At 28.1% G+C, this 72,089-nt stretch overlaps 2 protein-coding genes across 2 annotated transcripts; both read right to left on the bottom strand.

The window, feature by feature from the left end:
• Positions 1 to 34,732: 34,732 nt before the first annotated feature.
• On the bottom strand, positions 34,733 to 43,093 carry LOC122501148 (probable cyclin-dependent serine/threonine-protein kinase DDB_G0292550). The gene is made up of 5 exons (XM_043610422.1): positions 42,982 to 43,093; positions 42,030 to 42,083; positions 37,381 to 37,588; positions 36,331 to 37,191; positions 34,733 to 35,444 (listed from the first exon to the last, which is right to left on the bottom strand). Exons 1-5 carry the CDS (start codon positions 42,989 to 42,991, stop codon positions 34,733 to 34,735), a joined length of 1,845 nt encoding a protein of 614 aa, XP_043466357.1. The 5' UTR covers positions 42,992 to 43,093.
• Positions 43,003 to 47,971, bottom strand: LOC122501147. The gene is made up of 6 exons (XM_043610421.1): positions 47,929 to 47,971; positions 44,489 to 44,822; positions 43,846 to 44,195; positions 43,577 to 43,775; positions 43,262 to 43,467; positions 43,003 to 43,118 (listed from the first exon to the last, which is right to left on the bottom strand). Exons 1-6 carry the CDS (start codon positions 47,969 to 47,971, stop codon positions 43,003 to 43,005), a joined length of 1,248 nt encoding a protein of 415 aa, XP_043466356.1.
• Positions 47,972 to 72,089: the final 24,118 nt, after the last annotated feature.

Raw genomic sequence — 72,089 nt, 5'->3', positions numbered from 1 at the left:
ACTGCAAGGAGTTGAATTTAAAACATGCTACGTGGAATTTCTCATCGCCTGGACATGGAAAAAGCACTGCAGATGGAATTGGAGGCACAGTAAAGGGACTATGTGATAGAGCAGTGGCACAAGGAAAGGATATCGTTACTGCAGAATCAATGATAAATATTATAAATTCTTTGGAATCACAAAAAATTCGAGCCTTTAAAATACTTGAAACCAATATGGAAAAAATGGATTCACTAGTGGAACCACAAATTCAAGCTATTCCAAACACCACTAAGATTTTCCAAATTCTTTGGTCTCAACAAAACGAAAAAAGTCTCTTTTTAAATTATTTAACTTGTTCGTATTGTGTGAATAATGGCCTTTATAGTCATCCATGTTGCCATTTTTCTTTAACTCCAAATAGTTGCTCTTTTGAGGAAAAGAAAAAGACTCCTGCTACTGCTGCTTCTAACAGACGAAAAGTTAATAAACAAAAAACTCTTGCGACTGATACGACTCCTGCTACTCCTGATTCTCCTTCTACTGCTGCTTCTAACAGAAGAATAGTTAATAAACCAAAAAATCCTGTGACTTCTGCTTCTAACAGAAGAAAAGCTAATAAACAAAAAACTTTTGCGATTGATGACACTCCTGCTACACCTGATGCTCCTGCGACACCTGCTTCTAACAGAAAAAAAGTTAACAAACGAAATAATCCTACGTATCCTACTATTGCAGCGACTCCTGCTTCTCCTGATACTCCTACGACTTCTGCGTCACCTGATGCTCCTGCGACTCCTGCTTCTAACAGAAAAACAGTTAACAAACGAAATAATCCTGCTGCGACTCCTGTTGCTCTTGCGACTCCTGCTGCTAACAGAAATAAAGTTAACAAACGAAATAATCCTGCTGCGCCTCCTGCGACTCCTTCTTCTAAGAGAAAAAAAGTTAACAAACGAAGTAATCCTACGTATACTACTATTGCTGCGACTCCTGCTTCTCCTGATGCTCCTACGACTCCTGCTACTCCTGATGCTCCCTCGACTCCTGCTCCTACGACTTTTGCGTCTCCTGATGCTCCTGCGACTCCTTCTTCTAAGAGAAAAAAAGTTAACAAACGAAGTAATCCTACGTATACTACTATTGCTGCGACTCCTGCTTCTCCTGATGCTCCTACGACTCATGCTACTCCTGATGCTCCTTCGACTCCTGCTCCTACGACTTTTGCGTCTCCTGCTGCTAACAGAAATAAAGTTAACAAACGAAATAATCCTGCGTCTACTGATACTGCTGCGACTCTTGCTTCTCCTGATGCTCCTACGACTTTTGCGTCTCCTGATGCTCCTGCGACTCCTGCTGCTAACAGAAATAAAGTTAAGAAACAAAATAATCCTGCTGCGACTCCTGATGCTCCTGCGACTCCTTCTTCTAACAGAAAAAAAGTTCACAAACGAAGTAATCCAACGTATCCTACTATTGCTGCGACTCCTGCTTCTCCTGATGCTCCTACGACTCCTGCTACTCCTGATGCTTCCTCGACTCCTGCTTCTAACAGAAAAAAAGTTAACAAACGAAATAATCCTGCGTATCCTACTATTGCTGCAACTCCTGATGCTCCCACGACTTCTGCGTCTCCTGGTGCTCCTGCAACTCCTGCTTCTAACAGAAAAAAAGTTAACAAACTAAAAAACCCTGCTACTCCTGCTTCTAAAAGAAGACAAGTTTAAAAACTAAAAATTCGTTAAAATTACACAAATAAAAAAGTTGGGACAAAGAAGAATAGAGTATTAAAAAAACAAAAATAATGTTTTAAAACGAAAGATTAATTTAAGAAAAGAACAATTCTATTTTTATTAATATTATTACTTCTTAGTGTACTTTGATTTAAAATATTTTGTAAAAATTACAATAATATATAGAATAAAATGCATTTTTAACTTTGATTTCCTTAACAAAAATTTTGTTTTCGTTTTTGGTTTGTAAATTTGACGACATTTTAATAAATCTAATCACGCAAGGTGATAATTGTTCTCAAATAAATTTAAAAAAAAATAAACCATAAATGATAGGTGTGCTTGCAAATTGAAATTTTTTATCTTTATAAGCGAAAATCTACCAGTTCTGTGGATTTTCCCATATGCGTCATGAACCACTTTTGGCCAGTTTAGTTTTGCGCATATATGCGTCAGCGACAGTCAACGGGTTAAAGACTCATGTTCCTAACTTTCTGAAATCATTTCTTTTAGGGTGGGGCCTAGTCTACCTAGTTCTAAATACAGCACTGTGTTATGTAACAAATACTCATCAAATTTATAAATGTGATCTATAATAAATTAGTAACGCAGTTATGGAATGTCTTTGTAACAATGTTATATCAATGTTCTATACCTACCTTAGAAAAAAAGTTCTAGAAAATTTGTTACACTCTAATTATGTAACAGATACAATACAATCATAATATAGCAGTTGCAACACATTAAATAGCTAGTGGCGGATCCAGGGGGGGCACGGGTGCTTGGCCCCCAAGAGTCAAATATTCCTATGAGATAGAAAGAGATAACATAATATTGATTTTTTTTGAATGGATGGCCCCCCCAAAAAACCTTGTCTGGATCTGCCTCTGGTTAAAGCACCATTATGTAATGCTTTTGGATCCAAATTACAGAACCCTGATACTTTTTTGTTACATATTACTTACGTAGCTACACTATAAAATTGTTACATATCACTGTTACCTCTTTATTGTAGAACAAATACAGAATGTGTCAACTGGGTATCAGAATATGCACATTGGGACCGTGCCTCCCTAGCTAAAAGTTTTAGCTACGCTTATGGGGACGTCCCTGGGATATCTTGAATATCCGGATGTTTTTTGTTTTTTTTTGCTTAGGGAATTTTGGGAAATCTGTCTGCAGATACCTTGGATTCCGCACTCTAAGGTTATGTGGGGTTGGTATAATAAAAACAAAAAGAAATTTATAAAAAAATAAAAAAAATAAATGGCATAATAAATTTAATAAACTGGCGACCTACTTCTAGCCCCGACCCACTAAAACCCGTAACCCTTCTTTTGAAGCCCTTTACCCACCCTCGGAACTGTCGTAAGACTTTAGCCTTCGAGGGCGGCGCTCCAACTCTGTCGCTATTGCGACTTTGTTCTTTTCCTGCGGTTCTCCTGCGTTAATAGTTAAAATTTAAAACTATTTCAATGTCAAAGAATAAAGGAACAAATGTTAAAATGTGTTAAAAGTTAAAAGACAAAATTGTAAACAGACATAAAAAACAGAAATGAATCAATTAAACACATATGTATTAAGGTCAAAAGGTAAAATTGTTAAAGGACAAGTTAAATAAAAACAAAAACAAATCAAATAAAAGAATAAATAAACAAATATATAAAAGTTAGAAGAATAAAAATGTAAAAGGACAGTAAAAAACCACATATAAAAATAATTTAAATAAATAAAATAAATTATTCGCTCCTTTTAATACTTATTTACTTTTAGTTCTTGTGAGAAGGGGTTAATCGTGCGTGAATAATATTCAATTCTCATCCATAGAGGCACAAAAATTGTATACTTTTAAGAAACGTTAATTAGAATTAAAAATTTAAAGATGGCGGACCAAATATGACTTCAAATATGAAGGAAACTTTGAAAGTTACTTTTGGTCACTATTTTTCAAAATACCAAAATGTAATTAAATTCGCATAAGTTTTCTTACTGGAAGGCTTTAGGGGTCGCTGATTACGAATTCAATGTTATTTTTAAGAAATTCAAGATGGCGGATCCAATATATGGGACAAAATTTGTTAAAATTTATGCAATTGACCTTAATTTTGTCACTCGGGGGTTTTCGTGGTCGCTGATTACGAATCTATCTTTTGACACCTGTATGTGCCGCCAAAAGTTTTGCTCTAGGAAGAGCTCTATCTCCTGTTAAAATACGTCTGGGGTGTCTGGACACCCCAGTTGCTCCCTAACGTTAGAAAAATTGTCAAGATAAGTAAATTCAAATTTTTTAAAAAAATCGTTTTTAATCAGTTAAAATCATCTGATAAAGTATAAATTGATGGTTTAAGCATAAAAAAGTTGTATTTTATAAAAAAGAAACATTTTTATTCAAAAATTTTATTTTTATGGTAAATAGACATTCTGTATTTGTAACAACTTATGAAATTTAAGTTAAGATTTATTAAAAATTTCTGTGCTCTCTCTACAGTCAGAATTTAAATTCTAATACAGAAAAATATAGTATATGACAGTCAAATTTAAATTATAAATTCTATATTGTTAATAATATTTTAACATATATTAGAGGTATTAAGAATTGTTAATTAAAACTTTAATTAAATATTAATTTACAGAATCATTTCATAAGTTATTAATTTTAATTTTAATATATTCAGATATATTAAGTTTGTAAGATTTTAAATTTATAACACCATTTTTAGTAAATATTAATTGTTTAAGTCCATTTTTATGATTTTCACTATTCGTCAATTGTCTTTAATTTCTTTCACTTCAGATACGTTCAAATAATTATGTTTTTTGGAAGTAATACAAAAACTAATTTTTTCCCCTGAAAGTGTATCTATTTAACTTTAAAAACCTGAAATAGTTTTTAAATTAGTCAAATTTTTAAGAAACTACAACGTTTTTTGTAAAAAAAGTCAATTTTGCAATTTTTTAGTGTTTTTTGGGATTTTATGGTTTTTTTCAAAATTTTTTTAATTTATCAAAATATGAATAATATTATTGTATTCCTTACTAAAAAACCAATCAATTCACTATAATAAATTTTTTTACGTTAAATATAAACCTTATAAAACAAGTTTAAAGCGTGGGGTGTCGGGACACCCCAGTTACTCCTTAGAGGGTGAGTAAATTAACGTACTCCTTCTAGGGTTAATCAATATATCTGTCTCGTATTAAAAAATGTTTCATTAATTTCTTAATGTTAAGTATTTTGTGGTGAGTAAATATGTTTAAAAATGTACTCAATTCCCACAAAACTCAATGTTAAAAGATAAAAACAAAGACGATTATAATTTTTTTCACAAGTACCAACAGGTCTCAAAAATTTAACTTAAAAAAGGCATGTTTGTTCTTTATATTAATGACATTAAAACTATTTTTAAAAATTCTCATTTTTTACTTTACGCTGACGATCTTAACCTTTATAATGTTGTTGGTTCAAGTCTACAAAATATTCAAGCTGATTTTGACCGAGTGATTCAATGGTGTGACAGCAATCAAATGTTTATAAATTTAAAAAAGGTTACGTCATTTCCTTTAAAAAAAAGTACTTTGATTTATTGTTACACTGTTGGTCAAGAAGAATTGACAAGGGTTACTTGTATTCGGGACTTGGGATTGCTTTTTTGCAGTGACCTTTCATGTAATAGACATTCATCTGAAGTAATTTCAAAAGCCTTAAGATCTCTTGGTTTCATAATTAGAAATGCATCAATGTTTCATAATATTAATACACTAAGAATTCTTTACTTCTCTTTGGTAAGATCGCTGCTGGAGTATGCTTCTGTAATATGGGTGCCGTTTTATGATTTTAACACAATTAGAATTGAAAGAATTCAAAATAGACTTCTTCGTTTTGTAGCTAGACAATTTAATGTACAATTTGACACATACTCCCATGACTACAGTACATTGAGATTATCATTTAATACTCCACTAATTGCATTCAGATTTCTTTTTAATGACTTAACTTTTTTTTATAAGATTATAAATGGTATAAATAATTGTTCAAATTTATTATCATTATTTAATATGTCTGTCCCTATAAGGGCAACTAGAAATTATACACTGTTATTGGAGTCCTTTCATCGAACAAACTACGGATATCACTCTTTTGTAACAAGATTAAGTAAAGAGGCTAATTTGATGTCAAATATTGTTGAGTTTTTTTATAGTAACTTCTTAAGATTCACCTCTTCATAGCGTAGGTTCATTTTAGACTTTTGAGTTAAAACTACCTAGCGTTGATTACACAGTTAATATTGTATAATATAAGTTGCGGTTGCAACTTTTAGATTGTAAGAGTACTATGTACGAAAGGGCTTGTCCCGTATACTTGTTAAATAAATAAATAAATAAATGTTTTATAACTGACTTTCAAATTTTTTTCGCTGATAACGAATTCTTGAAATAATACAGTTTTTCAGAAAACTGACAATTTAAGGAAATAATTATAAAAATAAAAAAATATTATTATATTTATGTCGTAAAACTGCTCAGTGTGTTAACCCGTTGACTGTCGCTGACGCATATATGCGCAAAACTAAACTGGCCAAAAGTGGTTCATGACGCATATATGCGCAACTTAAAAAAAGTGATTAAAAACTTCTTAAATGTTCCTGAAACCGGTTACTCTGGGATTTTTGAGGTCGCTGATTACGAATATGATATTCGTTTTCCAAAATTCAAAATGGCGGATCCAATATGGCGGACAACAAAATAAAAAATTGATCAGATTGACTTGAAACGTAGTACTCAGGGGTTTTAAGGGTCGCTGATTACGAATCTAACATTAGTTTTCTAAAATTCAAAATGGCGGATCCAATATGGCGCACGACAAAATAAAAAACTAATTATAATGGCTTGAAACTGAATACTCGGGGGTTTTTAGGGTCGCTGATTACGAATCTGTCATTATTTTTTCAAGGTATTTATCGAAATTTAATTTCACCAAAAATTATCATACTGATGTCAGATTAACCAGTTTCAAACAAATTCAATAAATTTAAAAAAATTGTCCACCATATTGAACCATATATTTTGAATTTTGAAAAACTGATTTTAGATTCGTAATCAGCGACCCTGAAAATCCCCAAGTATTTAGTTTCAAGCCAATCTTATCAATTTTTTATTTCGTTGTCCGCCATATTGGATCCGCCATTTTGAATTTTGGAAAACTAATGTTAGATTCGTAATCAGCGACCCTTAAAACCCCCGAGTAACAAGTTTCAAGCAAATTCGACGAATTTTAAAAAAATTCCGCCATCTTGGATCCGCCTTTTTGAATTTCGAAAAACTGATGTCAGATTCGTAATCAGCGACCCCAGAAACCTTAGGGTACCAAGTTTCATAAAAATCCATTAAAAATTTTTTCAACACACTTTTGGCCCAAACAGTGGAAATCTCGTTGACAGCCAAGGGGTTAAATTTAATTTTTGGCTTTCGTGTTTTATGTTTTTTTTAAATTCTTCAAAAAAAATTTGTAATCTTTTTTAAATATTTCAGAAGAAGAAAAAAACGGATCATAAAGTCTTAGTCACATTTTTATATACACACAATAAAATAAGGTGTTGAGTATCATAAGACAAAAACAGAAATATCGCGCGCGCGTAGCTCTGCTAGTATAATATTAATATTTCGTAAAATTATTTATTCCTTTTATTAAATTTTTATTTCTTGTACAAATTTATAACTAAGATTTTAAATAAATATTTTGTATTAACTAGAAAGCTTATTACTTGCATATATTGAAATAAATAGATTAAAATTAATTAATTAAAATAAATTAATTAATAGGGGAGGATGGGGTAAGGATAGTTAGGTGAGACCTTTTCGGATCTAGCAGCCAAACTTGAATATGTATCTGCAAACGAAAAGTATTTTGGGAAAACCTGGTTATTTAGCTATAATTTTACTATACATTATTTTACTGTAAACTCAAATCCCTACGAGATACGAATGAAAAAGTAAACAAAATTTTTTAACTATCCTTTCCCAAGCACCGGGGCAAGGATAGCTAAAAAATCCAAATGCTAAAAATGTTATAGAAAATCAGTGAATTTTCGTTTTCTTTATTTTATTGAATTTAGACTAGGATTAATATCTCAAGTATTAAAAATATGTCTTGAACATTTTCTGAATTTCAATTATTCTATCAAAATTCATCTGAACTAAAATCAGAGGTTTAACCAATTTTCTTCAGACGACCACACATTTTTTGGTCAATAAGCTTCGTTTTCCGTATATAATTACTCACCATTATGTATGTCAACCTAAAAAGACCAAATAAACACTTTTTCAAAATTTGCAATGTCATTAACAGGATTTTACCGAACCGTATTATCTCTAACTATTCTTGCCCCGTGAGCTTTTTTCAAAAATAAACTCCTAACTTCGCAAATGGTGACAGATTGCCTTCCAATTTTTACTATCATCTTTCGGTGTCAAGACGCGAATATACCATGAATTACGCGATTTTTGAGCAAGCTGTCTAAGCATAACAGCAACTAACTATCCTTGCCCAATATTTCTATATTTGGAAGGTATTGTTTTGAATAATAAGGATAAGTTGAATGCATTTCAAGATAGTAATCCCCCTGCATGTAATGTCATTTCTAAAATTGAAGATAGAGCTTCACGGAAAAAAAATTTAATCTTATTTGGCATACCTGAAACTATAAACAATTCTGAACCTCAGCTTGATATAACAGTAGATCCCTCGCAAAATATTAAGCAATTCTTATCTTTATTCGTAACAGCTGATTTGATAACCGATCTAAAGGCGACTCGTCTCGGAAATGCTGTGAAGAATGCTCAACAACACAAACCAAGGCCAATGCAAATTGTCTGTCCTTTTCTGGAGACAGCGAGTCTAATTCATCGAGAGTTTATGAAGTCGAAAATAGACACAAAAATGTTGCCGAAACTGTCAGGTATTTCAGTGACGTTCGACAAGACTGCAATGAAACGAAGAGAGTTATTGGATGTGAAAAAAGAATTGGATAATCGTCGTCAAGATGGAGAAACGAACTTGAAACTAAAGTACCGTCATGGAACACCATACATAAGGAACAATGTATAAGTTTTGATTATGTGACTCCCTCTTCAGATACATTGAGTACCCCCTTTCACACTTCTGCTGAGTTTCATTCTATCAGTGGATTATTTATCTATTATCAAAACGTCAGGGGCGTCAGGACAAAACTTGATGCCCTGCGTATCTCAATATCACTATCATTATACGATATAATAATTTTTATCGGAAACTTGGTTGAACAGTGATTATAACACAAGTGAATTAGGTTTTTTAGGACATGATGTATACCGTTGTGATAGAAGTGGGGCTAGAGGTGGGAGTGTATTAACTGTTGTCAAATCTAACTTACGAAACTTTCAAATATTCAAATATTATTGTGATTTATTTCTTTTGTAATTTTCTTTAGATTATATGATCTCTTTTGTTAAGGACTTTTATGTCCGTCCAAACTTTAAATAAATAGATTAAAATTAATTAATAATAATACTAATAAATTACTCAACAAACTAATAAATAAAAATAATTAATTGTAGGGGAGGGTAGGCTACATTGAACCGGGTATTTTATAAAGTCCAAGAACTAATAAAATTTTACTAATTTCGATCAGGTTTTTGTATCAAAATTAAGCTGAAGTACTCCTTTAGTTAATACACACGTTACAAACACAAATTATTATGATTAAATAATTAAATTTAATTTTTTTCTAACAAGTCACACTTTTCTTATTTTGAAGGATGTGTGTCTACATTGAACCACCTCTAATAAAACACTACAATTTACTTCAAAAATAATATTTCCACTTACACATTGTAAAAAATCTTATTTTCCACTCAAAAAAATAGAAAATTGTTATTTAATTGTTATTACTTGTTAATATAGGAGATTAATGTATTTTAATGTCAGGTTAGGTAGGTAAAGTGACAGTTTGAGTTTATCTCGTTCACAATTGTGATGAAAGCATGTCTTCCAGTATTTTTCTTACTAATTAGTAGAGCAGACAATTTTACAACTCTTAAAATTGAAAATTCTTTGCTTTTTCGGGTGGTTCAATGATGCCGCACTCACTGTATTCACATGACATTCACAACAAAAATTGTTTATAATAAATTTGTGTAAGATTTAAAGTTCTTTATCACATCGGAATATTGAAGTTGACACCCTAAGCGAAATAAATTGCAAGTTTACTAATTTTTAAAACTTCCTATTTCAATAAAAAAACGTCATTATAATTCCACCAAATTTTTTGTTTTGTACGTGAAAAACAGTTTTTTTAGTTTTTCTTTGTAAATAATAAACCTACGTGCCCGAAATTTTTGGACATAGTTTGTTTCAGTAAAACTAACTTATATATTAAATAAGAAAAAATTTCACTCAGTCATTTTTCAGAAAATTCAAGTGGTTCACTGTTGACGCTGGTTCAATGTAGCCTACTCTCCCCTAATTAAAAATAATTATAAATAAATATTAAGAAATTTAGAAAAATCCTCTGTAATGTAATTCAAAATTTAAAAAATTCTAATTTAATTTAAATTTTAAATTAAAAAAACAAATAATTAATTATTTTAATTACATTTAAACTATGTAAAGTGTTTTAATTTGTTAGAAATGAAGAAAAGAAAAAATATAAACATATATTTTTCAGTTTATTTAATTTTACACACACATATATAAATGGTTTACAGCCATAGCATAGCTTTATAATAAAACCCATCAAAAAGTTTGTTAGCATAAGAAATGGTGGCAGATTCAATATCTTCCAATTGTAAAGTTTTAAACTCATACGCATCACAGTTATCAATTTTGTAAGCTTTAACGTGTTCATTGTAGTAACATTCTTTTAACATTTTTGTGGCTATATAAACAACGTTTTTTTGTATGAACAGTACAAAATGAAATTCTTTACCTTCTTCGGTAAACGTAACAATCACGATATCTTGTTTAATTCTTTCTCCCAATCAATCCACTTAGCAACGGACACAGAATCGTTTATAGAGAAATCCAGCAAAAGCAAATTTATAAATTCCGTAATTTGCGGTAATTTAAAAGAGGGATTGATCGGGTATAACTAGAAACATATTTTGGATACGTTGATTTTTTTTGTCATAAATCGGTAATTCATAATTAACTGGTGTTTTATGGCAATCGTTCGGCAAATATTTTCGCGACATATCGCAGAACGTGAAATTTGTTTCCCCTCTTGATGCTTACTTTCACCTCGGAAGCTACAAATATTCCATAGAGGACCGACGAACTGCATTGCTCTAGGATAGTGCAGGAGTAAATGATGCTTAGGTTTAATACTGTTCGGGAACTTTTCGTTAAGAAGTCTTAAGTACTCTTCAACTCGTATTTTCAAAATTGCATGCATGTCGACAGTAATTGAGGTACTGCAAAGAATATTCAATATTTTTTGCATCAGTAACACAAGTTGCCAGTGTTCGTCCTTTTCAGAAACAGAGAGTCCAATCAGCAAGTTCAAATTTTGCACTAAATTCAACATTTCTGCACTTGAAAGTTGTATGTAATTATTTTTAAGGTGTGACTCTAATATTTCGGGATGTTTATTAATTTTACGATTAGCTCCATAATAAAAAGATTGTATTTTTTTGTTAAAGTAATCCAAAAAAATATTTTTTAGTTCCTTATTTCTTTAGAATATAGTTTATGATAAAAAAAGATTCAATATGCAAGTTATTTCTGAAAATAATTTTTTAATGTTTTGGTGAGTTATGAACATGACAAATGAATGAAGCATAAACAGAAAAAAGGTAACAAGTTTCAGGTGCAATTAAATAATGTTTCTGGTTGCGTAATTAGGAAAATATTAATAATAGTAAGTTGTAAAATTGTTTTAAAATATATGTAGCGTTTTTCATATAATTTTTGTTATTTTTAGACACTGTATTAAAATAAATTTGATTTGTTCCTTCACTGGTAAAATGGACATTTTTCAATATTTGATTGAAATTTTATATTTCATGTTATATTTATAAAATTTGTATCATGGGCTTCAAATTCTTTAGAAATTTCCAATTCTTGTTTAAATTTCAATTTTTTCTACTATGAAATCTGAAGTCCAATTAAAAAATTCAAAATGGCGGATCCAATATGGCGGACAATTTTTTTAAAAACTCATTAAATTTGCTTAAAACTTGTTATTCGGGGTTTTAGGGGTCGCTGATCACGAATCTAAAGTCCAATTTTCAAAATTCAAAATGACGGATCCAATATGGCCGACAAATTTTTAAAAACTGATCAGATTAGCTTGAAATTTATTACTCGGGGGTTTTAGGGGTCGCTGATCACGAATCTGGAGTCCAATTTTCAAAATTCGAAATGGCGGATCCAATATGGCGGACAATTTTTCTAAAAAATCATTAGATTCGCTTGAAACTTGTTACTTGAGGGTTTTTGGGGTCGCTGATTACGAATGTAATGTCCAATTTTTAAAATTGAACATGGCCGCTCCAATATGACAGTCGAATTTTCAGTTAGAATTCGATAATCACGTTTTTTATCCATTAAAGTACTCAAAATATTTTTAATGTTTTCCAACTTTCACCACGTGGAGGTAAACGTAAACTGGAAAGCCTTTTTTTTATTTTTAAATTTTATATTTTTTTTACTTTTTTTTTGGTTTTTTTTCTTTTTTAATTTTTTATGTATTTTTCTTCTTTTTATTTGTTATTATAAAAAGTAAAGTATGATTTCATTGTATGCCCTTTCGGGCCTTTACAATCTCCTCAACATCACTACTAAACTCTTCTAACTCACAAACTCTTGGGGTCCCTACTTTTGCGGCTGCAGCCGACTTAGGTTAGGAGTACTCGCATTCCCCTGGACATTAGGCCAGGGGAGAGGAAAACTGCAGAAAACCCACTTCCCGAGTACAACCGGTTTATTGATGTCGAGTCATGAATGTACATTTGGATAGCCATCACAAATGCACAAACAGAACCTCGGCATCAAACCTCCCGTTTGATATATCTCGATCAGCGAAAAAACCGAGACTATAGCGATAGTCACAAAGGGTCACCCATCCAAGCACTATCCGCGCTCAAATGTGCTTAACCTCTGTGATCGCAAGCAACGGGATTCCACCAACCGAGCTATACCATCGGTATTTGTTATTATAATTTTTGAATTTAAAGGTCAAAAAATGGAAATGTATATGTTTTATTTTAATCATTTCTTATTTCAAAGTCAAATTGAAAAACACAATTTTTTTATTTAATATTATTAAATTTATTACTTGGTGAAATTATATTAATATATTTAAGAAGTTATCAATCCTTGAAGTCAATCAATAAATAAAAGGAAAAAGAAAAAATCTTATTTTAACGTTTCGATAGCACAGCTGTCCTCTTCAGAAACATAAAAAAAATTATTAAAAAAATTATTTATAATGACATGGTACGAGCATTATCACTCTTCGAATTTTTTTAAGTTTCTGAAGAGGACAGCTGTGCTGTCGAAACGTTAAAAAAAGATTTTTCCATTTTTTTATTGATTGACTTGGAGGATTGATAACTTCTTAAATATATTAATTTTTTTTATCTTCAGCTTGAAGCTCTTGTAAAACCTTCCAAAAATCATTATTCACAGTTTTAATTCGATTAATTTTACTTATCAATATATTAAATAAAAAAAAGATATTTTAAAAAAAAGACATAATTTATTTTAAAAATAAAAAAAAACACTTTTCAGTTCACGTTTCCCTCCACGTGGTGAAAGTTGGAAAACATTAAAAATATTCTGAGTATTTTAAAGGCTAAAGAACGTGATTATCGAATTTCAACTGAAAATTCGTCTGGCATATTGGAGCGTCCATGTTTAATTTTAAAAATTGGACACTATATTCGTAATCTGCGACCCCAAAAACCCCCGAATAACAAGTTTCAAGCAAATTTAATGAGTTTTTAAACAAATTGTCCGCCATATTGGATCCGCCATTTTTAATTTTTAAAATTGGACTTCAGAATCGTGATCAGCGACCCCTAAAATCTCCAAGTAACAAATTTCAAGCTAATCTGATCAGTTTTTAAAAATTTGTCGGCCATATTGGATCCGTTATTTTGAATTTTGAAAATTGGACTTTAGATCTATGTCACGTTATTTGTAACATTTGGAATTATTTTTCCGCTATTTCATAGTAGAAAAAATTGAAAATTATACAAGAATTGGAAAAAAATCGAACTATTTTAATAAAAAACATTAATAACTTTTTTGTTTATAAATTTTTAACTTTTTTTAACGCCATTCGATAGAGCGTATATAAAAACATAAGAAATGATGATTTGTGGATTTTTCTATTGATTTTTAAGTACCAAAATAAGTCCTCAAACTTCATGCCAAAATTTTGTCCATTTGGGCGTTAAAGGTGTAATACCTTAACATATTAGATTAATTATTTTTTGATCATATTTTTAAATAATTTGGAAAGGCTTTTCTTTTTCTAAGCATTTTATATCTATACAATTATACGAACACTTACACACACAAAAATACACTTATAATTTTTTTACACTGATACAATGATAATAATGTTAATTTTTAATATATTTTTGGTTGTGCTCCTTAAATATTTAATTTCTTTAACCCATTAAGGACCAGACGGACGAAAAATTTCAATTGACTTTGAGGAACCCTTTTTTTATTAAAATGCATATAGACAAATTGACAAATACCATTTTAAATGTAAAATTTACTCCTCTTTCAGATTCTGCTGTTAAAATTTGTTTATACCAAATTGTTAAAAAGTTATAATCAATTTTTTCCAAAAAAACACGATTTTTCGAGAAAAAAATTTCATTTCAGACATATTTTCACCTAAAAAAAGTAGGTGGGTATTGTCAAAAGCTCAAAATATCGCGTCCATGGACCCTCAGCTAAAAAACCCTAAAGCGACCATTTTTTCAAAATGACGGACGCTAATATGGCGGCTAAAACTAAAAAAATGACTCACATATGAAACATAGTGCTCCAACTTTTTCAAGTCACTGAAATCGCCTGAAACTCGTTACTCGGAGGTTCTTGGGGTCGCTGATTACGAATATCATGTCAGTTTTCAAAAATTCAATATGGCGGATCCAATACGGCGGACGAGTTTTGTAAAAATTAATTGGATTCACCTAAAACTCTCTACTCGGGGGTTTTTGGGGTCGCTGATTACGAATATAATGTTAGTTTTCAAAAATTCAAAATGGCGAATCCAATGTGGCGGATCAGTTTTGAAAAAAACATTTGGATTAACCTGAAAATCTCTACTCAGAAGTTCTTAGGGTTGCTGATTACGAATATGATGTTAGTTTTCAAAAATTCAAAATGGCGGATCCAATATTTAACCCTTAATGCGCACCCTGGATGGTCGTCACTCATATACTAGCTTTTTACTCTAATATCTCGTTTAAATTCGTAAAAATTGAACATGTATCGCTATTGGAAGGTACATTTTGTACTTAACATTATGTTCCGTGAGTGACGTTTTTCTCCCAAGTGTCTTTGTGTATTTGATAACTTTATGAAGTTGACGGCGAAAAATTTCTATGTGGCTGATGCCCAGTTATCAGTTTAAAGTAATTTTAGTAGTTTAAGAAATTTTTTTTTGTACACGGAGAGAAATCTGCTGCTAATATTATTAGAAAGAGCACATTACTTAAATTGCTTAACGTTTCTCTTATATTTTTATCATGGATTCATATACTTATTGTAAAAATACTTTCAATGCAATAAGCATAAGAGACAGTAGCTAATTTTGCACGAAATCTTTATTATAAATACAAAGAGAACGTGCTATAAAAGTATTAGATTCTTCTTATAAGAAGCGCTCGAACTCCGACTGATTTTCAGGCGGACTTTATACAACACAATCTTACCTGTGTATACGCACATATAACTCACACACACATATATTTCTCTGGACAGTTTTGTTGCCCTGTAAAACATTATATATTATATGTAGTATTTAATACTTCTTGCTGTTATAAAAAGATAATATTTATTTAATAGTAAGTATATTAGTTAAAAATTATTGCATTTTTATTCGTGTTTGAATGTATAAGTAACATGTGAAAATTGTTAGGTTATGTTATTGCAAACGTCACCGCGTTGTACGCGTTCCGTTCCTCGAAATCATCCAGAGAAATATATATGTGTGTGAGTTATATGTGCGTATACGCAGGTAAGATTGTGCTGTATAAAGTCCGCCTGAAAATCAGTCGGAGTTCGGGCGATTCTTATAAGAAGAATCTAATACTTTTATAGCACGTTCTCTTTATATTTATAATAAAGATTTCGTGCAAAATTAGCAGCTGCTTTTTGTTTTTATTGCACCGAACTCTCCATTATATTAAATAGATGATTTCGTATATAAATTATTATAACCTTAAGCTAAAATTCTATTCAGCAGTGACTAATAAAATTTGTAAAGATTCTGCAAGCAATAATAGCAACATATTTCTCTCCGTGTAGTTATTATTATTATATATTATATATTAAATAAATCATTATGAAACCTTTTTTTCTTCAAAATAGATGTACTGAGCTACATAAGATAATTTTTATAAAAGATAATATCCTATTCCAGCTTGGAGAGCAAACAGTAAAGCTCCCGGGTGTCGCACACCCAGTGTGAGGTTTAAGGATGGATTCCTACACAGATAAAAAACAAAGCTTTTCCTCGTGACTTCATATCATGCCTTTTTTAGGTAGCAGTTGCACCCGATTTCCTGATGAATTTCTTGCGTTGAGCGGTTTAGCCACGCCTTAGCCCATATTGGCCTAAGCTCGTTGCAAGAATCTCACCGGGAAAAAATTGAGCGTCCTGCATTTGTACTGTGATAATTTTCACGCGTCAAATGTATATTTTTTCAAGGGGAAAAGCCTTGTTTTTTCTTTTCGTGTATGTGTGCGCTTTAAGTGTTAAAATGTCGAATTTGATCAAAACTCGCCACTCGGGGGTATTTGGGATCACTGATTATAAATTCGATGTTAGTTCTTCAAAATTTAAAATGACAGTTCCAATATGGCAGAATTTTAAAAAAATTATCCTGATTGACCTAAAACTGTTTACTTCTGGGTTTTCAAGGTCACTGATTACAAATCTAATGTCAGTTTTTTAAAATTCTAGTTCAGAGTTTTTGAGGTCGTTGATTTGGAAACTGACATTCTATTCGTAATCAGCGGTCCCAAAAAACAGAGTTTCAGGTCAATCCAATTAATTTTTACAACACTTATCCGCCATATTGGATCCGCCATTTTAAATTTTTGAAAACTAACATCATATTCGTATTCAGCAACCCTAAGAAACCCTGAGTAGAGAGTTTCAGGTGAATCCAATTAATTTTTACAAAACTCGTCCGCCATATTGGATCTGCTATTTTGAATTTTTGAAAACTGACATCATATTCGTAATTAGCGACCCTAAGAACCTCCGAGTAACGAGTTTCAGGCGATTTCAGTGACTTGAAAAAGTTGGAGCACTATGTTTCATATGTGAGTCATTTTTTAGTTTTAGGCGCCATATTAGCGTCCGCCATTTTGAAAAAAAATTGGTCGCTTCAGGGTTTTGCAGCTGAGGGTCCATGGACGCGATATTTTAAGCTTTTGAGAGTATCCACCTACTTTTTTCAGGTGTAAATACGTCTGAAATAAAATTTTTTTCTCGAAAAATCGTGTTTTTTTAAAAATTGTTTATAACTTTTTAACAATTTGGTATAAACAAATTTCAACTGCAAAATCTGAAAGAGGAGTAAATTTTACATTAAAAATGGTATTGCCGATTTTTCTATATGCATTTTAATAAAAAACGAGGTCCTCAAAATCAGTTGAAATTTTTCGTCCGTCTGGTCCTTAATGGGTTAAATTTAAAGTTTTTAAAATGCAAATTAGTTTTTTTTCTTTAAAGTGCAGTTTTCCATCTCATCTAGACGATCCCTTGTCAGGCCTATACCTAAGTATCATAAAATCAACCCGGACTGTTGCCCTCGCAGATACCAAGACATACCTACTCTTTACCAATTGTAATTATTTCGTATCCTTTTCTATCCTTCTAAATATTGACTATTTTCCTCTTTTTCCAAGTCAACACAAGGACCCATTCCTCCATTTTTGAAATCAGTCTTTTCTTTGCTTTTAAACAGAGCACAACCACGCTCTGCATTTTGAATATTTATTAATAAATTCAATTATTAAAATTATTGTTAAATGCAATAGTTAGCTAGTTTATTAGTTTGTTACTTACATTTAATTACATTATTGAATTAAGAAGAATCTTAATTATCTGTGAATGTTCTGTGCGGAAAAATCTATCATGGGAAACTGACTCTCGAATATTTAAGTCATTAAAAAAAAGTAGACAGCATTTAAAGGTAAATTTTTTCATTACAATTCGTAGTTAATAAGTAAATGATAATTAAAATAAATAGTTTAGGAAATGATTTCAATTATTTTTATTATTTTATATTGTCTTGAAGTTTAGCTAGGCATGTAAAACTTTACTTAAGGGGCCGTTCAAAAAATACGTAACGCTATTTTTTGGACATTTGAACCTCCCCATGTAACGCAATATTGCATACATTAGCGCCATTTTTTCTGCTGACCGTAACAAATGGCTTGTCCCCCCCCCCCCGAAAAAACGTTACGTATTTTTTGATTATCCCCTAACTGCTGACATACAATTTTTTATTTACCTAAAAATACTTGCAATTTAAGACAAAAAAAAATTTCATGTTTAATTTGTTGGATTTGACATAAAATAACTTTAATATCATGAGTTTGTTTTTATAACAATAATAATAGCAATTAAATAATAGCATTATTTTGTTTGCTACCACAATACTTCTTGAAAAAAGAAACTGAAGTCTTTCACTTTCTATTAGTAAGAGCTTTAAAATATTTAAATGAATATTTAATTATTTATTGTATTTTAATTTATACAAAATACATAAAATTTCATATTTTTCAGGACACATCATCACCAGAGACAGTGAAATTATTCGGGGAAACTGAAAGACCTGTCTTTATTATAAAAGGTAAACCTTATTAATTAAAATAAAATTGTTTAAACTATTAAAACAAACAAAAAAATTATTAATTTTTCATTAATTTTTGAGATAATATTAGTAATATATTGTTCTTTATTCTAGAAAAATCATTTTTTTTTAGCTCGGTCGGATAGATGCCTGGCTCGGTGGGCGGACCAAGGGTACTTGGTTCGCGCCCATTAGCCTGGGATTTTTCCGGCACGTGAGATAATCTGAGCGGGAGGTTTGACGTCGAGGTATAATGATGTGCACCGTCGATTATTGTCCGGTACACACCATTAGAATTCGACTGTCGATAAACCGGTTGTACTCAGGAGAGGTTTTCTACAGTTTCCCTCTTCTCTGGCGAGAAAACCCATTGACGGGTGGTCCAGGCAAATGCGAGTACTCCTAATCTCAAAAAGTCGTTCTGTAGAAACGCAAAAACTAGTTGGTATATATGAGTGTGTGTTCTGACAGTTGGCCTAGCTTCAAGTCATTTAAGAAGAAAAAAAAATCATTTTTTGACGATGAAGCAAAAGAGGCAGTTCCATACGAAAAGCAAATGGTGGATCACCGATTTTTCTTAAAGTTTGTAACTTTGTAGTACTTGGGGAAAAATAACTGTGCCAATCAGTTTTGCAAAAAAAATTTTTTTTGCAAGATATTTAGATTTGAAAAATTGGAAATTAAAAAAAATGACTTTTTTGAGAATTTTTATTTCGAAAACTATTAATTCTACAAGATAAAATCATTTATTTAAAATTGTAGAGAAAATAACAATTTTTTATAATATTAAAAAAAAGTTAAGAAAAATTAATTTTTCAATAATTTGTTTGAACAATAATTTTTTTATTCTTAAAAAAAAGAGCAAAGGACATTATGGAATTTTCTAGAAAAATTAATTATGTGTGGAAGTTAACGATCACTCCGCGTCAAGCAAATGGAAAAAATTAAAACAATTCCTTTAACGTTTTCAACAGCAAAGCTGTCCTCTTCAGAAACTATAATTTTATTAAATAAATTTACACAATTAGTTTATAACAATATTAAATATAAAAATAAAGTAACATCAATCAAATTATTACCGTAAAAAATTGCGAAAAATAAATTATAAATACATATTCAAAAATAAAAGAACAGAGGAAACGTCCTCATCTCAACGTATACGATTAGACACTAATTCACAATATAAGTTTTCAGAAAATACAAACGTGGATCGATAAAGATGAGGTGAATGACCCATCAGTAAACAAAAACGAAAACAAATCAAAACCAAAAGAAATGTCAAGGTAACCTAGATAAGAAAAGAATCAAAGGAATTTCTTTTCCTCCAGAAAGTAAAAGTAGTGATTATTAAGATCTTGTGTATCTTTTTTTTTATTAACCGAATTATTTTGCAAATTAATATGAATCATCTCAGAAATTAGTCGTTTTTTATAATTAGATTCTCTGTCAAGTATTAAAAAATTATCCCAGTCAAATGAATGGTTAAATGAACTATTATGATTTGCAATAACGAATTCGCGAACTTGTCGTAGAATTTCATCTTTCTCTGTTTCGTAATTAATTTTGTCGCTATTTATCAAATCAATGTCCTCAGTAACGAGATTTAAGCATGTGTAGTCACTGTCAGTCACGTCGTTCGACTCAATTGATTTTCGCAATTCAGAAATTGACATTCGCGATAGACGTCCGCTGGTCCATTTTCTTTTCCCGGAATGTGCTTAATTTCAAAGTTATACCCAGATAAGTAAACTGCCCATCTCTGTACTCGACTAGCCGCCATTTGCAGTATTCCCTTCTTATTTCCAAAAATATACATGAGCGGTTTGTGATCTGTCTCGAGGATAAAATTTTGACCATATACATATTGATGAAACGACTTAACGCCTTCTCTTAACGCGAGCGCTTCTTTGTCTAGCTGTGAGTAATGTTTTTCCGCGTTTGTTAGGGTTCTTGATGAAAAAGCTACGGGTTTAACTGTCCCGTCTGGTAAAACGTGTGATAATACAGCCCAATACCCCTTGGTGACGCGTTGCAAGTAACTTTAATCGGAAGTTTAGTATCATAGTGCATTAACACTTTGTCAGAAGATAAAACCTTTTTAGCGTTGTCAAAAGCATTTTGTCTATTTTTGACCCAAATCCATTTTTCATCTTTGCGTAATAATTCGTACAGCGGACCCATCATCATCGCGTAATTTTCCACAAAACATTAGTAATAATTTAACATGACAAGAAATTATCTGAGCTCACTCACAGTTGTCGGTGGATTCATTCGACTATTCGCATCAATTTTCTTTTTGTCCGCATAAATTCCGTTTTTATCTATTTTGTATCCCAGGAAATTAACCTCTTGTTTAGCAAAAAAGCACTTTTTTGAATTAATTTTCAACCCACATTTCTTTAATCGAGTTAAAACTTCCCTTAAATTCAAATCATGTTCTTTAATTGTTGCCCCTGAGATACAAATGTCATCGAAAAATACAACTACCCCTTCTATACCGTCCAAAACTTTTTCCAATTCGCTTTGGAATAAACCCGTCGCAGAAGCTACCCCAAAAAACATTCGGTTCGGTCTAAAAAGCCCTTTATGTGTGGTGATGGTTGTCATTTCTTTTAATGCATCATCGAGTTCCACCTGTAAATAAGCCTACGACATATCTAATTTAGAAAAAATACACCCCTTTTTAAGTTTTGTAATTAAATCTCTAACTCGTGGAATTGGCTGCCTATTTATTATGATATTGGGATTTACTGTTAACTTATAATCGCCACATATGCGAACTTCACAATTTGCCTTTAAAACTGGCACTATCGGGGTTGCCAAATCACAACTTTCTACTGGTTGTAAAATTTTCTTTTCGACTAATCTGTTAATTTCTTTCTCGATTTCAGGGCACATGGAATAAGGCACCGGTCGAGCTTTACAAAAAACTGGCTTAGCATTTTCTTTTAGCTTAAGCGAAAATTTCCCTGAGATATATTTACCGCCTTCTTCCGATAAAACATCTTTAAATTCATTTAAAATTTTAAACGCTTGACTGAATTTTTGAATTATCGAACCTATTGTTAAAATTGATTTATTATTTTTTATTATATCAAAAGCATATAACCATTCACGCCCGACAATTGGAATTTTCTTGCCAGAAAATACAAATAGATCCAATTTAAAATTTTTCGTTCTATACGTAACATTAACCTCTAACTTACCGATCGGGAGAAGCATATCATTCGCATATGTTTTAAATCTTCTGTTAGTTTCTAAAAGTTTAATTTTCGACAATTGTTTTGATTCCTTCCAATCATCACTCGATATTGCCGAAATCGGTTACCCTGTGTCCACTTCAAATTTAATCGGTACATTTTCAATAAAAAAATTTTAACAATCGGATTTACATTACTCTTATTTTTCTGTGGTTCAATAACTTTAAAAATTTTATCAAAACTATCTGTCAAATCATCCTCGACTTCTAAAACAAAGTTTTGTTTTTCGAAATTTTTATTTACTTTTCCCTTTGACTCTACATTTTTTTGAAATTTAACTTTACAAACTGTCGCTAAGTGACCTATTTTTCTACAGTTGTTACATTTAAATTCTCTAAAACGACACTCAGGAGATTTGTGGTTAGGTTTTCCACAACAATAACAATTTACTTTTTTATTATTACCTTTATTTACTTTTCGCTGATTCGCCGTTACCTTTGTGTTTTCGCTCGAGACGTAGTTTACTGTCGAGGTTCTCGATGTTTTCATCTCTGCCACGTCTCTGTTTGCTGATTCCAACAAAGTTGCCAATTCAATCGCCCTGTTGTATGTCAGATCTTTTTCACCAAGTAGCCGTTTCTGGATCGCTTCACTCGAGATTCCCCATACCAGCTGATCACGAAGACTGTCCTCCAAATTAATTCCGAAGTCACATTTTAAGGATAGCCTTTTTAGATGTGCAATGAATTTCTTGAAATCTTCACCATCTTTTTGTTTACACTCCTTGAATTTGTATCTCTCGAAAATAACACTAGGTTTCGGCTGTAAATGATCCGCCATAACCTTTAATAGTTCATTAAACGTTCGTTCCGATGGCGCTGCAGGCATACACAATTCCTCAAGAGAGCGTATCCCTCCGCCCCAATTAGCGTCAGAAACAAAGAAACCTTTTTTCCATCCGGGATGTCATTCGCCACGAAATAATGATGAAGCCTTTCTGACCACAAATTCCAATCATCGTTCAACGAAAATTCTGTGATGCTTCCAATAGTCCCTTTGACTATCGTGATCTTTACCTGTTGGCGTAACGATTCGCCAAACAACGACGTAGCCTCTCTTTTCGACTCAACGTTCCTTTGATTTTCCTCAAGGAGGTTGCGACGATCATTTAGCAACTGTTGCTTCGCATTATGAATATCACGTTGTGCCTGCATTAACTCTTTTTCAAACTCTTCAAGTTCTTTTCTTTTTAAGTTCAACTCTTCCCTCTCCGACATTTTTCAACACGCGTCACTGTCAAATTTTCACTCAACTATTTCTTAAATCGTTTTAATCCTCGTCGCCAATTGTTGTGACTTGGTTTATTAAAAATACACAGCACATTTATAAGAAACAAGAAGAATTTATTATTTAAGTTTAAAAAGAATATACTACAAGAACTGGATGATAAATGTTTATAATGACCATTCAGCAGGCTCGTCAGAGCAATTCTGATTCTCTTTGTCTCTGCAACGAAAGCAGTCGTACCAACTTAACACGCATTATTCCTAGACACAAATTTGAATGAGCGAATATATCACAGCGCCAAGAATATTCTCCACTTAAATAAGGTGGGAAATATTCTTACAATAAAAATTTATTCTTACTGTAAGAATATTTCCCACTTATTTTAAGTGGGGAATATTCTTGGCCCCTATTTAAGAAGATTTTCTTTAATTTAGAATATACTTTTTTACAATAAGAATTTATTCTTACTGTAAGAATATTTCCCACTTAATTTAAGTAGGGAATATTCTTGGCGCCTATTTAAGAAGATTTTCTTAAATTTAGAATATACTTTTTTCAGTGAATGTATGGTTTTTTACCCATACAATTGTATGGAAAAATTACATCAAAATATACTAATATAATCATACAATGTATGGTTTTTTCCCCTTATAATTGTATGGAAAAAATACCTCAAAATATAATAATATAATCATACAATGTATTGTTTTTTCCCATACAATTGTATGGAAAAATTACATCAAAATATACTAATATAACCATACAATGTATGGTTTTTTCCCTTATAATTGTATGGAAAAAATACTTCAAAATATAATAATATAAACATACAATGTATTGTTTTTTTTTCTTATACAATTGTATGGAAAAATCTCATGAAAATATACTAATATAACCATACAATGTATGGTTTTTTCCCTTATAATTGTATGGAAAAATTACAGTAATGTAAGGGTTAATTTACGTCCAGTACATGTATGGAAAATTTACCACAACATTTTTTCACAGTGTTCATATTGCGCATGTACGTAGGCGAATCTTTAAAACACGCTCCGCAATCTCAGAAAGAAATCATTATGTTTTTTGGACTTTATGAATAAATTTATTAACTTTTTTACACTTTAAAATCAAAACTATTAATTAAGAAGCTGGGGAAACTGGAAGAGATTTTTCGATCAAGCCGACTAGTTCTTTTACAGATTTAATCACAGTTTGGTCACTAACTGGAATATATCAAAAACTGCTAATTGAACGAATTGCCATAACTTTGAGGAAGCTTTAGGGTACGCACAATCCAGAGCATAGAAAATTTTAAATGTTACATCCAAAGCTTGCAAACAAAATTCTATATAATTCTTTATTCACGACAACGAAAAATTCTTCGGGTTGAATAAGTTTCCCGACGATCACCATGAAAGGTTGTAACGTGTCGTGCCTCTTCAATAAGATTGTTTTTAATTTGGAAATTTCGTTATCCAAATCCTCTGGTTTCTGAATAAAAATAGAAGAAAAAAATTAGATATTTAAAAATTATTTTATTTAATTATTATTATTATATTTATTTATTAACAATACCTCTATTCTCAGTAGGAAAGAGTCCCTAGTTTCCGTAGGAGTGATTTTTGGTTTACTCGGTTCACCCCTTTTACGTTTAGCGGCAGAAAGATCATGTCCAATCAGTAAATGTAATAAATAAAAAATTACAGCATCCTGATTTTCTAAAAGGTAAAAAATATTAATTTTATATAAACTAAAAGTAAATTTTAATAAAATCAGCTAACATAATTTATATATTTTACGAGATATTAAAGTTGGTAATAAGGCAATTGAAGTGTCAACTTCTAGGTCTTTCTTTTTATTTTTGTCGAGAGCTTCAAATTGCCTTATTAAAACTGACTTTATTGTTGGGCAACAAGAAGTTAAACAGTCTCCTTTATTCGGATGTAAAATTTGAAAGTCGTTGTCATACTGAAAAAGAAACAGCAAGTCTATACAATTTTTTAAAAATAATGTATTTTAATAATTTTAATTAAAAATTTTCAAAATAATTGAATTAAACAAATAATTTTTTCAATTTTTTAAAATAATCTTTTGTGTTCATAATTATAATTGAAAATTTTATTGAAATGTATTGATACTAATTCAATTTTTGCAAAGAATTTTAATATTTATAAAAGTATATGGGGCATTCCAGGCCAAATCGGAAATTATTTTGCTTTTGCATCTCAAATTTTTTTTAAACATTTTTTTTTCTTTTAGTACTCTTTGAAATGAGCTACCTTGATTTTTTTCAAATTTTTTCATAAAGCGGTTCAGGAGATACAGATTTTTGAAAAATGACGTTTTTACGTAAATTTTTTTTTAAATGCTTATAACTCGGTCAAAAATCAATTAAATTGGACGTTCATATAATGAAAAGTTTTGTTTTCACGCGTAGTTTTTAATAAAAATGTTTCTAAAAAATTTTTCAATAATTTACGATAAGATTTTAAAATTTTTTAAATAAAATTTCATTTTTAATAATGTATGTATCAATCAATTTTTTCAAAAATTTTTGTAAGAAACTAGCACTAAATTAACAATTTTTAAGATTTGTTCGATCGTGGGCAAACGATGGGATCTATTTATTTAAAAAATTTTAATTTTTATATACACAGTGAAAACGGTAGGCCTAACTTGTCATTTTACCAAATCACAATTTTACACAGAAGGAAGGTTAAGTTTGAAGAGTCTCAGTCTAAAAACACATTTGCTGTGAAAAATTTGTGTGATTTTGTCAAATGTCAGGTTAGTCATGTGGCCACCACTGCGTATATAAAAATTAAAAATTTTTAACTAAATAGATCCCATCGTTTGCCCACGATCGGACAAGGCTTAAAAATTGTTAATTTAGTGCTAGTTTCTTACAAAAAATTTTGAAAAAAATTGATTGATACATACATTATTAAAAATGAAATTTTATTTTAAAAATTTTAAAATCTTATCGTAAATTATTTTAAAAATATTTTTTTTAAATTACGCGTGAAAAAAAAATTTTTCATTATAAAAACGTCCATTTTGATTCATTTTTGACCGAGTTATAAGCATTTAAAAAAAATATTTACGTAAAAAACGTCATTTTTCAAAAATCTGTATTTCCTAAAACCGCTTTATGAAAAAATTTGAAAAAATCAAGGTAGCTCATTTCAAAGAGTACTAAAAGAAAAAAAATTTCCGATTTGGCCTGGAATGCCCCATATATAAGTATGAATTATATTTATAAAAGTAATTGAATCCTTTCAAAGAATGTTATTATTTATGAAAATAATGAAATATTTGCGTAGAATTTTATTACAATTTTTGAAAATAAAGTAATTGTGCAGAACAATTTAATTATTAATAAAAATAATTGAAATTTTGAGAATTTAAATAAAATTTTAAACAATTGAATTTCTGTGAAGACTTTTATTACTTTTCGAGGAATTTGATTAAAATTGTATTAAAAATCATTTCAATTCTGCAATGAGTTTTACTATTTATGAAAATAATTAAATATATTGCGAAAATTTTTTTTTTAATTATTGAATTGTTTTTAGAGTTTTATGGAAATTTATAAAAATTGTTGAATTCTTGTGAAGAATTTTTTTAAAAATATTATTCGAAAGAATTTAGTAAATCTGAAGAATTTTGTTTTTTATGGAAGTAATTAAATTCTTACGACGAATTTTAATAAATTTTTTTTAAATAATTACATTTTTCGAGGAATTTGATTAAAATTAGGGACCATCACGGAATCAAAACAAAATTAAAAAATACTTTTGTTTTGATTCGGATATAGGTATTAGAATCAAAATTCCACTCTATTTAGTTCTGATTCCAATATCAAAATCAAAATTCCACTCTATTTCATTTTGGTTCCAATATCAAAATCAAAATTCCACTCTATTTTGTTTTGGTTTCAATATCAAAATTCCATTCTATTTAGTTTTGATTCCAATATCAAAATTCTTTTTTGTTTTAATTTTGATAAAATACTACTGCGCATGTATAAGTCTCATTGAACCTAAATTTTGTTAAAAATGTCAAATAAATCAGAAGATAATATCGTTTTTACATACGAAATCTGAAGTAGAATTCGAATCGACTTCTGTTTCTATAAGAAAACCGAATTGCAGTATTACAGTATCAGAATCGAAATAGGAAGTAAATTTTGTTTCGTTACAGTATCAGAATCAAAATAGGAATTAAATTTTGTTTCGTTACCGAATCAAAATACATTAATAATTTCGTTTTGTTTTGGAATATCGTAACGAAATCAAAATTTGATTTCCGTGACGGTTTCATATTAAAATTGTATTCAAAATAATTGAATTTCTGCAATGATTTTTACTATTTATAAAAATAATTGAATATATTTCAAAGAAATTTTTAAAAATAAAATCATAATTATGGTGACTAACTCCCTTAATTATTTTTGAAAAATTTAAATAACACTCTTTAAAAGAATTTTAACCTTTTTAATAGAATGTAAAGAAATTTCAATTATTTCAAAAAGTTTTAATTATTTATTTGTTAATGAAAATTCAATTATCTTGAAACAAAAGAATTAAAAAATCTTATTTTTCAAAATTTAAAAAAAAAATGTTGCGAAAATTCTACTTTATTAAAAAAATTTAAGTGCGTATCTTTTTTAAAATTAACTAATAAAAATTTTAATTATAAATCTTAAAATAAAAGTTTTTTTAATTTGGTGAAAAAATTCCTGGTTTGGCATAAAATTTCTGGTTTATTCCCGGTCAAATTAAATTCCTGGCTATTTCCTGGATTTTCCGGTTTATTAAATATTAAGTTTATTAAACTTACCAATTTAATAGCATCTTCAATCCTTAAACACGGAAATTTTGCAATGTAATCATTAATAAGAATTTTCTCAATGAAAAGAACAATTTTTTGAGCACTTTATGTAGTTTGCCAATCAGAAAGTAAAGTATCTCTTTCTAACGATGATTCGAGTCTTAAAAGAGCAGCTTTTACTTCATCATCTAAAAATGGAAATATATTTGATCAAAATGGTACTAAATCCCTTAAAAACTTTGTATTAAAAATTATTCATCAGGATTTACCAGTTAAAGTTAAATTTGTCCTTTGTATTACACTAACAGATTCTTGAGCGTTGGAAGTGATTGGAGGTGCAAGAAGACATTATTCTCTCAAACAATCTTTTGTATAAGCGTAGTGGGACCAAAGACTTCCAGACACAGGAGATTTTTTCCGTTTAATAAGAATCGAATATTTTATAATTTCATGAAAAAAATAAGAAAAACTGATTTAAAGTTTCCCTTTTTTATACTTACGTTTGAAACTGAATCGGTATCTTCTGCATTAACTGATACCTAAAAATATTTTAAATAACACTGTTAAAAAATTTCTATTTACTATTATATTTCTATTTCTTATTATATTTCTTTCCTGTCATTAAAATATGTAAGTTTTTCCTGTTTTTTTATTATTTTGCAAAATATACTTTTAATTGCTGACTGACAAATAAACGTAATTTATTATTTTTTTACTATTTAATTTTTAGTAATTATTTTTTATATTATTATTATTTTGGTTTCATGTCAAAACTTATTTTACAAAAAAGAATTATTAAAAAATGTTATTTTTGGAAATGTTAAGAACTTTAGAAATTTCTTTATATAGTTTTAGAAAATTTTGTTTACCACTTTTAATTTGAAATGTTTTTAAAAAGTATTTTGTCAATTTATAAAAATTCCCATAATTATTATTTTATTTATTAGCATAAATAAACATTTTTCTACATTAAAAGTATTAAAAATAAAAAGTTTAACAATTCAAATATTGTAACATTCGCGTAACAGATTAACAAAGAACTTTAAACACTAAAATATAAATTGCAAAGTTGTTACTTTATCATTAAAGACCACGGAAAATAACAACAAAAACATTAAGTCTATTCGGGATATACGGCTACTCTTACCTCCCTAACAGATTCTTCTGAGTTTGACGCATCTTCGCCGTTCAACATTTTTCTTCTGAATATTTGTAATTGTAACGATAAACAAAGTAAAATTTAAAAAAATCTACAATTGGCCTCCTAAACTACACTTTTGAATGTATTACCAGCACGCAATCAAATATAACCTCACATATTTTCTGACACATTACTACAATAAATTTTGCAAATTATGTTGATTTTTACTACAAAAAAACTTAAGCAAATAAGTATATCTATTACTTACCAAATTTCTATTTGTTTATAATCGAACACACACTTTTTTATTTAATTAACACATATGAACACATATGTATATGAGATTTAGTGGTTATGTATGACTACACGAACAGCGATGTTCGTTTGTATGCTTGCAGTTTTGATCGTTTGACTACTAAATTGTAAACGCGGCGCGAAAAAAATAACATTCTCACGAATATATGTATAGAAAATAAAATTTTGATATTCACTTAAAAAACATTCAATATTGAAAAAAAGTGAACATGTATTATTATCGAAGCTTCTTTTAAATAAGAAATTTCTTTTTTTGACCACTGTTTCCCCACTTTAGTAGTCAATCTACTAACAATACATTGTGAGTTTAACAGCAATTGGTATTAAAAGTTTTTCCGTGTAAACTCAATATTTTCGGACTTATAAGCTACTAAATATAGGTCTACAATTAAAAGTCCAAAATTTCGAAAATTCATAACTCAAAAATTTGGACAATTAAACAAACATAAAAAAATATATATCTTTTTTTTCGATACAGAATAGAAAAAAAATATTTTTGGCTGATTTTAAGAGGTCGACTAAAATCTCAAGTATATGTGTATATGTACACTGAAAAACTGTTCACCCAATGCGCTGAAGTGCTGCGTTAAAAAGAAACGCACAGCTCACTTTAGTTTTGGGAAAATAGATCTCCTTTTTCATAGAGCTGCCGAACTATCTGTCAAGGCCAACGCAAAATAGATCTGTAACCGGAACCGCAATCGTGACCGTAAGCGTAAGAATGAGTTAGAGAAGGATAAACAATATACCTATCCTTCTTTAACTCATTCTTACGGTTACGCTTACGAATGCGGTTCCGGTTACAGATCTATTCTGCGTTGGCCTTAAAGCAGCCGCTCACTTAACGCCATTGGTAGTCCAGTTTAATGGAAGGTCCACAATAGCTTAAACTATACTTTCAGCGCGTTAATGTAAGCGCGCTGATGTGACGTCAGAACGTCGATTGCCAACACCAGGGGCCAACACAATCTTTGCTTGTTTTATGTTCCGCTGTTTCTGTGATTTAATCCCAGTCTAACCTAACAAATTTTCAAATTATTTGTTTATCTTTCAGTTTCAACGATAAATTCGTAAATTCTTTTTTTAATAAATTATTATTATTGCAAAAAATTTAAATTTATATAATTTGTGAAATAATTTAAGATGAGTTTAATTTTCTAAAGAACGGTAACGATATTTATTATAATTGCTAACTCCTGGTTAATGTTTTGTATATTTCCCAATTACATTTTTATTAAATTTTAACAGTTTTTTTTAATTACGGAGAAATTTTATTACTCTTTTTATTTACTTTCCTCTGAAAAATTTACTATATCTATCTGATTAATTTTAAATCTATTGTCAAAATCTTTTAATCTTACAAAGATAAAATTAAATGCTATAAAATTTATTCTTTGAATGAATTATTGAATTTTTAGAATAGTGAAAAAATTTACAGTTTAATGACCAATATTTACTGATTTTACGGATGATATATTTAAAATCAGGACTTTTCTCGGTCAACTCGCCAACCTACTAATAAATAAAAAGTATAATTTACCTTTATTTAAAAAACTAATAATTATAAGAACCTAACAGACTTAAAAAAAGAAAATATTAAATTTAATTTTAAATTCTTTCTATTTCTAACAATAATAGGTATACAAAATATAATTTTAATTAAATTCGTCGAAAAAATTTGAAAGAGAAGAAATTTCACATCCTATAAAATAGTGAAAAATAAATTAGTTTATGTATTTTTTGTAATAATATTATCACTAAAGAAATTTGAATTATTAAAAATTTGAACTAATTAGATAATATATAAAGTAAAAAAAAAAAAATTATATTTTCTTAGAAAATAAATTTAAAAAAACGGTATTTTGCATTAATATCAATTTGTTTTTCTTTAATAATGTATAAGTAACTATTTCTATATTTTAAAATGTTAATTTATTGTTACTAATATTTATATAGATTGAATTTAAAAAAGTTTCAAATTAAAATTTTAAAAAAGTAGAAAATTCTAAAAAAAATTTATTACGAATTTTGTATAACTTATTTTTTGAAATATTTTAGTTAAAATTTTTAGAAAAAAATTTAATTAAAATCTTAAAAATAATTTTTAATAAGTTGCAGTAGCAATTCTTATAAATTATTAAATTTTAATACCCGAGGAAAAATAGTAGATAATAATTAAATATTTATTAAAAAAATTTATTTATGTTCTAAATGATTTTAGAATTAAAGATATTCAAAATATATATTACAAATATTTTTTGATATTTCAATTATTTTTTGGAGTAAAGTAAAATAATTTTAAGGTTTTAAATAAAGTCAAAGTTTTATTAAAAGTTGTGTTACACTCTAGACTCTTTTTTTTTTAATTAATTGAATTAATTTATTATAGCAACTTATTTTGTTTTCATCAGAAACGCGTTTCCAGCAATCTCTGATTGCTAGAAAATAATTATTTTGGTTTTCAACCATTTCGTTTCCGGAGTTTGAGGGTTCTTCTATTTCTCCCAGATCATCATCGCTACTGCTGTTAACTACTGTTCGTTTGTCGTCTAAAAAAAATACAATATAAATAGATAAATATAGTTATCTATAAATATAATATTACTTAAAACTTATTTCAAATACCTTGTTTAGAAAGAATACCTTCTTTTCTTTTCTTTATTTATACCTTCTGTATCGTCATCAACTTCGACAATGTCTGCCTCAGGTTCACGCCTCCTTTTTGGCAGTCGAAAATTACTGTCAGTTCTGTGCAGAAAAATACATAATTAAAAGAAGTAATTTATAAAAGAGTTAAAAATCAACATAAAAGTTACATAGAAATTTTTATATATTTATTTATAACATTATTATACGGGCAGTGCCCATTCGTACATAAAGTACTAAAATATTAGGTATAATGAAAATAAATTTATGAATATGTCCAAAAATCACAATCGAAAATTTTGCTCATACAATCCTTCCTCTATGAGGAAGCAAAATAAATCGAATAATTGATAAATAATTGAAATGTAATGTATTCATGTTTTTTACTTGCGCAAATTAATAATTAAAATTTTTATTAGTTAATTTAAAAAAATCCACTTAAAATTTTTTAATAAAATTTAATTTTTGCAAAGTTTTTTTGAAATTCCTCAAAATTAAGATTTTTTAAATTTTGCAATTCTATTGTTTCAAGATAATTGGATTTTTATAAACAAATAATTAAAAATTTTTTGAAATAATAGAAATTTATTTACATTCTATTAAAAGTAATTATTAAATGCTTTTAAAGAATTTTATTTAAAATTTGCGAAAAAAATAAAAAAAAGTTAATCACCGGCGTAACTATAATTTTATTTTTAAAATAAAAAGTCTTTTTTAAAGTTTTAAATAAATTTTTCGCCTCTAAAAGCTATATTATTAGTCAATAATTATAATTATTGAACTTCTCTTAAATTTTTATAATTTTAAATTTCTGAATGTTCAAATAATAGATATTTATTTATTTCTTGAATAAATTAAAATTTTATTACTTATTAAGTAGGTACATATTTAATTATAACTGCTTATTATTTTCAAAAATTTTAATAAAACTCTTAACAAGAATTCAATTATTTTCATAAGTAATAACATTCTTTGGAAGGATTTAATTGCTTTTGTAAATAGTAAAATTCTTTGCAGAAATTTAATTAGTATCAATAAATTTTAATTAAATTAAATTAATCAAATTTTCAATTATAATTATAAACAGACAAGATTATTTTAAAAAATTGAAAAATTATTTGTTTAATTCAATTATTTTCCAAATTCTTAATTAAAATTATTTTAAAAAAATTTAAAGAAACTTGTCAGAAAAATTTAATTATTCATAAAAAACTCTAATAAAAATTTTTGAATGAAAATAGTAGACACTCTGCAATAGAAAAGTAAAATAATATTTTACATTTAGCTTCTATTTTTATTTTTCATTAGCATCGTTATAATTTTATTAATATTTTGGAATTCATAAGTTATTAAAAATTTTTGATATTAATTTTTTTAAAAAATGGAAATTTTATAGTTTCACAAAAAAATTTTTTTTTTGAAAAATTGTCTTTAAATAGTAACGTTTAAAGCTGCTAACTATTTTATGTAAAATTTGCATTTGTTCTAAAAGGCTAAGTTTAATTTCTCAAATATTTTGAAAATTATAATAGAAAAATATAATTTAAATTAGTGAAAAAAAATTTCTGACTTACTCGCGATTTAAAGGAAAAGTAACTAAGAAGCCCATCAAATTGAAATATTTCCAGGAAGATTCGTAGTTTGTGGCTCCGGATCCTGAGTACATATATTGCCTTACATTTCGACGTTCTGACTCGTATTGACCCTTTAAATTCCTCCATGCATTTGTCACTTCCTCTACTGTAAAGAAAATAGTAAATAAATTAAATTTTCAAATCTAAATTGTTATAGTTTACTCTTCATTGAATAAATAAATTAATATTTACCACTAGTTTGCTGATTCGTTATCATAAATAGTTCCGTTGCGATTTCTTCCCACACTTCTTTCTTTTTACTCACATTTTTATAATCAGGAGAAGCCTTATCGTAAATAATACGATGTTTTTCTATAATATTAATTAAAATTTCAATTGCGTCTACCTCTGCCATTTTTGAATAAATGTTTTAACAAATAAAAGACGTTGCTAAGTAACGTAAATTTTTTTTCGAAAAAGTACATATATATATAATTAGAAATTGTTGGAGAATTATTAATTTATTATAGTTTATTAACTTTCTAATTTTTCTTTAAATTGGATGCGGCAACTGGAATTTTTAATTTTGTCAAAATTGATACCAATATTTTTTCGATCCTAACCATATCTTTGCGAACAGGTGATTTTACAAACAAATTTGTGTACATTTATTCTATATACATAGAATTTCTAACAAATGAAAATTTAGAATTGATAAATTATTAAATTTTTTAAAATTCTATCCTGCTCCATATTCTTGTTCTTGGGTAATTGTAACTATAAATATCATAAATTGAAAGAGATATTTTAATACATATTTTTTTATTGTCAAAAACTTATTTGTGAACTTATAATTAACAATAATATTAGAAAGTCATTAAACTTAAAATAAGATTAGAATCAAATATTTATGAAAATATTTTAAAATGTAAGTCATTTTTTATATTGATATTCTTCTAACACTTTTAACATATCTGAGAACAATTCTTCCTGCTCCTCATCTGTCAGTGTTATCCATTCTTTTCTGATTAAATCTAAAAATCCATCTTTCAAATTCATATGACGAATCGGCAATGTCGTAATCCGGTTTTTTATTTCTTTGGTTTTTAAATTCATTAATTTTGTTGCTTTTTTATTTAAATTTCGAAAATCTTGACATGCAGTAATAATTTCTTCTTCCACTTTTCTTTTTTCCTGTTTATTCTTATCATTTTTTTTTAATGCGAATTTGTCCAGTTTTGGAACTTTTAAACTTCTAGGCATTGATGGATTAATTTGTTGTGAAACAATGTTTTTCTTCGGTTTATTTTTGCGAAAGGTCGGTGTTGGTGAAACACGACTTAAACTGCAGGGTTGTGCTTGTTGATTGTTTGGCAAAACAAACGCATTAAAACCTTGCGAATTATCTCTCGAGCAAAGCATCGGTCTAGGTCGTTGGGCAATTACAGGGTCCTCGCGTCCTACATTTCTTTCAACAATTTTTATAGTTTGATTCTTGTTTTGTGGATGAGAATTATAACAATGGTCCATATCTTCTCCAACTATAAAATTTTCAACGTCAGAAATATCACCAGATTCCTCGCTCAAGTTTATTTCCATTGTAGTTGCTTCATTTTTGAATAGTGATTGATTTACTATAGAATTTCTGTAAATAAAATTTTTTCAAGTATAATTTTTGTAAATAAGATTAAATAGTCACATTTAGCATATTAATTAAACTAAAGATATGTTAAAACAACTAGTAAGATACATAACTAATTTAGAAGAAATACGCGGTAAATTTATTTAATATTTTTATACTATTTTAATTTAGTTAATTTATAAATTAAAAGAAAAAATTAGTTTTATTAATATTTTTAAAGAGATATAGAGAAAAAATTAAAAATATTCCTCGTGCATTTCATTGTTATGAAAAAGGTAAGTATCGAATTCCAATTTTATCCGGATTAATTCGAACCAGACCTAATATTTCCTGATGTACAATAATTAAATTATGAATTTTACTATTATAGTGAAAAATGTTATTTATTAATAATATGTATATTTCAAACAATAATAAATCGACTTATTTATATCAAAAACGATATTTTTATAAAATGTTAATGTAAAAACTTGTTTTTGTTTGCAGTGAAAAAATTCGTATAAAATTTTCAAATAATTTTTTTAGATAATTAATTTTTAATTTTAAATGATTCACTTATTATAAAACTTTGCAGTAAATACTAAATTTAAATTAATAATTAAAATTTTTTTTAATATGAAATTAAGCAAAAAAATTGGATTTTAGTGTCGCAGTTATTAGGATAACTATTAGACATTTTTTAACTATAATATTAATTTAAAAATTAGTACATTAAAATAAGAAATTTTAAAATACAATTTGTTAAAATTATTTTTGTTCAATATTTGAATTCAAAGAGATTCTATTTTTTCTTGTTTGATTTATTCCGTAAAGCTCATAAGAAATAAGTCGTTAAATTTATTAAAACATTAAAACAATTAATTATTATTATTGAGATTATTTGTAGTACCTCAGAGAAGTTGAAGGACTGCGTGGCAACACAGAACTGTTTTTAAGCTGATCGAAACCTGAAAATTCTCTCCATCTATAAGATGTGGAAGCAGTGTTATCTTGAAACGGAGGACTACACGATGATACTATTTCTCTTTGAGGAAGTAAAGAAGATAAACTTTTACTGTGTTCTTTAGAACTCGATGCAGCATTATTAATATCATGAGATGAAGTGTTAGGAGTAACCATGAATTTCCTTCCAAGAGTTGAAGAGAAGTCCTCCAAAGCTGAAGTGGAAGTTGAATCTGTGTTATCAATTTCCTGAAATTGAGAAGCGTACGACGGTATGGAATTTGTGTTGCGATCGTTTGATATTAATGCTCCATTATTGATATCCTTAGAGTTGTTGTTAATCATATCACGTGGAACTATAAATTTCCTTCCAAGCGTTAAAGGCAAGTCCTTCCAAGTTGAGCCTAAAGTCGTAGCTGAGTTGAGATCCCGTGAAGTCAATGTTACATTACTTGCATTTTGAGAATTAGGATTATGTGTAGGAACGAAATTTCTTCCAAGAGTTGAAGATAAATCCTTCAAAGATGAACTGGATGTCGAATCTGTGTTATGAATCTCCTTAAATGGAGGAGCGTACGATAGTATGGAATCTGATTCAAGATTTCGGTTTTCCTGAGAAATTGACGCTTTATTTATATTCTGTGATAAAGGACTGTGCGTAAAATCGAAATTCCTGCCAAGAGTTGAACGTTCTCTATGTTCTGGAGTATTTAAAGTTGCATAATTATCCTGATGAGTAACACTGTGCATCAATTCAAATGGAGTATTAATACGTTTAATAGATCCACTATTATTCGTTCCAAGATTTCTGCAAATAAAATTTAATATAAATTTTGTGCTAAAATGAAAAAAAATGCTTTATAATAAATAATTATAGGACGTTTTATATATTTTAAATTATAAAAATAACGTTCTTAGGAATCAATATAATATATATATATATTTGATAAGTTTGGCTACCAAATAACGATTTTTGATAATGCAATAATGAACTTGCCCTCTATAATTCTCAAAAGATGGTCTGAAAGTCTTTTGTGATTCTGCGATGTTATTATTGCCTTGAGAATTATTTACACCATCTTGAGGTTTATGTTTGATAAACTCGCTTAAAAATAGCATTTCATTATAAAACAACCAATTCATGTTCCCATTTTTATGGTGCCTTGTAAAATTTTGACGTAGTGCTCTCCATCGTTGAATTGGATCTATAAACAATTCAAAAATATTAATTTCTTGATTCATCTGGCTCACAGTAGTTCTGTATTAAAATAATTTTAAAGCATATAAGCATGGTTTAAAATATATAACAAAATTGAATATTTATGTTAATAAATTTAAGAAATAGAATGATTTTTTCCAGCATTAAAACAATTGCTTCTTAGCTTTACCTATTATACTAAATCCATTTTTGGCCAAAAATTCACTGACTTTTTGCCACGCACTTTCTTTCCTTTGCTTGTGAAATAAACCACTATTGGATGAATTGTCAAATAAACATGGAAAAGATTTAACTGCATATATGAGAGCTCGATCTGAGTCATCATTTCTATTCATAATTATTCTTTTTGAAGCAAAAATAATTTTCGACTCTCTCAATTGCCTTGCCCGACGCAACGGCCAAACTTCTATTTTACCAAAAAATGCGAATGAAAAATAAACAAAAAACTTTTGTTGCTAAGAAACTGAATGGACTATTATTAACCAAAACAAATGAATATTTCCTACAAACCATATTTTTAATTTTTGTGAAGTAAAAAAAAGTAAAGTAAAGACTAAAATTAATAATTATTTTTATTATTAAGTTAGAGCTGTGCAAAATAATACGAACCGAACTGTTCAAATTTTTTTGCCTAGTTCCAATGTCGAATATTCGACATTCGAGCTACTACAACATTCGAACCGAACCGAGTTTTGTTCGATTTTGGAACGCTAAAATGTCGAATTTCTAAATTCGACATTTCGTCGCCCAAAAACCGAACCAAACTCGGTTTGAATCGAATTTTGCACAGCACTATTTAAAGTGCATGGAAAATTCTATTTCCTAAACTTATTTTTTTCTTATTACACTCGATTCTTGTTATAACGAATCTCGTTACAACGTTCTCTCGTTATAACGAACATTAAAACTCTCGATACAACGACAAAAAAAACACGAACGAATTTAAGAATTCAATTTAACCAAAATTTTGGTTAACTCAAAAAAAACGACAAATTTAATCGACTCTTAACTTTATTTAACCTAAAGAATCTAGTGATCCGATTATTATTAAAAATACTTACTTTTTCTTTAAACTGATTCTATAATTTAAAAACTTTTAATATAAATAAACATACATTACGAAAAATTTTGCACGTATTTGACGTTTGAATAGAACGTGAAGTAGGATCTTCTCCTTCTGTCGTTATAACGAGATTTTGAAGTCCCGAGATCGTCGTTATAACGAGAATCGAGTGTACTAATTAATAATTTTTTCTGGCTATAAACTTTCTTCATTTCGATTGAAAATAATATATAGAAGCTTTATTTTCTGCATTTAGAAAAGAGTTAAAACATTTTTACAAAGGCAGATTAATGTTGTCTAAGTTTCGTAAATTATTTAAAGAAATAAAATTTTTAAAATATTTTATAACTCTCTAAAATCAAAATTATTTGACTTTTTTTAAATTTAAAAATAGGGTTGACACAGGTCAGGGAAAGCAAGGAATTTAGGGAAAAGTTAATAATGAATTAATATTCAATTATTATCTAAAATTTTAAATGAAATTCATTTTTTGATCTATTTTTATTAGAATTTAATTATTTAAATACAAAAATAAATAATTTAATGAATTAAAGAAAATGAATTTATCATTCGACAGTTAAATATTAAAGGTTAAAGAAGCTATCAATTATGAATTATCTTATCGAGATTTCAGTAAAAATTTTATTATTTATGAAAATAAAAAAATTTAATTATGACTAAGAAATTTGTAAAAGAAAATATTCAAAAAACATTGAAATGTGGAACATTTTTGAAAATAATTGAAATTTTAATTAGAATTTTTAAAAAATTTTGAACATAATTTAATTTCTGCAATTATTTACCTATAATTTCTCTAAAATTCCCTAAATTATATAGTACAATTTACAAACTTTCGTCCTTTTTTAATCAAATTACGGACTTTACGAACTTTTTTTCAAAAAAATTTGATTAAAACTTTTTTAAATAATTGAATTTTTTTGGAAAATTTGATTAAAATAGTAAATATTAAAAATCATTGAATTCGTGAAATTTTTTGAAAATAATTGAAATATTACAAAGAATTTTATTAAATTTTTTTTAAAAAATTGCATTTTCGAGAAGAATTTTATAATTTCTAAAAATAATTGAAAATTTTTACGAGAATTTTAAAAAATTTTTGTACATAGCTAATTGAATTTTTTGCGAAGAATTTTATTACTTTTCAAAATAATTAAATTTCTGTAATCATTTGTAATTTCTCTACAATTTTCCAAATTATATCGCAAAATTTACAAACTTTTCGTCCTTTTTCAATCAAATTACGGACTTTACGGACCTTTTTTCAAAAAAACTGACTTTTATGGACTTTAAGTAAATTTACGGACCTTTACTTATTATTTTTAACTAGCTGTCGTACCCGTCTTCGACGGGTTTTAGTTTCTACCAATACATTTAAGTTTCTACCAATCTGGAAAATCAGGAAATAGCTAGGGAATTTAATTTGACCGGAAAAAAATAATAATTAGTTACCATTATAGCTATTTTAGTAGGAAAATATTACTATTTGAATCAGTGATTGACTTTTTGTTATCAAATTAGTTATTTTAACCAATTCAAATGCAGAGAACAATATTTATCAATTTGTAGTACTTTAATTAATGTATTAAAAAAATTAAATTTTCCATACAGTTTTTGGAGTTATAGTAGAGTCTAATTGGAACTAATTGTATCGCAAGTAGACCCTACGTTACGACTGCTAAAACCTAACATAAGACCTAAATTTTAGGCTGAAAGTAGGGCTTAAATTTTGACTCGGGTCTGTTTTCATAAATATTATACATCAATAAAAATTGAAGTAAAAAGCAATTTTTTAAAAGCGAATTAATATAATGAAACTTTTTCTTAATTTGATAGGAAAATTCCCGGTTCGGCATATTCCCAGCTTTTTACAGTTTTTCCCGTTTGGTAGATACCCAGTTAAATGTATTAGTATAAACAGAAAACTGTACGACAGCAAGTAATACAATCTATATTTATATGAACTTAAGAAACAGTATTTTCATAAAATAAGTAAATTTTTATAGCCATTTGTAGATTTATTTATGGATAAAATCAAGTAAATTTAAATTTGACAAAAAAGAGATAAACCGTGAAAAGTTTGGACAAAGCAGGGAATTTTGTTAAACAAAAATAGACACCGTGTTAACTTTTGTCTTTAAATTGCTCAAAACATCTCTTAAAGTTAAATCTAGAGTTAAAATGAAAAAACGTTTTAACATGTAAGTTTTTGCCTAGTGGCATAATATGCTTGTATTGTATCACAGGTGACTTACAATTCTTGACATCCTGCGAAATCATTTTAATCATAAAAAATTTCCATTTTCAATATTTCTGAACTTCTTGAAAATATTAGATTGATTTGATAAATAATTTTGAATTGCACTATTTTGACATCAAAATATTAATCAGAGACTCCAAAAATACTACTGAATTATACTTCATATAGTAATTAGTATCGATTTTTTGATATATTGAAAATTTTTTTATATTTCTTGTAGGATAGTATTTTTTGCAAAATTATGATAAAATCTGACTAAATAACATAATATTCATTTTTAGAAAGTTTAAAAGCTATCCATTAAAAATTGTGAAATTTGGAAATTTTCCATTTTTCAAGTTTTTGAAAATATTTTATATTTACATCTTAGTTGTAGAATAGTATTTTTTGAAAAATTATGCTAAAATGTGACCAAATAACATGTAATACTCAAATATAGAAAGTTTAAAAGCAATCCATAAAAAAATGTAAAATTTTGAAATTTTCGATTTTTTGAAAACATTTTTATACTTACATATTAGTTATAGGACTTTATTTTTTGCAAAGTTATGCTATAATGTGACTAAATAACATATAATACTCAAGTATATAAACTTCAAAAGCAATCCATGAAAAATAAAAAATTTTGAAATTTTCGATTTTTTGAATTTTTTGAAAAAATTGAATATCTCCCGTTCTAATTAATATTTTTTAAATCTGTAAATTTATAAACCTTCCTTGGGTCAATACCTAATAACCTACCAAGTTGGACTTAAATCGATTCACATGTTTTTGTGTGATTGGGGTACAAAGTTTTTGTGACAGACAAACATACATACATACATACATACATACATACATACATACATACATACATACATTAAATTTTTTAAGAACATTTTTGGAATCTCTGATGTCCATAATAACTAATCATGTTAACATTTTGAAGTTTTAAGCAATGTACAGACAGACATCTGATTTTATTAATAAGGATTGGAAAGGCAATATTAATTATCACTATTAATTTTTAACTAAAAATTTGTAAAACTAATTGTAGGCATTGAAAATATTGTTCAAGAGTATTTCAAGTCATGATGAAAAAATTACCTGACATTTCCCGGTTTTCCAGATTTTCCAGGTGTTGTAAACACCCTGAAAGTACTGGAAAAAATTAAAAGTTTAGAATTCATAAAAAAATGATGAATTTTTGTGTCTTTTTTTGTTTGGCTCATAAATTATTAATTTAAATTTAAAAGAAGTACGTTTACAATTGTCATATAACTACATAAAAGAACTTAAAAAGGTTATAATTTTTAATTTTATAAAATTTCAATTTTTAATAAATTTAATTAGAAATTTTGCTGAACCTAGATTTATGAAACATTTTAATAATTCAAGTTCTTCTGACATAAGTTAAATTTTTTAAGTTACAAATAATTGGAGAATTTTACTTATTTTCAAAAGTTATAAAATTTTTTGTAATAATTTAATTATGTTTAAATTTTTTTTAGAAATTCTCGTTCAAATGTAATTATCTTTATAAATAACATAAATTCCAATAAAATTCTTTGCAAAATTTCATTTATTTTCAAAATTTTTCTCAATTCAATTATTTTTAATATATATTATTTTAATAAAATATTCCAAAAGAATTTAATAATTTAAAAAAAAATTAAATAAAATTCTACGTAGGAATTTAATTATTTTCACAAAGATATTTTCAAAAATAGTAATATTGAATATTATGAAATATTAAAATATTATTAATATTCTTCAAAATTTTATTAAAATTTGTCGAGAGAATTGAATTTAAAGAAACTTTTAATTATTCAATAAATAAATTATTTTTTTATTTAAACAATTTTGTATTCTCGTAGAGTTTTCTAATAAAAATTAATGTAAAAATGAATTTCACGTTAAATTTTAGATAATATTTAAATATTAAAAGCATAAAGCATGTATTTTTAGAAACAATTGAGTTTTGAAAAGGTATTAAATTAAAAAAACCATATTACTTTAATTCAATGAAATTATGAGAAAGTTTATAATTTTAATATACCTGGACGCATCCAAAATTGAATTAGTTGAAGTAGATAGCACCCGCCTCTGATTGAAAGTAATCTGCTAGTCTTTCTCGAAATTCAAAACGATTTTGGGGAATTACGTCCTCCTCGATGTCAGGGTCTACTGTAGGATCTGAATAATAATTAAAATTATTATAGCAATCAGTATTGTTTTACTTTCTATTGTAAAAATGGTTAAAACTTGAAAATTTAAATTTGTTTTCAAATTAATAAAAAGCTTTATTCATGATAACTTATATGTAATTTATAACTTACTTATTCGATGAAAAGTACTTCTATCCCATTCAAAATTTTCACCTCGTTCTAATTTTTTATTTAAAATAAAATTGTGCAGGCACACAAGTGCTTCCACAATTGCTATTGATGTGTCCAATTTGAATGATAATTTTTTGTGGAGAATTTGCCACATCGAGCACAGAATCCCGAAGGCGTCCTCAATACAGTTGCGGGCTCTCGATAATCTGCAAATAAATAAAGAAAAAAATTTCTTCTTATTTTATAATCTACAAAAAAGAATAGAAATTAAAAAATCAACTAAAATACATTCACCTATAATTGAAGTTTCTTTGCCTTTCAGTAAGGCCACGATGTCTGGCAAACGGAACCATCATGTATGTTTGCTGTTGGAAAATTTCATCCCCTATAAGAAAATGAGGCATGATGATATTTGATCTCGGCAGACGACATTCTGGAGGAAAATCTGCCTCATTGCGCTCTAGGCAGTAGTGAAAATAAGTATTTTTAAATGCTGATGTATCACTGACAGATCCTGTAAAAAGTACATTGTTTAACAAGATAAAACTAATATTCTATAATAATTTTTTGTCATATCCATTTACCATAATCTCCTACGTCTATCCATATGAATCTATAGTATGCGTCGCATGCAGCTAAGAGCTTAAAACTAAAGAACTTCTTATAATTAAAGAAAAGGCTGCCAGAATGCGGTGGTGATTTGATTCTAATTTCCTTTCCATCTACGATTCCTACGCAATTTGGCCTATCCCACTTAGCACGAAAACCACCAGCGATTATTTTCAATTCGCGCTGGGTTTTTCTTCTTAGGACGAGAGGCGAAAGTTCTCTCCAAATAATCGGACATATTTCCGCGATAATAGCATACGTTGTAGAACGCCCAATACGAAAAAACTGTCTAGTTGTTGCTACACTATCGCCGTGAGCTAGAAAACTGAATAAAGAAAAATAATAATGAACTAAAATAAATTTACATTTTTTAAAATCTAAATAAAAAAGATATTCATAATTTTAAAATCCTACAAGCTTCTAAGACTAAGAAAATTTTGTTAACTATCATTGAATATTTGTATAACTTTTTTACAAAGTACTAAAATTTAAACAGATAAATCTGTCACTTTTTCAATTGTACATAACCATAAAAACTTGTTGCCTTTAAATTATAATATCTTATTTCTACGAACGTTCTACAAAATTTTTTAATTTTTTCTGATATAGTGAACTTACTTTAGACACAAAGCTAAACGCAATCTTGTTGGTAATGGGCGACGAAAGCTAAATTTTTGAAGATGAGGTCCAACAATATTATGAAGTTCTTCAAAATCCCATGGTGTCATTCTGGTCATTTTAACGAATTCCTCTTGATCGTTTTCGGCATAGTATCGAAAAAGTGCTTCGTATGCTCCGAAAAGTTCACGCACAGCATCCTGTATATGGGGTCGGACCCACCAACGACGAACAACAAACCCAAACAATTCATTCAATCTTCGATATTGATAAACAATATTAAAAAACTGCAGCGTTATTAACGTGAATAAGAAGTATAATTCCATATTACTTTCTGTAAATATAAGAAAAAAATTAAACAAATAATTTATTTTGGTTTCATTATCACCAATAATTAGATAATTTTTCTTTATTATTTTCTGAAGTTTGAGAAAAAAGAAAACAAACAAATTTTATTTTTTAAAAAAGGAAAAATTTATTTAAATTAAGAACTCAGTGTGTTTACATTTTGCGAAACATTACTAGTAGTTAGAAAATTTTTCTGTTATAAAATAAAATTTGTTTGTTTGTGGAAAAAAGTTTAAAGTTACAGTGTAATTTATATATATATATATATAATAAAAAATTACCTTTGACGGAAAAGCTTTTGATAAAAAGCAAACACTATTCACTATATTATAAATAATAACCTGGTTTTCGTTTACGTTATATATTTCACTAAATCCATTAGATTACCGGAATAGCGGAACTGGAACAAATGTCAGAATTTTGTAACAGTTGGCAATCAACGTTCTGACGTCACATCAGCGCGCTTACATTAACGCGCTGAAAGTATAGTTTAGGCTATTGTGGACCTTCCATAAGAGAGAAACTCGCCCAATTTTGATTGAGCTGTGAGTCTAAACGTCAAGTAGCGCTGCACAACAGTTAATAGCGGAACTGTTCTATCAACAATTTTTCAGTGTACACTACCGTCCGTGAGTGTCAGGACGCCCCTTCTTTCATGTGTGGAAAAATGCATAAAACGTAGAAAATAAGAATGACAAAAATTTTTCGTATTTTTTTCCTTAAAGCTAATGAAATTATAAATAGACTGACAACTGATCGAAGAATTTTCGTTGACTATTCTGTCAGATACAGAAAAAATACTGGATTTTGCATGCTTTTCGTAATTTTTTAATTTCTCGAAAACTAATTAACTTTTATTAGCGCTCTTGGTCTTGTTTTAATCTCTATTTAATGTAGAATCTAAATTATTAACTGGTTTTGTGAAATAAATTTTTCCAAAAAAATTTGAAACCGTAAAAGTAGGATTAAAAAAATTCAAAAAATTATGATGAATATTAAAGTGTCAAAAAAGTCAATGTAAAATATGTTCATTTAATAGATATACTAAAATTCAAAAAAGCTTTTTAATTACTTAATTATTTAATTAAAAAAAATTTTTTTTTTGAAAAAGTGTCAATCTGTTTTTCAAAATTTTTTATCCTACTTTCACAGTTTCAAATTTTTTTTGAAAAATTTATACCACAATAACATTAATTAATTTAGATTCTACATTTAATAGAGATTAAAACAAGACCAAGAAAGCTAAAAAAAGTTTATTAGTTTTCGAGAAATTAAAAAATTACTAAAAGCATGCAAAATCCATTATTTTTTCTGTATCTGACAGAATAGTCAACAAAAATTCTTCGATCAGGTGTCAATCTTTTCATAATTTCATTAGCTTTTAGGAAAAAAATACGAAAAATTTTTGTCATTCTTATTTCCTACGTTTTAAGCATTTTCCTACTTATGAAAAAAGGGGCGTCCTGATACTCACGGACGGTAGTGTATACATATGTGGACGAAACTTTTTTATTCTTTTTTCTTAATCTACAGGGTCCCACACGTCGAATCATGCATTTTTTATTAATTTATTGATACTTTAAGTATTTTATTTCGTTGTTAGACAAAAAAATAAAAAGGGACCACTTTGTTGGTCTATTGCAAAAGTTGTTTCTGTTTCAAAATAGAGAGGGCGGAAAAGTTCAAAACCTTTTGATTTTTTATCTGGAGGGTGTATTAGATTTAAAATAACTCTTATCTGAATAACTTCCCAGAAGAACCAGAGAAATTCGCATTACAATTTTTAATTTAGTTTTTTTAGAAATGGAAATTTCGATATTTTCTTAGATTATTCATAATAAAGTCCCTCAAAAATTTTTTTTATGTCTACTGACTCTTTTTTTTCTTCAAATAACTCAATAAAATAATACTTGACACTTAACTTCTTAAAAAATCCGTTTTATTAATTAAAAAACACATTTTTAGAAAAGGGACCATTTTGTCGGGCCGTTGCAAAAGTTGCTACTGTTTCAAAATGGAGGGGGCGGGAAAATTCAAAACCTTGAGATTTTTTATCTTAAGGGCGTACTAAACTTAAAACAACTCTCATCTGAATAACTTTCCAGAAGAACTAAAAAGTTTCTATTACATTTTTTGATTTCGTTTTTTAGAAATTAAGAAATGCAATTTTAGAAAAGGGACCAGTTTGTCGGATGTCTGTTACTTGTTCATTGTTTAAAAATAAAGGGGGGGGGGGAATTCGAAACATTTTAATTTTTCATCTTTAAGGTATACGAGACTTAAAACAATTCTTATCTGAATAACTTCCTGGAAGAACCAAAGATATTTGCATTACAATTTTTGATTACGATTTTCTCGAAATGAGGTTTTAGACATTCTAAACATTGAAATTCTGTAACTCATCGAATTTTTCACCAAAAAGGTTCTAAGACCACTCAAAATTTCCCAAATTTTGCAAAGAATCCCCCCCTCCCCATATAGATAAATCCAATAGTGCCAAAGTGGTCCCTTTTCATGCGAACGTTCACATATATTTAATGACAATAAGTAACTATTATAATAATTATACTACATTCATATAAATAATATAATTTTAGTAAAAAAGACAATTTTGCGTTCATTCGAATATTCTTTTCAATTATTTTCTTAACAGACCATTTTATATTATTTACAAACATGTTCGCAGTTTTTATTCACAACACTTATGCAACTTCAAATAATGATTTTAGTTTTAGTTAGTAGTGAATTGAATTTTAACTCTGATTAAAGTTGGTAGTAATTAAAAATAATTAGTACAACTCTAGAATCAAAGTGAAGGAATGAGGAGAGATTACAATTTTTATTTGTATTTTCTTTCGATAGGAAGGGATGTTTTTCGTCATGTCAGTGTGGAAATAAAAAAATGACAATCCTCTTGGTTGCAATTAGACGAAAAAGATTTTATGAAAATAAACTTGTCACATAGCTTATCGAGACAGTTTTTATATGACACACAGCTCATTAGAAACTAAGACAGCGTCACGTTTAAGATTGTTGTTGAGAAGTAGAGAGAAAAGTGTTTTGTGTTCCCTTTTCATTGGGAGTGTATTTACCCTTCCTTCCTGAATCAATGTCGTCGACTTCGTAATTCAACATAATCGCACGATTTTCTTTGATCATGCCGCCACATGTGGATAGAGTATATGTATGTATATAGTCTTTCAATGATCAACGACAAGTAATTGCGCATGTTTCTTGTCGTGAATCGATCTAAAGTCGCGGCGAATGGAGAATCGTATCAAGAGCTGGAAAAGAGCGCATACACACGCGTTAAACTGTGCGACGACAAAGCGTTTCTTCATACATAATTATAAACAAGCTGTTGACAAACCAGCACGACATCGGCAAGGCAGATCGATCGTCTCTCTTTTCTATTAGCTTTGACCATATGTATGAAAGCGCCCATGTACTCACGAGACGGTGATAGCAGTTAATTAAAATAGCGAGCACTTAGCCCCGTATTAACGCGAGTTTATTGCTGCCAGGAATTCATTGAAACCTTCGTAATCGTGACTGCTCATTGTAATTATCCTTATACCGTTTTCCTCTTGCGGTCAACGTGGTCGTTTTATTCTCCTTGTTACTAACCAACTTTACTTCAAAAAGACGTGATTATTACATAATATTTTCCGGGAAAATTCTTTTCAATTAAAAAAAGAGAAATTATTGGAAATTTCAATCAATAGGCCTTTCTATACTCTTTTAATCGTATCCAGGTTGCAGATTTTTATTATTATTATTAGATAGAATTTCTTATAATTATTTATTGTCATCGTTAGATCTAGGAAGTTCATTGTTTTCACTAATTTTATTATTTATATGTACTAAAATTATTTATAACTAGCAGAGCTACGCGCGCGCGATATTTCTGCTTTTGTCTTATGATACTTAAGACCTTATTACATTGTGTGTATATAAAAATGTGACTAAGACTTTAAGATGTTTTTTTTTCTTCTGAAATATTAGAAAAAGATTACAAATTTTTTTTAAGAATATTAAAAACATAAAAGACGGAAACCAATAATTAAATTTAACACACTGAGCAGTTTTACGACATATATATAATAATATTTTTATAATTATTTTCTTAAAATTTCAGTTTGCTGGAAAACTGTATTATTACAAGAATTCGTTATAAGCAAAAAAATTTAAAAGTCGGATATAAAACATGCTTTTTTAAACTCGTATAAACTATGCTATATTGTAAATATATTGAACAGCTCCTTAAACGTCTTGCAACATTGCACATAATTTTCAACTCAAAACTAAATGTAAACAAGTCATACCAAACATTTGCAACCAAGCAAGTCAAATCACAAAATAATGGTTTCTGTTTCGATTAGTTTAGTCAAGCGATAGAAAAACTTTATACAAATTTATTACACATTAGATGAATTATTTTATTAAAGTATACTTCCTTCTTTGTCAAAAGATTGACACCGAGATTTATTGATAGTCATGATATAAGCCGAGGTATAAGCTTAGGGGCCGTCCATAAACGACGAGGACAATTTTTCACCAATTTTTGACCCCCCCATCCAATATGAAACAAAAATTTTTACTTTATGCAATTGACCTTAACTTTGTCACTCGGTAGTTTCTAGGGTCGCTGATTACGAATTTGATGTAAGTTTTTATAAATTTAAAATGATCAGGTAGGTGTAAATGTCCTAGGAACGCTCACTGACAATTGACTTCTGTTTTTTAACACTTGCGCCGACTCACAACCAGCGAGCGTGGATAGAAAAATTTTTAAATTTCTTTTCCCCATATTATATTAGCCATTTTAAATTTTTAAAAGCACCCTACCGGATTGGTGTCCGTGAGAAGTCCGCGAACTCGCGGACTTTTCGCAGACTTTCACGGATTTGTTAATAAAACTATGAAAACAATAAATATTGCAGTTTTGCGCGTAAAATATTGAAAAGGAGGTTTTTAGAAACATTTCTATGCATTAAAATTAATAGATTGGTTTGTTGTTAATGTAAAAATAATTAAACAAAAAGTTGTTAGTCAAATTTTGATTAAATATTGTTTGTAAACTTATTTAAAAAAGAGTAAAATAAATGTCCTTACTTATTATAGAGTATACACTTATTTAATAGCAATATGTAGTTGCTGTTTATGCAATAAAATTGCCAATAAGCACTATTTTTTTGTAGAAATAATTAAAAAATGGGAGTGGTGTCAGAATCGAAAGAATAATCAATAAAGTAGTGTAAGTGTGTTGGTGACTTATGGTAACATTATCGACAGCAGAATAATGTACTTTCAACTACACAACGAGATGGCGCCTAACTATTTTTCTTTCACTACGAGTAATTGTGATTATACAGTCTAGAAAATATACAGAGGAGCGCGAAATACATGAAATGTGACAGAATAATCCGGAATTTTATAATTAATTAAAATCATGGATGCTCAAATAAGAAATTTTTTTGAAATATTTATAGGTATTATCAATTAAATGATAATAATAATTTTTTTAAATAAAATTGTCTACGCATAAAACTAATCCGTTTTGGTTATAAAGTTCACACATGCATAACTGTTATTAAAATTGATAAAGAGTAGTTTTATTATTTAATTAAAGTAAAATATTATTAATGTAATAATAATAAAAAAAGTTCCTTTTCACTCGAATTACAAATATAATTAATAAAAAGGTAAAACATAATTATTTGATATCGTATTTTCTAAGTATTCAAATAAAAATGTAATTTTAACCTATTAACTAAGGCAAAAATAAAATTGTTTTTTTAAATAAATAATTGCTTTGCGTGTACTTATTTCTTTTGTAAAAATTGCTTACGGAAAAAGCGCGTTCTGCCTATTATTTTTTCAGTGTATTTCTATTCAATGTATTATATATTATAATAACAATAATACTTTTAATTAATTCATTGATATTAATAATATTAATTAATATTGTTGTTCGTTTGATAAGTAAAAGCAGTAGAAGGTATACACGTTTTATTAAAAACAATAAAAACATTTGAAAAAACGTTATTTCAATACATTTTAAGATAATTTTATTCTAAAACACGATATTATAAAACTATTAAAGGCTGTTTCTATTTCAATTCATGCAGGGCGAATAGGTTGAAAATTCTAAATCAAGTTTAATATGATTTTTCTTGTTTTTTAGGACAAATAAAGAGATACGTATTTTTTGGTTTGTCGAAAAAAAAATTTTTCGCAGAGTTATGAGTATTTGAAAATTTTAAGGCACATAGTGATTTTAGAGCTAAACAGCTGAAAAATTATTTTTAAATCTTTTTAGTTTTTACAAAAATCAATATTTTTCAATTCTGTTTCTTGATTTTAGTAGTGTTTTTGATACTCTTTCTTTACAAAGTTGAAAATTTGAAAAATTTTGAAAATTAACAAAATGACAGCCATTTTTTAAAAAATCAAAAAAGTCAATTTTCTCAAAAACATCATTTTTTAATTTTCTGCAAATTTTTGTGTGGTTTCTAGATAGAACAAGAAACTTTTTCCAAAAGGTCTCATGTTCGCTAAAACTTTTTGGAAGTCGCTATAATTTTTTTCAGAAAATAAAAAAACTCATTATTTTGAGAAATGTGTCGACATGTGTGGACGTCCACATGAAAAGGGCCCATTTTGGCACTATTAAAGTTATCTATATGGGCGTATTCCTGGCAAAATTTGGAAAATTTTTTAGTGGTCTTAGAACTTTTTTGGTTAAAAATTTGCTGAGTTACGGAATTTCAAAGTTCAGGACGCCAAAAACCTCATTTCGAGAAAAACGGAATTAAAGATTGCGATACCAACTAATTGTTGTATATCTGTTTCTTCTTGGAAGTTATTCAGATAAGAATTGTTTCCAGTTTAGGGCACTTTGAAGATAAAAAACCAACAGGTTTTTAATTTTTAAAACCATCCCCCCCCTCTTAATTTTGAAAATACGAAAAATCGACAATATGGGCCCTTTTCTAAAAAGGACAGTTTTTTTTATTAAAAAAACATTTTTTACAAGATTAATGATTAGGTACAATTTTATTGTGTCATTTGAAGAAAAAGAATGGATATTAAACTTATTTAAAATTTTTTGACAGTCTCTATTATAAAAAAATTGACGCAATATCCAAATTTTCATTTCGACAATTACAAAAAAAAGACTCTAACATCAATATCTCTGGTACTTCTAGAAAGTTATTCAGATAAGAATTGTTTACAGTCCAGGACACCTTAAAGATGAAAAATCAAAAGGTTTTAAATTTTTCCACACCTCCATTTTTAAAATACGGATTACTTTTGAAAATGACCGACAAAATGGGCCTTTTTCATGTGGACGTCTACATATATATTTTTCATGTATACAAGGGTGTTCATCTTTTTTAATAGTGCTTTTGACACTTTTTCTTTTCAAAATTAAAAATTTTAAAAATTAACAAAATGGCGGCCGTTTTTCAAAAAATATAAGATCTCAATTTTCTCCAAAACTTTATTTTCTTTTTTTCTGAAAATTTTTTTGTGGTTTCTAGATAAAAAAAATAACCCTTTCAAAAAAGGTGACTTGCCTTAGTAAAGTTGAGAAATTTTGAAAAGAAAAAGTGTCAAAAGCACTATTAAAAAAGATGAACACCCTTGTATACATGAAAAATATATATGTCGACACATTACTCAAAATAATGAGTTTTTTTATTTTCTAAAAGAAATTATAGCGACTCTAAAAAAGTTTTAGCGAACATGAGACCTTTTAGAAAAAGTTTCTTTTTCCATCTAGAAACCACACAAAAATTTGCAGAAAATTAAAAAATGATGTTTTTGAGAAAATTGACTTTTTTGATTTTTAAAAAATGGCCGCCATTTTGTTAATTTTCAAAATTTTTCAAATTTTTGAAGTTTGTAAAGAAAGAGTATCAAAAACACTACTAAAATCAAGAAACAGAATTGAAAAATATTGATTTTTGTAAAAACTAGAAAGATTTAAAAATAATTTTTCAGCTGTTTAACTCTAAAATCACTATGTGCCTTAAAATTTTCAAATACTCATAACTCTGCGAAAAAATTTTTTTCGCCAAACCAAAAAATACGTATCTCTTTATTTGTCCTAAAAAACAAGAAAAATCATATTAAACTTGATTTAGAATTTTCAACCTATTCGCCCTGCATGAATTGAAATAGAAACAGCCTAAAGTAGCAGTAACGTTTAATTGGTTTATGTTTTTAATAATATTTTGCTTTATAGATAGATAACCTCAAAAATGTGACGGTTAAGTAAAGAAATTTTCTGAAATTGAAAAACTCATTGAGAAATTACATATCAAGTTTAAATACTTTTCTATTTTAAATGTAATTTATGAGGTAATTTATAATAATATTTATAATTTACTTATTGTCGGAATGAATATTTCAAATATTAGTCCTCATTATATACCCCAGTAAAAAAAAACTAATTCAAATGAATTGAAACGAATTAACATTTTTGGTAGGCTCCAATTCGTATTTGTCACAAAGCGGGATTCACTCAAGCTCTTTGTATATTCAATTGAATTTAATTCAATATGTACCAATTTGTCCAAACGAATTCGCATTCGAAAGAAATGGCCAAGGAATGCATTGAATTCGTGCTAACGAATTGAAAAAAATTAAAGGCTCAAAACTTGTCCAGTGAATTGGTACGGATAGAAGGTTCGGAAGTTCAATACAGTTTCACGAATTCAGGAAAATTGCATCATGGCTCCAATTCGTATTTGTCACAAAGCGGGATTCACGAAAGCTCTTTGTGAATTCTTTTTAATTCATTTCAATTAGTTTTCGTTTACTGGGTTGCTTCTTGGGATGTTTCTATCAAATCCGTCAGGGATCTTTACAAAATTCGTCAGTTTTGTCGATAAAAGTTTCCAGGGTATAAACTAAATGCATCAACTTACTAATACAATTAAAAATATTTAAATGAAAAATCCTACATTCAATTACAAAAAATATGAACGATGAATTTAAATCGTTTACTTCATTTTTAATAAATAAATTAAAACATTTCAAATAAAAAACTTTAAATTCTTTATGATTAAAAGCAGATAAAATTACAAAAACTTTATTTTCACTGCAGCATTAAACAGAAAAATTAGTGATTGATACGGAATTTTGTTAAAAACTAATCAAATTAATTTTAATTATTAAAAATTCTGACATTTATACAATAACATTTAACAATTTAAACCAAATCCTAAAAAAGTCTAATAATTGAAATATTAAATGAAATCTAGTGTAACGAAGGGGAGTTTTAATAACACATTTTATTTAATATCTCAATTATTAAAAAATGTATTAAAATGTTTCTTTACGATTTGACCAAAAGTTTTTTGCATTCTAAAAATTTAAGGAAAAATCCAACAAATATTCGGTACAAAAGATACCTAGTCTAGTATTATAATTTCGTATTTTAAAAGAAAATGTCAAATTAGATTTTAAATTCCTCTTGGTAGAATCGTAAGGAATTTAATTTTCAACATTTTGAACAATTTAAAGTTAGGGGAGACTGGGGTAAACCCGCTCACTTTTTTCAGATCGGCTAAAATCTAGGAAATTATTCTCTAAATCCAAGTTAATTTATATCATTTGAAAGCTTATGATTTCTACTAAAAAAACTAAAAAGAGTTTTTGATTTATATTTTTTAGTTTTACTTAGAGAAACTTTTTAATAAACATATACCAAATTTCGAAATCACAATTTTCCAGGGTAAATCCGCTCACCTATCTTTTCAAGACGGAAGAGTTTTATTTTTTAAATATTAAAGTTCGTCTTATTCCCGTCTTAAGTATGAATTATTATTGATAATTTATGAGTTTTATAAACAATTTTATAAACAACAAATTGGTTTAATAAATAATGAACATAGATTTCATGAATTACAACTATGGATTTAAATAGTGTTATATTTTATTAAGAGAAAGTGAAATGTAGTTACAATTTTGGTTTTAATAAGTCATAAATTGTGTTATTGTTGAAATATAATACGTGAAATTATTTTATTCTAAATTTTAAATTTAAAACTAAGTGAGCGGCTTTACCCCGAGTGTATTCCTCACATTTCAGAATAAATTTAATTAAATCTTTTTAAAATAAGACAAAACTATATATGTACTTCGAAGAAGGACATCCAATAGCAACAAAAAAAATTTGCCAGATAAATTAAGACTCAAAAATAATGATCGAAAAACTTAAAAATCCAAAATACGTTTTTTTTCTGACACCTCTAAAAACATTTAATCGTCTCTGATTCTATGTTGAGTTCATGAAACTAAACGAAAGTTCGTTAATATAAGTTGAATGTCAAGTACTATTCACAGTACCAATATCTTCATCTTAAGTTGAGTTCATGGCGTAAAATTGCTAGTGAGCGGGTTTACCCTGTGAGCGGGTTTACCCCAGTCTCCCCTATATTTAAATAAAAATTAGTTTTTTTGTCAATTATAATAATTATTTAAGTAACATAACCTTAAATTTAACAAATGTTTATTATTGACAGAAAATCAAATTTTCACAAAACCTTTGTCAAAATTTTTCACCATTCCAGGAAAATGAATTTAAAATTTAATTTCTCTTGTTCTTTTAAATTACGAATTTATGACATTGGACTAACCATTTTGTTTTGACTGTCCGTCAGATTTTTCCTTACACTAATGAAGACATTATAAATATGTTTTTTATTGTTACAAAGACATAATTTATAAATCATTGTTAAAAGAAACTATAGATTAACTTTCAATTTTCGAGAAAAGACTAATTCTACAAATAAAGGAAATTATTAAATATTTTTAGTTTCTTTTTCTAAAAGAAGTAATTTAACTCTATAAAATATTTGTAATCATTATAATATTGGAATAGAATAAATATAATAATATTAATAACATAAATTTTAATGAAGTCCTTAAATTCTATTGAATCTTTTTTATATGTAAAAAGAAAAGGTTGCAACTACAACGTGAGAAAAAAAATGCGTCCTCACAAGAAATACCAATTTGGCCAACAACATTAAAGGTAAGACCAGTTGTATAATAATTAACAAATATAAATAATTCTTTTATCTAATTCTTATAGTTTAATAGAGAAAAGGTATTCTAAAAAACGAAAGAGTGGAAGCGGTTATTGCAATGTAGATGACTGGTGGATAAATTGACCAACAGGTTAGAAATCTGTTGCCTGTTAGTGAGAATGTGAAGAGGGAGTAGGAATGTTGAGAGTGAGTGAATACACACTCATGTACGCAACGCTTCGGCACATGCGCGGCGCATAAAATCGATAAATCTTTCATTCAGCTCTTGCTTGTGCTTGCTTTCACTTGTTTTGTAACGGAGGACGGAGAGAACGGATTCCTATTTGGACTTTTGCTTGCTAGTCAGTTACCCTCTGAATTTAATGAAAAAATCAAATAGTAAGTTGATTCTATTATTATTAACTGTTTTTATATTGGTGTATTTTTTTACTATTATAATTTTAGATTTTATTGTTGTTTTACTTTACTTTAAGTGTCATACACTCTGCAGATAAAGAAATGTGGTAGATTAATATTGTTAAAAAAAGTTTTTCTCTTACTTTTTTGAATGGTTAATATTTGTTTGGTAAAAAAATTATATAGGTAAAAGTGCCAGTTGCGGCACGATTCAGTTTTAGATGCCCTTGAAATAGAAAATTCAAAAAATACGATGAAAAAAATGAATTTTTATAACGCGGTGCTAAAACGGGCACTTTTTTGCACCTTTTAATGAAAAATATCGTTTGTAACTTGTGTGAACAGTTGCCAATTTTTGAACGAGCACTTTTTTGGAACAAACTGTAAGCGAAGCTTCGTTTCGCCTATAGTTCGTTCCAAAAAAGTGCTCGTTCAAAAATTAGCAACTGCTCGCACTCGTTACGAAATATACTATTTCGACTTATTAAACTAAAAGTTTGTCATTTAGATGATAAAACATTAATACAAACTTTATTAAAATTTATTATTTAAACAAATTTAAGGCAATAAAAAATATTATAAAAAGAAGCGTTAATTGCGGCGTGATTGAGTCAGTTTCTGTACGTCAATTACGGCGTCGAAAATAATGTGCATTTTGAGGTTAAGTAAAGAGTAAGGTCGAAAATAATTTTTTCAAACATTTTCAAGTAGCTATATTGTTCTAAAATAGTAAATAATCATATTTTTCAACAATTCGTCATAATTAACACACTCTGAAGACCGTTTTTATCTACTTTCTAAATTTTGTTCTCTGTGTTTGGATTTTACTTGTTGCTTTATTTTCGTTTAAATAAATAAAATTTCATAATTATTTTTGCTTAAATTTTGTTTTTTAATCTAAGATACAAATATTTCCTAATCTTTTTGATATAAATATTTTGCATACACCGACACGCCAATATAGGAAAGAACCTCGTTTCTTTGTAGACAATTTTTATGTTAAATTTAGCTATTGACTAGAAGTTGAATAGTTTGTTTGCCTCTAATTGCCACTACAAGTAACAGAATAATAGCAAAAAAATTTATTTTATTCGTTTACGGCTTTTTTTACAGTTCATAAATATTTATCAAAATTTAAGAATTACCTATATTTTTGTTTTTTGACACAACAAATCATTAATACAATACATATAATAGTATAGCCAATATCAGCACACTTTTAATTACAAATTCATTAAAAAAAATTCAAATTACAAATTATTCAAATTCATTACATCCTTCGGAGTGCAAAAGTATTTTGCTTATTGCAAATTATATTTATTCAAATGAACAAAATTAATAAAAATTTTATCATATTTTTTTAAATTTTTATAGAGTATGGCTACTAACCGGGAAATAGCCGGAAATAAGTTAGAAATTTTATGCCAAACCGGGAATTTTTTTACCAAATTAAAAATAATTTTATTAATTTAATTTGTGTTTAAAAAATCGCTTTTTATTTAAATTTCAGGGCGGCCACATGTCAGTAAAGTCAGGGAAATGTCAGTAAAGCAAAATTTTTGTCAATTAAGTCAGGGAAATAATTAGAAACAAAATTTTTTGTCAGTGAAATTTAGAAAATTTGTATTTTTTCCACTTATTTTCAAAAATTGCGACTTTTTCGACTTTTCTTCCAAATATTGCAACTAAGTATCACATTATTTAGTATTAAATGTAACTCATTTCGATTTTTGTGCGAAAAATAACTATAAACAAATCTTTAGAAAATTATTTTTGAATCATTTTTCTATTTCAATTTTCAAAATATCCAATTAAAAAGGTTTTGAATAATTGAAATTTTTTAAAATTTAATTGAAAATAATTAGTTTTTTAAAAGTATTTTGTTAGAATTTTCAAAAATCAACCTTAGAAGAATTTTAATTACAAATTTATGCACTATAATTTATAATATATGCACTTATTGATCGAGAAGATGACTTATAACGTACAATAAGTGAAATTTTACATATTCAGATTTAGAAAGTTAAGAAGATTTAAAAGAGGTTATTAATTTTTTTAATAATATTAAATAATATTATTAAGATTTTATCGTCAGAATAGTAAAATTGAGAATTACAAATTCAAAGTTATATAAAGTTAATATTTATGACTTATTTATTTGTTTATTTGTATATTATTTGTATTAATTATTTATTTAACTATAGATTATATCATGCTTTATCAATATATCATGCCACGAAATTATAGATTCGTCAAGTATACCATCTCTGAGAAACGCAGTAGGGTTGTCAACTAAAGCATATACACTTAAAGTAAGTTAAATTTTATTTATGAGAAGATGAATTTCACTTATTTCAAGTGTATATACACTTATTTTTTTACGTGGAAGAGTTTTGAAAAACTTGAATAAGTGCTTATGTATGTAGTTATTCAGATTATTTTGTGAGAAAAAATAGAAATATTTATTTTAAGACTTATTAATTATATTTCATTAAAAAAATTTAATGAGCTTCTATAAAATCGTTTTATTTTGTCAGGAAATTTTATCAACAGATTACTGTTAATTTAATTTTTAGAATTTATAAGAATATTATGAATTTTGTTGTCCAACGTAACATACTTAAAAAAAGAATATATTAAATTTATTTTTAAATTCTTTCTATTTCTAACAATAATTAAACAAAATATAATTTTAATTGAATTCGTTGAAAATATTTAAAATAGAAAAAATTTCACATTCTATAAAATAGTGAAAAATAAATCAATTTAAAATCTTTTTTTGTAATAATATTATAATAAAACAAATTTGAATTAATTAGAACAAATGTGATACGAAATTTACAAAAATTAATTTTTAAATGATGAATAAAGTAAATAAGAAATAAAAAATTAAAATTTTAATTTTCATCAAAATCAAAAATTCTTTTTTCAACCTTTGAACATAGGAATATGGATTTTTCTGTGTTGTTACTCTCTAAATTAGAATATGTGACATTTCACTTATTATATGTTATAAGTCGTCTTCTTGATGAATAAGTGTATATTCGATTATGAATAAATGAATTTTGCACTTATTCTGAGTGAAATTTCACTTATTATAAGTGCACAATGGAACCTTGATTATCTGAACTAACCTAGGCAAGTCTGGCTTCGGATAATCGAAAGTTGGGATAATAGAAATTAAATTTTTGTTCATAATTATACGGAGAAATATTCTTTTTTAATGATTACAATAGTCTACATTACAGCTCGGATATGTGACCACTTTTTGGAATGATTACGAAGACTATGTAATGTGTTAAGAATTGAGTAGGAACGATTACTATAGCTGTTGTAAGGGATACCTTCATGTTTGTACTCCTTACAACAGCTATAGTAATAATCACAAAAAGTGGTCATATATCCGAACAGTAATATAGACTATTATAATCATTATGAATAAATTTTTCTCCGTGTAAAGTAAACAAATTACAAAATTTTTTTGACATAAATTTCGTTATTTTGCTTTCAAAGATTCGGGAGGTCGAAAAAAAAGTTAAGATAATATTATTTTCGGTTCGGATAATCGAGGTTCCACTGTATATGCACTTATTGAACGAGAGACCGACTTATAACTTTACTTACAAATATCTGAATTTTCACATCTTCAGATTTAGAGAGTATTGAAGGTTCTAAAGAGGTTTAAAAAAGGAGGGTCAAAAGAAGGTTTAATTTTTCCGTGCGGGCATACTCTTTGTATTCTCAGATTATAGCAAATTTGTTAAATCGAACATGCTACTCCTTCGGGAAGTTTAAGTGAAAAATAAGTGTAAATGTTTGGAAACACTTGATGCTTCGTGATAAGAGTGTGGCTTTTATAATTTTAAATATTTGTAGATGGAAAGTGACATTGGAGCCACCTCATCATCAGGACATGAAAATAGAATACAAACTGAACCATTGAGTGTAAGTCGAGGTGTAAGTTTTTATTGTTAAAGGATATTTATAAATAAGTTTTGAATAATTATCATTAAGTAAAATAACTTTATGCTTAAAACCGGTATTAAATATGGAACGTTGCTAGTAAATACTATAAAATTATCAAGACAAGTTGTAATATTTCCTAAAAATTAATTGTAGAACATTTTAAAAATTACAAAGTATGTAAATTCCACGAGAAAACGGGGTTAGCTTTCAAATGTGAATTATTTCACAGGGTGAGCGATTGAAGTAAAAGCGGAAAGAAGGAATGCATATTAAAAGATAACGTCCTTAAAACGTTATATTGTCGAAAGTAATTGACATTTACAACTTTTGATTCTTGCATTTGAAAAAGCAATATAAAATCTATCGATTGGTATAAAAAACTAAAAATTGATTTTTTGGTACTAATAAGTCGTGTTTCGTCGTGGACCGTCACATATACCTGAATATAGTTAGATTTACATGTATTCACTGAGAAAACTGAAGGTTCAAATTCAGAGGTTTAAAAGTGTATGTTTCACTTTATTATTAAGAGAGATTTATAGTCCTTCTAAAATGATTTTTGAATTAATAAAGGAAATCTGCTTGTATATTCTGTTTTATTATATTCAGAGGCTTAAAAGCTAAGCAGAAAGTGTAAACTAGCTGATGCACAGGAAGTTCGCGCAAACATCACCACGCATTTATTTTAATGGCTCTAATGCACTGAATTTTAAAGTTTGGTTCCCATATTTATTCGTTCCTCGTAGGATAACCTGGATAAGGAAGGTATACCTCAAGATTGATAATTTTTCCTTATGACATAAACTCAGTTTCCACCCAGGAAAATGTAAATTTTTTATCCCTCCAAATGTTGACTCCAAACCTACAATTTTCTCAGCGTTAAAAAGGCTACGTAAAAAAGAATTGTTTTTTCATTATTTCTCCTAGTTTTCTTCTACATGCATCGAAAAAAGTGAGACTACACAAAGAGAAAAATCAAGCTTTTGTACCTGTGTAGAAATTGCCATATTTAGGCCATAACATGGCATGAAACACCTTCCCAGATCGGGCCCAAGTCTGGCCAGACTTGGGCCCGATCTGGGAAGGTGTTTCATGCCATGTTATGGCCTACACAATGATCAAAAGATCTGGCCCCTATTTGGGCCATGGTTAAATTTCTACACGGGTAGTATGAGCAGTTAACCTTATTTCGTAAAAGAATGCACATGCGCAATAGGCGTAAAATGTGTACTGTATTTGTATCAGTTTCTACGTTATGAGCATAAAAGTTGTACCTTTAAGCAGGAACGTCCATACAAAATTACCATAGGAGAGCTCCATACTACAAACGCTTGATTTTTCTCTCCGTGTAGAAAATAAAAATATACACTGAAGGACCTTTTTTGGTCTGCAGCAGACTTTCGATAGGCTGCTTTTGACCATTATGTTGGCACGCTGTAGGACTATATACTTTTGGGTTGCTGCAGTACAATTTTGGGCGCGTGGCAGTTCAAAAGTTGTTCAGATGCAAACCAAAGGCGGCATCCCCACTACTTTGGTGAGCTGCTTACCAACATTTTGTACAGTCACGTGTCCAAAATTATACCACAGCGCACTAAAACCATAGTGCAAAATACAAACAGTTTAATTTATTTTTTGTTTTCAAATGATAAACTTGGCTAAAATTTATGTTTGAAACATTAATTTTTTAGATATTATAGGCCAATAAAAACGACTGAACAAATTTTATATGTGATTTTTCTTTCCGGCGTCTCAAATATTAAAATTTCATGTTTCGGTATAAACTTAATGTTGTTGTCAATAAAATTTTGCGAGATCCAATTTTTTTACATTTCGTCTAGGAACATATACATTCCACATCCGAATTAGTAAAATTCTACTAATAAACAGTAAAATTTTACTCATTGTTAGAATAGTTTTCTTGCACGACTATTCCCCTTTTTTGATAAGTAGAAATTGGTGAATAGAAGTAATTGTTAGTATTTTTTTATTTTAATAGGATTTTACTGATTGCTATTAGGTATCTAATTTACTAAAAATGAATTAGTGTTAATTTTTAATCGACTATTAATTAAACAGTTCTACTAATTGTTGGTTTATTAGTAATAATTCTACTACTCTCTAAATCTGAATATGTGAAAATTCACATATTTGTAAGTTATAAGTCGCTCTCTCGTTCAATAAGTGCATATACGCTTATAATAAGTGAAATTTCACTTAGAATAAGTGAAAAATTCACTTATTTATAAGTGTATATGCACTTATTGATCGAGAAGACGACTTATAACGTACAATAAGTGAAATTTCACATATTCAGATTTAGAGAGTACAATTAGTAGAACTCTACTAGGGGAGAGTGGGGCAAGTCGGGGTAGCGGATAAGACGGGGTACCGGCCTTATTTAACAAACGAATTAACCAATCGCGATTATATTTTACATAATACTGCACCGAGACGATAGTTTCTTGTTTACAAAACCTAAAAGCCATGAGAACAAATCTTTTATCTGTTTTACTAAAAAAATGTTTTTGACGATTTTCTTGTCATTTTTTCACTTTTTTTAGGAGGTGTTTATTACTTAATAATAACAGTTAATGAACTGTATAAATTCTTTTCTAACTGTCAAGGGTTACAGAAGAAGGGAAGCATATGTTTTTTTTTCTTTGTTGAATCGTAAATTGTAGTAATTAATCGTTTTATTCAATTTCGTAGGTGCGGGCAAGATGGGGTAGGGGAGAGTGGGGCAAGACGGGGTTCACAAATTAAGAAAAAAAAGAGAAATAAGAGAAGTTAAGAAAACTACTAAAATCAAGACTGAATAAAATAAGAGTGACCAAAAAGAAAAAAGCTTGTCAGGTTAAATCATCAATTAGCGATGGTAAAGTGGAAAATACACCTTGTCTCTATTGCAATGGTTATTATTTAGACTCAAATAAAGGCTAGGCTGCTTTTTTGTCTGCGGCTAATGGGCTCACTGTAGTTATGCATGAAGATAGAGATGCAACCTTTACTTGTGAAATTTGTCGACAGAAATAGGTTGCTTTCTTGAGTACCCCATCTTACCCCTACGGGTACCCCATCTTACTCGCCGGTGGGGCAAGATGGGGAGATTTGCAATTTTTTCAATATTATTAATTATAAGCTTTTTTAAGAAACAGATGGCCTTTGTAGGCCTTTTTTACGAAAGACTGATTCCTAAAGATGATAATTAAAAATAATAATAAAGTATATTTTCGATAATTTTGGTTTTTTTGCGCTTTAAACCTTAAGTACCCCGTCTTGACCTACCCTTCTCTAATTTTTAGTAAAATTATTACTAAATTACTTATTCAGATTTAGAGAGTAAACACAACAAAAATCTAAAAACCTGACTTCATTGATTACTCACATATAGCGTAACATTTAAATTCGAGAAAATTATTAAACAAAAAATATAACAAAAATGTTTAGTAGAAAATATTAGTGTGTTAACTAATTACATAAATTAATAAATTATATTATAATGAGTAAAGTCTCAATAATATTTTTATTTTTTTTAAATATCGCCTAGTCTCGGTCTTCTCAAACTTATAGTTATATATATATATATATATATATATATATATATATATATATATAAATATAAAATTTAAAGAGAAACGAAAGGTCTGCTCGAGTACCTGGCCTATTGTTTGAAGGGTTTCTTTCAACCAGTAGGCAGTCTATTGAGTGACCAGAGAGAGAGAGAGAGAGAGAGAGAGAGAGAGAGTTGGTAGTCTATTTTATACTTGAGTATACATATATAAGCTGTAAAAATTTAGGGAGTTAACGGACTCGGGAGTTTGGAGTGAAATTTTTCGAGTTAAAAATCAACTCCAAAAGAGAGTTAATTTCTAACTCCCTTCATTCAACACCCGCGCGAGTTATTTTTTCATTGGGGAGTTAGCATTTGGGTGTGAAGTTTTAACTCTCTTTATTTAACTCCCCTGGCATTAACTCCCCAATGGGTGCGACTTTTATAGAATCCCCTGGGGAGTTAAAATTTAACTCTCTTTTTTTACAGTGTAGTTATAGTTTATTAACAGATTTTCGCATTATATAATACAGAAAAATAAAAGTGCAATGTGAAGAACACTTTTTTTCTCTTTTCAAAATTAAAAGACGAAAAAAATTTTTGTGATTAAAAATAAGGATAAGGAGGTAAGTTTTTAAAAATTGTGTAAAATACTACTTTTTAGTGATATAAAATGATTTTTCTTTTTTGTAATTAAGAAATGCAAGTAATAAATTAACAACTTCAAAAAAAAACTTAAAAAAATAATATGTTAAGTATTAACATATATAATATATAATATAAATAATATATATATATATATATATATATATATATATATATATTATTTATATTATATATTATATATGTTAATACTTAACTTAACTTCAACTTCAACTTTTCCCGTCTAAGTCACTAACATTATCTACTTTTTCAACAATTAAACTTGTAAAGAAATCCTTCCTCTATTATATTAAGTTGAAGAACGACCGACCGACCGACCGACCGACCGACCCTAGCCGTATATATATATATATGTATATATCTTTTAAAAACAATATTAACACATGTATACATATTCACAAATCACGTATGCGCAGTAGTGTTCTATCAATGTCAGGCATGCGCAGTAGTGTTGTGTCAATGTTACGCATGCGCAGTAGTGTTCTATTAATGTTACGTATGCGCAGTAGTGTTCTATCAATGTCAGGCATGCGCAGTAGTGTTGTGTCAATGTTACGCATGCGCAGTAGTGACCTATTAATGTTACGCATGCGCAGTAGTGTTCTGTCAATGTTACGCATGCGCAATAGTGTTCTGTCAATGTTACGCATGCGCAATAGTGTTCTGACAATGTTACGTATGCGCAGTAGTGTTCTATCAATGTCAGGCATGCGCAGTAGTGTTCTGTCAATGTTACGCATGCGCAATAGTGTTCTATCAATGTCAGGCATGCGCAGTAGTGTTCTGTCAATGTTACGCATGCGCAATAGTGTTCTATCAATGTCAGGCATGCGCAGTAGTGTTCTGTCAATGTTACGCATGTGCAGTAGTGTTCTATCAATATTAGGCATGCGCAGTAGTGTTCTATCAATGTTACGCATGCGCAATAGTGTTCTATCAAATCACGAATGCGCAGTAGTGTTCTGTCAATGTTACGCATGCGCAGTAGTGTTCTATCAATCCATTCTTCCACTCTATGATATTCAGTTGAAGAACGACCGACCGACATTACACAAAGTTATTTATTTTAAGTTCTAGTAAGGATATAAAGTTAGTTAAGATCTTATTTCAAAGCTAATATTTTCTACTTTCATAATATCAAAATAATAAATTTGAAAAAAAAACATATTCTTCATTATTGTTTAAATGCAATTACCAATAAACAATTTTTTTAAATGTATGATAATTTAAAAACATATTTTTCTCATGTTTGTACGTCATGTAAATCTCAGGGACCGATTCTAAAACGAAACTAAATTAAAAATTTACGTTTAATTTAGTTTCATGTCAACTAAAAATAAATTATAATTCTATTGAAGTCTCCTCATACTACTGTATATCTATTATTAAAGTCATAATTCTATTATTTCTTTAAATATTTTATTGTTAGCTGTGATTTTTTAATTAGAACTAGGTAATTGAGTTTCTCAGATATTTTTTTTGATCTGTACTAAAATAAATTCAAGTGTTTAAAAATCTAATTTATTTTTTTTAGTTTAGTTTGCAGTCGATATGAAACTAAATCTAATTTGTTAATTTAGTTTCGGGTCGACACGAAACTAAACCAACAAACTGAATTTAGTTTCGATTCAACACGAAACTAAACTCAGTTTGTTAATTTAATAGTTTTGTGCCAACTCAGAAACTAATTAGGATAAAACACATTTATCCAGCATAATTTGTTAATAACATTTTATAAACAAAATACGACCTGGAGAAGAAAATAACACATACAAAACTTTCTTAATTTTCTACACAGAATCGATTTACGTTAAGAATTTTCGATAATTTTTAAATTTTTATTAATTGGTTTAAACAATTATTGTTAAATAATTGTAAATTAACAAAAACAGGTACATTTTTTTCAATTTTTTACTCAAAATGCATTTGTTTATGCTTGGGATAAAACATCCTATACTCAGCATAATTTGTTTATTTTTAATTTGTTTAAACAATTGGAAATTAAAAACAAAAAACAGGTCTATCTTTTTTTCAATTTTCTTATGAATCCAATTGTTACTTTTTAAATAAAACGTCTGGTTTCTTCATGGGACTTAATGGGTATTAAATTAAATTTTATATTTGTTACAATTCTATATTAAAACTTTAGTTCTAAATTTTACTTGGTAAACTTTTATTTCACTAATTGTTTGGACATTTGCAAAAACTTTTACTTGGCGGATCTTTTTACATCAAAGATGTTTTTATTGGGATCAAAATACTTTTTGCATCATTAATAAAATTTTAGGGTATTTATGAAACTGTTTAGTACTTCAGGCTCTACGTTTGTCTAAATGTCAAAGAATCCAATTTTGTTTAGAAAAAATTCAAATATTTCAAAAAATACTTAATGTATTGGAATTTCCTGGAACATATATCGGGATTTTAACCCAATTTATTAAATTTTAGAGTATTCAACAGCATGTGATTGTTAGGCTCTCAATGGTAATTTTTCCAACCACTTTTCTCTTCAAATATTTATAAATTGAGCTGAAATTTTGTACAAAAGTCTAAAATACAATAAAGAAGGTCAGTGATGTGCAAAAGTATTACTATTTTTAAAATCAATTATTACAAATTACTTTAAAATTATCAGTTGTCACGGTCACTTCTAATCAATTCCTCGTCTTTACCGATTTCAAAGTGTTTTATTATAATTTATTTTTTAATTATTAAAACTTTTGCACATTACTGCCCTTCTTTATTATATTTTTGACTTTCTTACAAAATTTTCAGCTCAATTTATTAAATATTTAAAGAGAAATGTGGTCAAAAAAATTACCATTGAATGTCTAACAGTCACATGCTGTTAGCAAATCCGTTAAGGAGTTTAGTCTATACGTTTGTCTAACTGTCAAAAAATCCAATTATTTCAAAAAATATTTAATGTATTGAAATTTCCTGAAATATATTATCGAGATTTTAAACCAATTAATAATATTCCAAAATATTTTGCAAATCCGTTTAGAAATTTAGTTTTCTTTGCTTTAATTCCATAAGATTTTAACCCAATTAATAATAATATTCCAGACTATTTTACATATCCGTTTAGAAGTTTACACCGAAAAAAAATATTCTTGTTTTGAGAGAACAATTCCTCTTCTAAAATCCTCTTACAATTTATTCTTGAATTAAGAATATTACTCTTCATTGGAGACTATTCCTCTATAAGAAGAATTACTCTTAAGTGGAGAATAATCCTCTTAAAATAAGAGGACGTTTTTGAGCCATATACAAGAGGAAAATATGAATTGAAATAAGAGAAATCTTCTTAAGACAGAAATATTTTTTTCAGTGTAGGCTCTACATTTGTCAAAATTTTAAAAAATCGAATTGTTTTCGGAAAAATCTAAATATTTCAAAAAATACGAAATGTTTTAAAATTGCCTGAAATATATATCGAGATTTTAAACCAATTAATAATATTCCAAAATATTTACAAATCCGTTTAGAAGTTTAGTTTTCTTTGCTTCAGTTCTATAAAAGTATCCAAAATATTGAATAACCTTATCATAATTCTTTCTTTTATCATTCTTTATCCAACAAAAAAATTGAGCAAAATCAGTGAAGATTTACTCGAGTTATTCGATTTTATCGATAAACAGTTGATATTTACAAAAATAAATTTCTAATTCGTTAAAAAAATTTACAAAAAAAGTAAGAATCCGACAGTAGTCGGCCACTTAAGGCAATCTTTTTAATTAACAATGTTTTAAAAGTGCCTTTTCATATTTTTTTCAAATTCTTTTATGTAATGTTGTTCCTTACGATCACACAAAACTATTAAAACAATCATGTTTATAAAAAATAAATTTTTATTCGTTAACAAAATTAGTAAATAAACAAGTAAGAATCTGACAGTGATCGGCCACTTAAAAAAGCTTTCAAAAACCGTACAAAATTTTTTTTTCAATTACAAAAGCTTAGATTTGTTTATAATTACCTTAGAAATGATTATCAACAAACAAAATATTTTTATCTCATACGGTTTTATAGCTATTCAAAATTGAAAAGTGGCCGACTACTGTCTGGTTTACCCTATACACGGTTTTTAATTTTTACTTAGCGGCAATTCTCTACCACGAATCTTGATATAATTTTCTAAATAGTTTTTTATTAGGGGAGAGTCTCCAGTTGTGAGACAGTCAATTTTTTTAACATGCAATATTAAAAAGCCGATTGGTTTATATAAAAACATTTCTTTTTATATGAGCCAAGTTTTTCGTGTACGCCGAAGCGGATATATAAACTGTTTTTGTTAAATACCAACACTGTGTGTGATAATCGACTAAAAAGCGTTTTTTCAATAAATGCAAAGTACTTTTTTCCAAGTTAATTAATTAGAAAAGGTAAATGTAATGCATTTTCTTTTAGTGTTTTCCTTATATTTTGTGATGCAATATTGCATTGTTCCAATCTACGGTTGAAAATAAATTAATTTTCCTTTTTCAAAATAGCGCCAATTTCTGGGTGTGAGACACAGCATATCACCAGTTGTGAGACGGTGTCAACACCCATCTGGGCAGCATAAAAAATACGACTTTGCAAGCATGTCAAGTGGAAAAAAGTCAATTGATTCTGAAGAAATCCATTTTAATGCTCTTGTTGAAGCTATTAAATTGTGTTTATTTGATTGTCATATTTTGGCAAATAAATATTATTATTTAGTATATAATAATATATATTATTAATATATTTAATTATTTCCACTAAACATAACGTTTTATGTCAAACTTATTAAATTTTAGCAATTTTTAATGAGTGTCTCACAACTGGAGACAATTTTTTTTTGACAAAAGCGATGTGCTCGGAAAATGTATCGTAACATTTTTTGAGTTCATCGGAACACTACACTTTCTTTTAATAAAAGTTGCGTATTTCTGTTACCTTTCGAACGGTGTATTTTATTTACAATTTCGTTTACCCGTTTACAATTTACGGGTCAAAAATAAAACCCGTCTTACAACTGGAGACTCTCCCCTATTTTTAAAATTCTTTTACGTATGGAAATGGAAAAAAATTCATTTCTTTAACCCTTTAACGCCCAAATGTGCTGATTTTTAACTTCGGTTTCAAGCTTATAATATTAAAAGAAAAAAATTATTAAAAATTCTACAAGGACATGTCCATATGTTTTTGGGGTCGCTCTTTCGAATGGCATGGTCAAAATTTCCAAAAAGTGACGTTTAACCCTTATTATTTTCAAAAATACTCAAAAAATATAAAATTTTGGGAAGTATTTTTTTTTAATCCAATTTTAGTTGTGATACCGATACAATTTTCCAAAGTTCTTGAAATCGCTTGAAATCTGTTACTTGAGGATTTTCGAGGTCGCTGATTACGAATCTGAAGTCAGATTTTAAAAATTCAAAATGGCGAATCCAATATGGCGGACAATAAAATTAAAAATCCATAGTATTCGCTTGAAATTTGATACTCGGGTGTTTTCGGGGTCGCTGATTTCGAACCTGAAATTAGATTTAAAAAATTTAAAATGGCGGATCCAGTATGGCAGACTAAAAAATTAAAAATGCATCGCCTTCGTTTAAAATTTGTAACTTGGGGGTTTTCGGGGTCGCTGATTACGAATTTGAAGTCAGATTTAAAAAATTCAAATTGGCAGATTCAATATGGCGGACCACAAAATTAAAAATGCATCGTATTAACTGCTCATGCCCTGTTAAATATTCGAACATACGATAACGTCTTTGTAGCCAATAGGATAAAGTTTTAATTTTATCATCCAGCTATATTGAATCCGTCATTTTGAATTTTTAAAATCTGATTTCAGATTCGTAATCAGCGACCCCGAAAACCCCCAAGTAACAAATTTGAAGCGAATACTATGCATTTTTAATTTTATTGTCCGCCATATTGTATCTACCATTTTGAATTTTTTAAATCTGACTTCAGATTCGTAATCAGTCACTTTTTTTGACCATGCCATTCGAAAAAGCGACCCTAAAAACGTAGGGATATGTCCTTGTAGAATTTTAAATAATTTTGTTCTTTCAATATTATGAGCTTGAAACTGAAGTTAAAAATCAGCACATTTGGGCGTTAAAGGGTTAATACAAATTGAGATTTATTTGAATCTAACACTGCTTTGTTTTGATGCAAATAAATTGAGTATTTGGACTATATTTAAAGCAATTAAAAGTATATTAGTCTGAATTAACATAATAAATTATGAAGAATAATTGCATATTTGATACAAATAAGTATTTAGTTATTTTAAAAACAATATTTTATTGATGCAAATAAATATTTATTTGAATTAAAAACCATGCATTATTGAATCAAGTAATTTTCCTATAACTGATTTAAAGTAATATTTATTAGATCCAATTATTTGACTCAAATAATTCGAATTTGCTACAAATAACTATATATTTGATACTATAAATTAAAATATTTATATCCAGTAAATATTTACTTAGCACAAATAAATAAAAACAAAGAAATAAGTAAAAACAAATAAGTTTAATTACAACCGAACGAGCGTTAGCGAGTGAGGTATATGTAGCTAGTTTAAATAACTTTCTAGAATCATTTTAAAAATGCTTGATCTCGTCCTTGAGTTTGCCTTGTTTTATTAAAAAATTAATATAATTTCAGAAATACTTTACATGGTTTAATATTGTTTTAATAAATCGTAAACCAGTATCCAGTTTTTTATTATAAAAAAGTTTATGTTGTCTTAAACAAAAAAAGAATATTTTTTATTTCAGTTCAAAATTAGAGTCTTGAAGGTAATAAACAGGTGCCATAATAATAAGGTGCCAGTTTTAGAATCATTATAATAATTATATTTATTCGCCAAAATATGACTATCAAATAAACACAATTTTATAGCTTCAACAAGAGCATTTAAATTGATTTCTTCTGAATCAATTGACTTTTTTCCACTTGACATGCCCAAAAATACTAGAAAAAAAAATAAAAACAACATTTAAATAGTATGTCTGCAAAGTCGTATTTTTTATGCTGCCCACACTGAGAAAACTGGAGTATTGGACTAAACATCTGGAGGGACAAATCGTTCATATTTGAGAGTTAGCTATTGGATAACAATCTAAATGTTCAAATACACCATTGACAGATATTTGTGCCATTTCTCTTGGAGGGAAAATGAGTTTATAACAGAGGGACAAATTAACCATCTTGAGAAATCCCTTCCTTATCCGGCGCGAAATGAATAAATATGGCAACCTAACCCCTAAATTAAATACATAAAATGTCAGAAAAATAATTTCGCGCGCATCAGATCGTACACATTTTCTGCGCAACTTTTAACCCTCAGATATAATGGGAGAGAATATACAAGTAGATTTCCATTATCAATTCAAAATTTATTTTAGAAGGACTATTTAACTCTCTTCATAAGCAAAGGAAACATACACTTTTTGAACCTCTGAATTTGACTCTCCAGTTTTCTCAGTGCAGATGGGTGTTGACACCGTCTCACAACTGGTGATATGCTGTGTCTCACACCCAGAAATTGGCGCTATTTTGAAAAAAGGAAATTAAATTATTTTTAACCGTAGATTGGAACAATGCAATATTGCAT

The sequence above is a fragment of the Leptopilina heterotoma genome, unplaced genomic scaffold (genome assembly GCF_015476425.1).
Source record: "Leptopilina heterotoma isolate Lh14 unplaced genomic scaffold, ASM1547642v1 Lhet_204, whole genome shotgun sequence".
Taxonomy (NCBI): Eukaryota; Metazoa; Arthropoda; class Insecta; order Hymenoptera; family Figitidae; genus Leptopilina; species Leptopilina heterotoma.
The sequence above is the reverse complement of the archived record's forward strand: the minus strand, read 5'-3'. Positions and strand labels throughout refer to the sequence as shown.

Coding starts and splice junctions, on each gene's coding strand:
- LOC122501147 (XM_043610421.1), bottom strand. CDS start 47,971: ATGTTGAATTACGAAGTCGACGACATTGATTCAGGAAGGAAGG. Junction 43,468..43,576: donor CATCGTGGCCTTACTGAAAG/GCAAAGAAACTT, acceptor ATTTATTTGCAG/ATTATCGAGAGCCCGCAACT. Junction 43,119..43,261: donor AAGTACTTTTCATCGAATAA/GTAAGTTATAAA, acceptor ATTATTATTCAG/ATCCTACAGTAGACCCTGAC.
- LOC122501148 (XM_043610422.1), bottom strand. Junction 37,589..42,029: donor GGAAAACCGGGAAATGTCAG/GTAATTTTTTCA, acceptor AATTGTTTATAG/ATCCAATTCAACGATGGAGA. Junction 37,192..37,380: donor TCTTTTGAGAATTATAGAGG/GCAAGTTCATTA, acceptor TTTTATTTGCAG/AAATCTTGGAACGAATAATA.